The sequence below is a fragment of the Physella acuta genome, unplaced genomic scaffold, assembly GCF_028476545.2.
Source record: "Physella acuta isolate Inbredline_101_S28 unplaced genomic scaffold, ASM2847654v3 ptg002188l, whole genome shotgun sequence".
Taxonomy (NCBI): domain Eukaryota; kingdom Metazoa; phylum Mollusca; class Gastropoda; family Physidae; genus Physella; species Physella acuta.
In genome coordinates, this window is record NW_026733689.1 from 856 (window position 1) to 72,944 (window position 72,089).

The window sequence follows — 72,089 nt, forward strand, 5'->3', positions numbered from 1 at the left end:
TAAAGGTACCTACCTCGCCTTACCTCATCAAGGTATCTACCTCACCTTAACTCATAAAGGTACCTACCTCACCTTACCTCAGCAAGGTATCTACCTCACCTTACCTCATCAAGGTATCTACCTCACCTTACCTCATCAAGGTATCTACCTCACCTTACCTCATCAAGGTATCTACCTCACCTTACCTCAGCAGGGAGTGTTCCAGTAAGCCAGCATGCACATAAAAAAGACAAGGCACACATTTGGGCCTGAGCAAGGCGAGATAACCCTGGGTGTGGTGTTCTCCGATAGGCGGAGACTCGAGAAGGGCAGAACAGCCGCCATTTGTTCTAGCCACGCCGTTACTGTAAACACTCAAAATTTCGAGACGGTGGATGTCTGTGAATGACGCTTCCATGCAAAGGTCAAATGCAAGCATGTTCTACCCTGCGAGTTGCGGGTCCTACTTCACTCAGGTCCGTGTTCGCTTGGTGATTCTTGCTTGATGGTTACATTAGGAAGTTCTGTGGTTCCATGTGTCATACTTATGTTATCTAGCTCGATGGTTCGTTGTGTGCCAGTTACAGCAGTTTGCTTGATGAATGTGACATAACTACATTAGATAGCTCTGTGGTTCAATGTGTTATTGCTACTTTAGATCGTCCGTCCAGTAATGTATTGAAAGTGCCAACATTTTGTAGAAACCAACGATGGTGTGTTCTTGTACTTGCAGGATTCTAGATTTTAGTTACCTAAGATTTGATTTTGAATTCGAAAAACCAAATTATCTTCTCTAAAGTCGTTTTTTTTGTTTTGTTTTAAATTTAAACTTTTATTTAATTTACTGCGTTATGGTTTCGGAAAAATCACTTTCTTAAGTTAAAGGCAATTATATTTAAAAGCATTATTTTGAGATATTGAAATTCTGAATATTTTTAGTTTTACCGTAATTTGCCGTGCGACATTTGCTGTTAACTTTATTCTTCGTGAATTCTCTTATAAAGCCCGTAACACTAACAAGCTTTTGATTCTTCTGTTTAAGCAGTCTAATTATCGAGTTCTGTGAAAACTGTCTTCTTTTTCCATTTGGAAAATCGTTCATGAAACTTAAACGGAGTTGTTGTTTTTTTCTCTTTATAGTGTGAGGTTTGTTGTTATGTTCTACTGACCAAGTTTCTGATGTTTGGCTAGTAGTTCTGTGGTTTGCTAAAAAAAATTTGGAACAAATGAGTTAAAAACTTCTGCTCAGCTTTCTGCAAAAGTTTGGATTGTATTTGAAAGCGAGGCTGGTTCTAGCCCACCATCGTTTGGTGACCTTGTGGACACGTGCTGCCATCGTAGGTCAGTCTCGCGGTGCTGCTAAGGTCATCTAAGGTCAAGTCCACCCCTGACCAGTAGGCTCTGGTCACGCCTATGGTGTGACGGCCAGTGTGGACGATGGCGACGCCATGGAGGCACGGATATAAGGTGAACATGGTTGGTTCTGTTCTTTACATGGGGGGGGGGGGAGACCGCCCATGAAGGGCACGGATATAAGGTGAACTTGGTGGGTTCTGTTCTTATCCTGGGGGGGGGGGCGACGCCATGGAGAAACGGATATAAGGTGAACATGGTTGGTTCTGTTCTTTTCCTGGGGGGGGGGGGGCGACGCCATGGAGACACGGATATAAGGTGAACATGGTTGGTTCTGTTCTTTACCTGGGGGGGGGGGGGGGGGGGGGGCGACGCCATGGAGACACGGATATAAGGTGAACTTGGTTGGTTCTGTTCTGTACTTGGGGGGGGGGGGCGACGCCATGGAGACACGGATATAAGGTGAACTTGGTTGGTTCTGTTCTTTACTTGGGGGGGGGGGGCACGCCATGGAGACACGGATATAAGGTGAACTTGGTTGGTTCTGTTCTTTTCCTGGGGGGGGGGGGGCACTGGACATTGGGGCGGGGTGGCGACGCCATGGAGGCACGAATATAAGGTGAACATGGTTGGTTCTTTTCTTTTCCTGGGGGGGGGGGCACTGGACATTGGAGTGTCGGGCGGGGTGACGTAACGGGGGCGAATGTTGAAAGTTTGTAATATTTGTGTAATATGTGTGTTATATTTGTGTAATATTTGTGTAATATTTGTGAAATATGTGTGTAATATTTGTCCGATTCGAACTATCACATTAATTATAACTCACAGCTGAGTTCTAGTGCCTGGTCAAATCGTGGATGAGATAGAATCGAAGCGTGTGGTTCTTGAAATCTGTAGAGTTCCATTTGTGAGCCAAAAGATAAAATAAAGCCTGAAGTGTAACATTAGAATGTATCTAGCATGCAGATAGAGCAAGCATTTAAAGTTAACCTTATAATAATTCCTTTCCTTTTACGCTTGACTGGATACATCATCTTGTCCAGTCCGCAGTGAATACAGTCAATTAGGTCGGTGTAATTAGGGTAAACTCATTTAAACAGAAGCGAGTTGATAATCATCTTACGTTTAATTAGCAAGACGTTGCGGAGACAGGAAAACTGCGCATGTTTTTTTTTTTTTTTCCAAACTTGAAGGTTAAATACTGTAGTGTAACAAATGTTAGATGTTTTTGTTTCCAAAATACTGTAACAAATGTTAATCTTGTGGTCACACTGTCGTTTCAATTAAGACACGTGCATTTGTGCCCTTACTGACCCCCCCCCCCCCACACACACACACACACATGCACACACTCATACTCACAACACCCCACATATCACTCTTTCATTCATCTCAACGCACACACATAACATTACTTTTGTTGTACGCTAAATATAAAAACACGATGGTTACAAAATGTATGCTGAGTAAATATATGAGTAAAACAATTTTTCTTATATATGTTTTGACATAAATATCCTGAGTACAAAAATATGCGTTTGCTTCATTTATTTGCAATTTTCTCAATTTTCTCCCTTTTGCTCCAAGCGCATGCGTGGTAACGCCAATCTAAATTTTTCCAAAATACGGCAACATAACTATAGGGGTCTTTCATATCTAGCCAAAATACGGTAACACAACTATAAGAGTCTTACATCAAAACTTCACGCAACTAAGGGGAGAAGTTATGACGTAGAATTCGCTCTCAAAGTTGTCACTATGACATCTAAGTGCTGCATGTGATTGAATGGTGGACTATCATCAAGTGATTGAATGGTGGACTATCATCAAGTGATTGAATGGTGGACTATCATCAAGTGATTGAATGGTGGACTATCATCAAGTGATTGAATGGTGGACTATCATCAAGTGATTGAATGGTGGACTATCATCAAGTGATTGAATGGTGGACTATCATCAAGTGATTGAATGGTGGACTATCATCAAGTAATGGTGGACTATCATCGTGTGATTGAATGGTGGACTATCATCAAGTGATTGAATGGTGGACTATCATCAAGTGATTGAATTGTGGACTATCATCAAGTGATTGAATGGTGGACTATCATCATGTGATTGAATGGTGGACTATCATCAAGTGATTGAATGGTGGACTATCATCATGTGATTGAATGGTGGACTATCATCAAGTGATTGAATGGTGGACTATCATCAAGTGATTGAATGATGGATTATCGTCGATTTGTTGAATGGTGGAATATCGTTATCACACAGAAAATCAACATTAAGAAATACGTTATTTTTTTAGTGCGAGTGGTGATATTTTAGGGAGGGTGGAGAAGAGTGTTTCTTCCAGCCTTTTTCCTCGGAGGGGGGGGGGGGGAAGAAGGAAGACACTGGTAAAAGTAGAGATGCGTGGAAGAAACTCAGGTGGAGAAGGGGTGTCGCCAACAATATCCGTTCAATGGCTTCCTGACTGTTACTGTTTGACAATGAAATCGATTGTGTGCTTATTTATTTATTTATTTAATTTTTTAAACTTTCCACTTGTATTCTTAATTATCCACTTATTTATCTATTGATCCATCTCATAACACATCTCTAAGCCTACTTTCAATTCATTTTTTTTTGCTAATGCTAAAATAAAATAAAAATCGATTTTCTACAATACCTTTTTAATTGATTATGATAAATTTTTATTTTTTTCAGTCCCCACCCAAGGGAGCTAACCTACCGTACAGACCCAAACCATTACTCTCCCCTGTCTACATCTCAGGAAGTCAAGGATTCACAGTGCCAGCTACCATCCCCTCACTCCCGGGACAGGAGGTTTGCATGGTCAGTATGACCTCGGTGTGCCAAATCTGGGACCAGAAATAAATCACACATTTATTGAACCAAATTTACATTCTAAACCTTTTTCCTTTTAACGGGGTTCATTTTATTCTCAGAATTTCAAAGTAAATATGAATGAAAAAAAACTTTTCATAATAATTATTTAGATAACCTTTTTTCTCTTAGCCATAAAAATATATAAAAGAAAGATATCAAAATAAAGAATAAAGACAAACATTCAATTTTTTAAAAAATTTAGAATCTTTATTGTTTCTAACAAATTTTTTTTTTAAACAACAGCAATTAGTATTTATTTTGTAATAAAATTGTAATAATTTTTTTTTTAAATTACATAAAATCACAAGCTCAAGATTAAACAATCTGGTCCCAGATTTACACTACAATCATTTTTTACAACACAATCATTGTATTTATCTGACACCATACAATCATTGTATTTCTTATATATAGAATCATTGTATTTGTCAGTCATATAATCATTGTATTTCTCAGAAATACAATCATTGTATTTCTCAAATATACAATCATTGTATTTCTCAGATATACAATCATTGTATTTGTATGCCATGAAATCATTTTATTTGCCAGACAAAAAAATCATTTATCTTTTATCTGTCATATATAACCATTAATTTTTCTGTAATCATTTTATTTACATGCTATAGGCTGTAGTAAATGTATTCATCAGGTTTACAATCATTTTATTTGTCATATTTAGTTTTTGTTTCCTACACAATTTTTGTACATGTCACTTGTACTAGAGGCAGGGGTCTCCAAACTTTTCAGACCGAGGGCCGCATTGACTATCAAATATTACTTCGGGGGCCAGAGTTTCTTCAAGGCATATCTTCGGTGTTATGGAGCCCGCCCCCCACCCCCCAAATAAAATATAATGTATATAGAAATATATACAAAATTCAAGTACCCCCCCCCCCAAGAGAAAAAAATCTGAAAGAAACACATTCGAGGTCCAAGTTTGCTCTCAAATTATTCTCTTGTCCAACCAAGACTTTCTTTATGCCACTAATGTACTTTTCCCCATCAATTAACTGAGGTTAGTCCAGTCCAAGTTATAATCAGCAAATGTTTTTTAACTCATTGAATATATCCTCTCCGGTAACAGTGCCATACATATTATGTAGGGAAGCCAGCTATTGTGTTATGTTCATGTCTTCATCCATACCTTTAATGAACACCAACAGTTGAGAGATGGAACAGCTGTCAGGCGATTCATCCATTGCAATTAAAAATTAGTGAAACGTGCTTGCATTTTCCGCTATTTGAGTCACGATGTTTTCACCAATGTCTGCAACACGGTGGGCAAAGCTACAAAGCTACCCAAAGCTACATTTTCAAATTGTTTTGAATTTTCTGGGCAAAGTTCCTCAGCCACCTCTAACAGACATTTTTTTCCGTGGACAAAAAGATCTCCGCGGGCCGGATGAGAGGACCTAGCGGGCCGCATCCGGCCCGCGGGCCGTAGTTTGGAGACCCCTGTACTAGAGTTTTTATTGTCTTCATAATTTCCATCTGTTTTTATTAAATCAATGCATGGTAATTATTCTATTAATGCTAGAAATGAACTATTTTTTTAAGTGAAAAACTTCAAAAACACAATATCGGGCATAAGTGTAATGTGCCTCTGTGATTGGTTGCGTCTGGCCAGCTATTAATAGCTCCCCAGAATGTGTTGGCACATGGCTTTTTGAATGTTGCCAATTGAATTTTCTTTCCTAATTCTAGCCAAGGTTTACCTATTCCTGGAGTCAACCAATGACCGATGGACAGTTTCCAGGACACATGGTTTGTTTGATTGTGTTGTTTGTTACAGCTGTTTTTTGCAGAAAAATTACACGCTAGATTTAACGAAGTATTTTTAAATATTTTTTTCCCTACTTTGTTTATAAAAGGTTAAAAACAAAATGGGTTTTGTTTTATTTTTGAACAGCTTCCAAAAGGATTTCACCACCCTGTGCAGATGGCGCACGCCATACCCATGGTACCTTCTGGTCAGCCTGTGATGCCTGGAAGTCTGGTGCCAGTCAATGGTAAGACAATGTCACCGCTTGTATCCGTGGATCTTGTCGCTGGACAAGTTTAGAACTTGATCTAACCAGATTAATCCAGTGTGTCTTCTCTGATTTCTGGGCTCCAAACTTGCTTAACAAATACACTATAATAAAACGACATACGCCATGTTGGCCAGACAAAAAGTTTTTTTTACTGAAACTGTTAGAAGTTGTAGTTTTATCTAAATTTTCAAAGGATTTCAAATACAAATATTGCAATGTCTACACTATAACTCCTGGTTCACTAACACACAATCAATCAAATTGAAAGTAAGCCCCAGAAGTTGGATGAGAGCCATTTAGTCTTGTTTGGTTTGCTAACCCAGGCTGGATTCTGTTTATAATTTCTGGCTTTCAATTTCAGTCTTTCTCGATATAATATTTAAAGGCTCTTTTTCTGCCCCTGTCTTTTTTTCTTGCATCCTCTGTGATGAGCAGAGTCCAGATTTGGCATGCCTCTTTATTTCCAATAGTGTTATGGTATTGTATTCCTTTTCTCACAGGCCTCATCAAGGGTCAAGTCTGACTGTTACTGCCCTCTAGTTTTTTGTTCCCTCAACTGAATGACTTTGTTGTTGTTTTAACATTTTTATATTATAGTATTTTAAACTGCTACAGCTGTTTCCGTCCATGTTTATAGAATATTCAGCACACAACTAATTACTTTTGGAGATTTGTCAACCCTTTAAAACATTTACTAAAAAAGAAATTATGCAGATGTTATTTCTAATTTTAGCTTCATCCACCAGCTGAAATAGAATTTATATTATCTAAGATGCCTTAACTCTCAGAACCAAAATGTCCCACACAAAAACACTTTTAGCTAAATTAAATGGCATTAAGATTGAGGAAAAAAAATGTGTTCTACTGTTTAACTGATTAGCTTATTAATACCAGATTTTTTTAAAAGTGAAAAAAATTTTTTTTTCAATTTGGTTTCTAAAAAGCCGTCTTCGGCATAAAATAACATAAACCAATAAACTTCTAAACAAACTTTCACATCCCCATTGTAATGTTAACACTCATCAAGTTACTTTTTATGGCGATGTCAATGTCATGATGTCAATGTCATGATGTCAATGTCATGATGTCAATGTCATGATGTCAATGTCATGATGTCAGTTTAAAATAGAAAAGTTTCTATTGGCAGCATTTGTTCTCTCTTAAAACAACTGTGAACATGTATTATTTCAGCCAAAAAGATTAATTATCTGTGCATTTTAAAAGAAAGAATAGTTTTCCTTGTAAAGAACAGATCAATGTGCATACTTTCTTTAGAGCATATTTCAGTTGGATTTGATGAATTTATTAATGATATCGGGGAGGGGGGTTAGTTTACTGGTTGCTGAGGTAAGTCTGAAGTATTATACCTGCTTAAGTAATTGTGTAAATTAATGCAACCATTTCTGTTATACGCTGTTTATGGTGGGACTTACATTATGAAATTAAAACTTTTTTTTTCTTAAAAAAATATTTTATGCTACAATTTGTTTATGTCAATCATGTTTCATTGCTGTTGTTTTTTTTTCTTTTATAAAAATTTTTTTTTTAACTTTCATAGAGTGGACTAAGCACTAACTGGTGTGTACGTTTGTTTGTTTGTTTTCTGTAGGTCTAGGCCCCGCGGCCCTTCCACATTTGTGGCCCGGTCCACTGCCCCCACCACCACAACCACCACCACCTTGCCTAAGTAAGAAGAATTTTCGCCCACTTCAAATTGTTGGTGATGGAAACTAGTGCTGCGGGCCACTTTTAGAAATTATTTCGCGTTTCCAAAACTTGGTTGTCGGGAGTTGTTAGAAATATTTACCCTCCACTTTTTTTTAAAACTGCTTTTTAAAACTATTAGTTTGACAATGAAGTGTAAAGAAATGCTCATTAGTTGATAACCAATGTGTGATATTCTTTCAAACACTGGCTGCATATTTTTTATTTACAGTCCAAAACTCATTTTCGTAAAAAAATTCTTTTTTTTTCTAAAACAGAAATGCATCTGAATGTATTTTATTTAATTTTAAATTTTTAAAAAATGTTTATTTTTTTCTGTTTTTATCATCATGCATGATGCCTTGTGTTTTGGAATGTTGAACTATTAATAATTTGAAAAAAAATATGCCAGTTATCTCCCCCATATGTTTCTGAAAGTGGCCCAGGTACAATTTTAACCTTGTTGTGAGCTGTTTTTACTTAACCATTTCTGCATTGACCTCCCTTTAAACTTAATCTGTCTGATGCAAAGAAACACTTATTTATCAGCTAATCCATTAATCATCCCCAACTGTTTTCTCAAACATATGCTTCTCTCAATCTCTATCTACACAAAATTAATCCATCCTTCTTTAATAAATTTTCAACAACACAATTTTTTTTTGTTTGCCTTAAATTTAGACTGCTTTCTATGTTAGTGTGCATTTATTTTAATAATTCTATAAAGCAACTGTTTCAACCGCTACCTGACACTGTAAAAGAAATATTTAAAATTTAAAGTTAACTGATATAACACAAAACTTTTCAAACCTTTATAATTTTGGTGACTTTTTTTTCTTTTCTAGTTTCCAATCTAGTGTGTAATTATTTTAATTTTCTCAACAATTCATACCATTTTAGAAACAATACTTGCATGTTTTTGTTTTGGATTATTTCTAGTAATGGTACCTAACCCATCCAAGTCAACAGATTTTTTCGGTATGTGCTCATTTTAGTTTATGGGTACAGGATAATGGGAGTTTCCTGTTATTTTTACGCATTATTTTTTTAAATTATTTATATCCTATCTAAATCACTGGAACTTAGTATACCATACTGAATTGATAAAGTTCTAAAATGTTTTTCATTAATTTTGTAAAAGAATTTATGCTTTATTAAACTAGAAAATGTAATGCTGTATACAAAGCTTACTAGTAATGGTAAGTTTGTAAAAACAAAAATTGATTTTAAAATGACAAAAGCTTTCCATAAAACTAGAAGAATTTTATTAAAATATATCAATTTACAGTTGTGAAATAAAAGTTTGGTATAACTAAGTCAAGTGAATCATCTATTATTTTTCCCTCTCTCTGTTAGTTTGCAAACACTTGGTTGTTGTCCTCTCTCTCTGTAAGAAACTAAAATTAGATGTTGCTTGAAGCCTTGGTTTACACGCCAATACTTATATATTTTAGCTAAATTGTTTTTACATAAAAATATATATGAATTTTAAATTTAATTTTTAAATTTGATTTACAACTTTAACAACTGGATACTTTTACTGAGCAAGTTTTAAAGATAAATCAAAAGCTTTTCCTTTTGTAATATTTAAGTTTTTTAATTTAAATTTTTTTGAAATGGTAAGAGTTTGTTACACTTTGGCAACTTAGTCCTTAGGGGCCTGCACAAAACAGAAGTTTATTTTTCAGGTCTAGGTCCCAGCCTTCAGTACACCCCAAGGGCAGGTAATCCAGGCCAGCCACAACCCCTGCCCAGCATCAGCCAGCAGGCCCAGGAAATGAACATCCCAAATGATTTGATTGGCTGTATCATTGGTAGGGGTGGGCAGAAGATCAATGAGATCAGGTACAAATTTTTTTCTATCACGTGTTTCTCACACTCCATCCAAATATGCCACTCATAATTCAACTCATAGGGGTCGGCGTGGTTGAGTAGGTAAAGCTCATGGCTGCTAAACTGAAAAGTCTTGAGTTCGAACCCTCGGGCAGATGGGGCTCCACAGCTGGGGACAGCAACTTTTCTAGGAGAGACAACTCCAAGATCAAACAACTGCTGCCTTGTAGTTTGTTCTTGGTTGAACAAAGACTATGGAAGCAAATCCAAAAAGAAAAACAGGCTATAATTGGAATCAATGGCTTATAACAAGTTGTTAATTATGTTGGAGGGCATCTCTTCTGGAAAGATGAAATTCAATGCATATACATCACAGATTTATTGGTCTTTGTTCAATTTTATTAGACATTAGCTCTTTGATTCACTGGAAGCAAATAAAATAATCCAATTTATGCACTGATAACCTTTCATTAAACAAAAATTTAAGTTTTTGTTAACGATTGAAGTTTTTGTTAACGATTAAGAACAGCTTATGAGGGTTGGTACATTTAATTATTTGGATATAAAATGTTTTAGTTAATTAATTGACCATACAAAATTAATTATCTCCTTGAACTCTTTCAGACAAGTTTCTGGTGCAAATATTAAGATCTCAAACGCAGAAGATGGATCTTCTGACCGTAAAGTGACCATCACAGGATCCCCAGAATGTATTGGACTTGCGCAGTACCTGATCAGTACTAGGTTGGTACAACAATCTTGCTTCATTTATCCTATTCAGTACAGGTGAATCATGGCACAGCAATGTGCTGTACAGTTTTTCAATGCACACCACAAGCACTGTGCTTTAGCCGTGCACAGCAGCACTGTACAGCACCAATCCTAGAGTGACTTCAGACAAGAGCAATCAAACAAGAAAAAAACTATAAAAAATCTGGTCACCTGAAGCCATTTAAATCAATACAAGCTGGCAATCAGCAACTCTAGGATATACTCAACAGCCTGTTAGATTAAACTTGCAGCTTTTGTGCTCATGTCATTAGCTTGTTGCAATCAAATACTAACTCAAGCGATAAATAGGAGTTCTAGTATACTTAACTGAGATTTATTTTGAAGAGATATTAAACAAATTTTACTTAGTGTGAATATTTTTTTACAAATATATAAATAAATATTTTTTGCTTAATTATATATTGAAGAATATTAACTCTGAAATGAATTTGCAACTGCCAAATACATATATAGATCATACAAAAGGCATCTATACAAAAGTCACTAATATTTTACAATTCCATTTAATGTGCAATAGATTTTTAGTTTTGACTTAGTCTTGTGCATTTAATCATATTAATCTTAATTTATCTGTTTTCAATTGGAATTATTTTTCTATTTTATTTCACATATCAGTATTAGTTTTTTTTCAGTATATATATATATATATATATATATATATATATATATATATATATATATATATATATATATATATATATATATATATATATATACCAAAATACATCTGTGATTTAATCTTAAAGATGGAACATATCTATCAGATGCTCAATTAATCAATATGTTGCTTAGTTAAATAATTAAATTAATTCAAAGTTTGCTTTTCAATTCAACTTCTGATCTCTCAAAACAATTTTAAAAAAGATCTTTCTAGAGCCTATTTTATAATATCAAATGATATATTTATTATCAGAATTCATTTTAACGTCTTCCAAAATGAAATGTTGTTTGCATTTTATCTTCATAATCTATTTTACTTTTTAGGATTTAGTTTTACTATTAATATTTAGTTTTACACACAAATATTTCAGTAGTTGTTTTTTTTTTAAGAAATTAGATTTCTTTAAAATTTCTTTTACTTGTGGATCTTAGGATCATACATAAATAAAATCATTATTTAACCACTTTTAAGTGTATGTATATAACTGTAAATATTTTTTCTAATCTTCCGTAAATCAATGCTGCCATATTGTGATAGGTCTTTGCCAGATTTTTATCTTGTGTATTTCATTTTTTCCTATGTTTGTGTCTTCTTAGTGTGCTAAACACATGTAAGCCATTAGGTGATTTTCATATATGTGAACTACACATATAACCCCTAAAAACTTACTTTAGCTTTACTGCATGTAGAAGAGAAGAGAAATGAAACACACACAAATTACTTCAGTTCTTTTTTCAATTAATAATTGTTGCTTTATTCATATTTATATATACAATATTTGAATATAATTAATCTTATTTTACATTCCAAAAATCAAATGACATTTTAAAGTGACACATGAAATAATTATATGTGCATGGATTGAGGCCCCTTTGAAAAATAAATTTCCCTTAGTTATTTTAAAGTATGCCATGTCCCCAGTTATTGCTTTACTGCATACAATTTGATTTCAAGATATATTTTAAAGCAGTTTTAATTACACAATTTTCATCAGTATGTTCTTTCAATCAGTGATTATGTTTGTTTCCTTTAGTTAAAAGAAAAATTGCAGTGACATTTCATTTGAATAAAAAGTTGTGTTTTTTAATCATAAATAAATCTGAGTTTTTAATTTACACAGCACAACGTGCGCTGTTTTAAAAATTTAACTAGAATTTCTTATCTGTTGCAAATAATCACAAGGCATAAAAAAGCATTGAATCATAAAAAGTCCCCCTAATGTAATCTAAAATATACTTTAGCAATATAAAATAATATTCTGGTGTAATTAGTGTTATCAAATTTCATTAATGATGTAATAAGAAAAAAAATATTTTTTAATGGGTATGAAAATATATTTAAAAAACAAATTAATGCAATTGTGTAAGCAGTATAAAAAACAGTGCATGAAATTTATATCTTTTGCTTATGAATATCAGTAAAACATAAAACTAGTTTCCACCACATAGAACAGATTTGAAGCAAAGACTAGCTAAACCACAAGAGACACAAGTGTGAGATGTAGAAATTTGGAGTTAACTAGTACACTCCCTACAAAACTGTTGTGCATTTCTTTATCTACCTGGATGTAATCTATCCTATGGTTGAATTTTAAAAATGAACCAATCCCCCCCCCCTTTTCCTTAGAATCACAAACGTTAAGTCCACATACCCACCCTTCCCAAACTTCCAAAACTCTAAGACATGATTTCACAAGATAAAAATCTGGCAATCTTTATAATTTTTTTAACACTGGTCAAATTTTATTTAAATGGACTAAAATTATGAATGTCATGATATGTTTAGTTTGTTTTAATTAACAATTATTATTACAGATATAATACATGTCTATAATGTAATTATTATTATACTATATATTTATGCAGTGTTTATTTAAAGATAAGATATATAAATTAAGTAAAAATCAACAGTTTTGCCTGCAAAACATCTTCCATAGTATTAGACTTGATCTGAAAAGCACAAAACCTAATTTAGAACTTTTTAAAATGTAACAGAAGAACATAAGCTACAAAGTAAAAGCTACAAAATACACAGACAAAGCAATATGAGTTGGGTGTTTTGCAGGAAAACTTTTTTTACAACATCTGCAGTGATTTTATTTTTATTGAAGTGCATGGCGAATTTGTTTGATTTATTATTTTTATTTTGTTTGTGTTTTTTTTTTTCAAATACCGGTATTGTTGCATTGAAAGATTTGAAATTTTAATAATAAAAGTGAAAAAACAGTTGTATTAGACTTTCTTATTTTTTTTAAAAAGTTTGTTTCTACTAACTTTAGCAACTAGGCATTAGGCAAAACATATAGAAATAAGTAGCCATCTCAAAATGTTTAGTCTTTTTTTTAAATGAATATAAAGCTTATTTGATTTTGTCTTTGTTTTATCAGTCAAATTATTTTTAAAGAAAATGGATTTTGTTTTATGAAAGTGAACAGAAACTGGCTTCTCAACATCTTAAACAAAGTAATTGAGTCATTTCTTAGTGCAAAGTGTATATGAAAATTATATTGGAATTTTTTTTTCAGCTAGTGAAAAAAATATTTAATAGCAAATAAGGAAATCTAAAGATGAATTGTCTTGGAAATGACTTTTCATTACTTTTTAAAAAACCTGTTAGTGTGGTAGTGCTTGTTATGTTGCAGACAAAGATATTTGCATTCTTATAAAATTCAAAATGTTTTCATGTTCTATTACTCTCTTTCTTCTCTGCGGCAATTAACGCTGCAACAGGCTCTGGTTAAGGTACAGTTGTCTTTCCTAGTGTTTGATCGCATGCTTAAATTTCTCTTAGAAGAAAACAAAATATCCATACAACACAAATCAAAGACTATGGCCTGCCCTATCACAAGTCAGGTTTTTGAATATTTAACAAGAGATGCTCCAAACTGTGGTTTATACTCTACACCAGATAAATTAAAACCAAAACACAAAGACGTGTTGCTGTCACATATCAACACAACAGACATTAACCCTTTATTGTCTTGAGTGTTTTATTCCATGTCAATACATCATGGTTGTGAACAATACTTGTCTTATTGTTACATTTATTTTGATTCAGCACAAGTATGTGTATTCATTTATTTATATAATTTTTTTTTAAACGCTTTGAAAGATGATCTGATGCTTTTCTTCTGCTCTGATGCTACAAAACAGTACTAGCAGTACAAAAATAGTACTAGCAGTACAAAAATAGTACTAGCAGTACAAAAAAAGATGAAAGCATCACTTATTTAATTTTACACTATTTATTGATGTTGGCATGCACAGCTGTGTTATGTCAAACGTGTTGCTGTTAAACTCAGTATATAATATCTCAAGAAGTTTAAACATCCAATTGTCTTACATTCATTTTATATCAATATTATTTAATCTATAGTTATATTTTTTAAGCATAAAATTTGACTGAATTAATATTTAAATTTTTCTAAAAAAAAACTTGATCTTTATATCTCATTTAATTTATTTCAAAAAATTGAAAGCATTTTTTTTCAAAGTTTATCTTGTAATTCTGGATTTATATTAAGAAAAAAAATTGTCAGCATATTTATACTCCAAGACATCATTTTTCATAGTTTTAAACACTCTACCTTTTCATATATCAGTATCATCTTATTTTGTGTTACGTTCTGTTAAGTTTGAAAACTACTTTGTACGTAAATTTGTTATCTTTCAGACTTGCTTCATTTTTAATCAATGGAGAGTTTGTAGAACTGTTGCATGATAAACAATTGTAATTTTCTTATTTGTTTATGGTTGCAAAACATGTAATATTTTCTCATAACACAATATATTTATTGTTTTTTTGTTTCAGCAACATATATTATCTATTTATAAATATATATATATTTACAATTACATGGATACATATAATTAAAATTGCATATATATATATATATATATATATATATATATATATATATATATATATATATATATATATATATATATATATATATATATATACAGTATACACAGACATAATTTATAATGATCTCATAATCTGCGTCAACACACTCAGTTGAACTCTGTCAATGTTTATATATTCTATACTCTATATTATTTTTAGCCAAATATCATTGGTCTCTCACTAAGAAATTGGATGGTCTGAGATTGTACAACGACAGAAGTGATTCTAAAAGCTTGTAGCATATTTTGTTTACTATCTATTCTATTCAACCAAAGACAGTATCACTTGTGTGTTTACACCAAGCACTTTTATGCAACCTCATTTGACCTTCATGAATTGTTTTGATAATTTTTTTAATTATTTTGTGCTGAGATTTCTCTTTTTAGGAGAAAAACAAATTTGGTGTCCAAATAGGATGAATGCCCTTCTTTGAACATGGGGTGGGTATGGTAGGGGGTCGCCTCCCTAACTTATTGTTCCTCCCAACCAAACTCTTGCACCGCTTTTGGTGTTGAATCTCTCCACTCGGTTATGCTTCCCTTGTTAAACTGGCCGCCTTTTGTAGCTGTTGTAATGCTTTATATTTCTTTGAAACTTGTGTGTAAAAAAAAAATAAACAACATTTCTTCAGAGCTTAAACCCCCTTATGATCACCACTAATAATCTCCCCTTTTGTTTAGATTACACACTTACACTGCATGTAATGGCATTTTACCATCATCATTATTCTGTCTCTTCTCTTCGCTTACCCCCACCTTGACAGTCTGTCTGGTAGATTTTGTAAACCCCATTATCCCTCCTTATAATGTTGTAGATTTTTTGATAAGTCACTGTGTTTTGTAACTTAATATTTGTGACTTCACTTTATAAAAGAAATGTTTAAATAGTTACTAAACAATGTTTGTGCAATCACAATGTCTTAATTCTAATTCAGTCTCATTTTCATTTTGTTGTATTTAACACACACTCGTTTTTATAGCAAATAACAAACAACATGTCAGTTCAAATTCAAATACACTAACATACAGTTTTAAAAGTATTTATATGTGGCAAAGAAACGTTGTATAATTTAAAAACTATAGCAAGAAAAATATCTTTACTTTATGTTTACAAATAAAGACCAAGTTTCAAAAATATATTTAAAGCAAAATATCAAAACGTACAGGAAATTTAAAACTTAAAAGTATGGCAATAAGTTTAGCCCTATGTCCAAACTCTCTTTAGGTTATTGTTTCTCGTGTAAAGGGGGGGGGGGAGGACTGAAAGAGCAATCCCCTGTGACAGCTTGAAGCCCCATTTTACTGTCCCATATAAATATTAACGCAGCATGATCTGTCTTTGGTTGATGGGACCTTTTTAATATTTTTTTCACTCTCACACCTCTGCTGTTATCTGTCTTTCATTTTATCAGGTCAAATACTTTAGAATTTATTGCAAAATTTTAAAATTTCCAATTTGGAGAAAAATATAGGTTCTCTAAGCTACAATGAGCAAGAAAAAAATGTTTTAATTGATTTGTTTAAATAAGTGCTGATTTTGGGTTTTTTTCAACTGAACTCTTTATCAGGGATGAGGTCAAATTTTAGCTGTAATAAATTTTCAACATTTAAATTGCTTTTGTTGTCTTCATAATATCTAGCTTTCCTTCACATCCATTTCATTCATCACTTGTTTCTTTAGTTTGCTCATCTATATTTCTGTCCACCCTTATTTTCTTACATACCCATATCACTGTGTGTCTGTTTTACTCAGTATGCCTAATATTCCCCCCTTTTTTTCTTTTTTTTCTCATCCTCAGCATGGAATTGCATAAGACCTTGACCCTTGACCCTGCCTCCTTGCCCCCTGTGTCGTCTGTGGCTGGCCCCCTGCCTCCATTGCCCCCCCACCCCATGGCCATGACTGTTGTCAAATCGCTACCACCACCAGGTATGCTGGGCCTGAATGGCATGGCCGGCCTGAATGGCATGGCCGGCCTGAATGGCATGGCCGGCCTGAATGGCATGGGTCAGCTGGTCGACCCCGCATCTCTTGGTGCCCAGGGACCTCCATCATCCATCGCGATTGCTTGCTCGCTATCCGCACCTTCAGCAATGGCAGGTGGGAAACCGCTGCAAACCAAAATGAGGGTGGGACTCACAGCTACGTCAGCATTCAAGGCAGCGGAACGGCCAAAGTTCTCCCCATACTGACTATACCCATGTTCATAAATGTATGTTCTATTTTGTTTTAAACCCATTTCATTTGTTATCTGCTCTCCAAAATTCCAGATTCATGCACAATGGGTTGTTTTAAATGGTTACATTTTTTTAAACTAGCAGAAATTAAATTAAAAAGCAATTAATATACTGAAAAAAAAGTTAAAAATCACCAATGTATATATGACCAGACTGTAGCATGACTCTGAGATTTGGGAGCGGTAAATTTTGATTTTTAAATGTCTAAAATTCCATGTAAACCAGGGTCCCACTGGTATTGTGGATACCTAAATTATTTACAATTGTTGTTTGGTTTCCTTAGAAGCGTTTTAGAAATTAATTTACCACAAAAATTATGTTTCATTAGAAAGCTCAAAAGTGTGTACCTATTCCTGTTAATCTAATAAGTTATTTACTGTGTTTTGTCAAAAGCTTCCCTTTAGAGTCAGCAATAAATAAGGCATTTGTTGTGTGTGGTTTTTCTCTAATAAGTCTATGTAACTTGCATTTGTAGGGTTATTTTTTGCTTACACGTTTCAGAGTAAAATTACCATACATTCAATTATAAATAATAATAACTTCATTAAAAATACTTTTCTAGATAAATGTTAGAATCAGCTGTCATTGTTCTAAAAAGTAATAAAGAAAATTCATCTCATCCAGTATTAATTAAAAGTTCAAGAATAGGAACTGATATTTAAAAATACACATCCAGAATTTCTTAATGATTAAATTTGTAAAAACAAAAAAAATGTTCTCACCCAGTATTAATTGGTAGTGTAATATATAATAGAAAATATATATTTTATTCACTATTTGTAAAATATCTATAGAAAAATAATCTATTCACAATGCTTTTGTGTGCATTTGCTATTATTTTGTGACATTATTACAGTGATCATAAAATGTAGAGTTAACCAATGTTTATCTGGACATAAAATGATTAGTTAAAAAACTATTTTTAAATTTGTTCCCAAGTAAAGCTGAATTCATGTCATTAAGTTAATAATTGTCTTATTCTAAAATATTTTAACTTAAATTTTAAATTTATTACTCAAAATAAAACTTCAATAAGTGGAATCAATTTATATACAAAAAAATTTGCTTCTATGCAAAAAATTACTTTAAAATATAAACACCACCTTTGGCTTTTTAAAACTTTATGCTATATAAATACGTACATACATGCATGCATACATACACACACACATACATATATATTTATATATATATATATATATATATATATATATATATATATATATATATATATATATATATATATATATATATATATATATATATATATATATATATATATATATATATACATAGATATATCTGTGTGTGTGTGGGTTTGTGCATATAAAGATAAGGAGATATATAGATATAGCCCAAATATATGAAAAATATTAATAGGCCTACCTTAACAATCATAATGCATTCATCTATTTATTTTAATGAAATGTATATTTTTAAATAAACAATTATTGTTACTGAACAATAGCAATAAACATTTTAGCATTTTGTGTCTTTTTAGTCAATTATAGTAGCAAAGTATCCCTAGTAAATAGAAGTAAAATTAGTTGTTTCTCTTGACAAAGTTTGTGTGAATCATATTTATGTACATAGTTATTGTCCTTGGAGGCATAATTGGAAATGTTTGATGGGTTTATTTACATGTACTTATTTTATAATGTAGAATTTGAATTAATACCAATTTTCCTGTGGTTATAATTTAATGATACAATACTCACCATTTCATTTGTTATTTTTCCTCTGTTTGTTTTCTTTTCAAAAGCATTATATTACAGTGGACATATGTATAGTAATTAAATTGCAAGTATTAATAATTAATCCAGATCTTTTACTTGTTAAATAATAAAATTCAACTTTTTACAGTGCTCTCCAAATACAGGTTTTAAATTTTTCAAATATAAAGCAACAAAAACTATGAGAACCTGGCCTATTTTGCCATTGCTGTTTTCATTATGGTTGTGACTTAACTGGCGAAAGCAATTTAACTGTTTCAAATTATTTCTTTTTTACAAACAATTTACCAAGATTATAGTGGGAAGATGTTTTATTTGTTTTAGAATTCATGAAAATATTTGCCCTTTTGTACATCCTTCTCTGCGTTATACTGCACAGACAAGGAGGCAGCAAAAAAAATGGTGACTTCACTGCAAACTGGCACTGCAGTTTCAACTAAGTCATTCAATTTCCTTTGATATTTTATTTATCTAGTCTTAATATGTCCAATTTAACAGCATTTTTATTGTATTAATGTGTTGTGTTGAACTTTAATTACTGTTTATACCATGTAGGTGGCAAAGCACTTTACAGCTATTTTTAGTTACAGTAGTCAAAATATATAGTTTTACAGTAAATAACTTATCAACTCATTTAAAAGAAGAATCATGCAGAAATTTTTTTTTTCAATCTCCTACATACCATTTTTTTTTACACATCGTCTGGAGGGCGAAAATTTGAATATGTGCATCTGTGCAATAGTGTATGTGTTCAGCCTAAGCATGTATGTTATACATGCAGACCAATCCCAAACATGCCAAGAATCCAATAATAATAAAGCATACATACAGGTTGAGCAATTATAGCAGCATCTAGCAACACAATAACTCTAATTCATCAGACAGAATCAGTTCTTTTACATTGTTCTTTAATCTACTCACCTCAAAAAATTAAACCCCCACCAATTTCATTTTCTATTTTTTTTTAAACGCTATGTAATATCTTCAGGTATGGAGTTATGAAGGATAAAAAGACTGATTATTATTAAATGAAGTCCACTTTTTAAACGAAATAAATAAATGAGAAGTATTCACAATTTGCCAAACACAAATTATTTGTTTTGTTGAATCTGTTCTTGTAGCATCTTGTATAAGTAGTGTTGCTTTACATTTCTCATGCCAAACAATACCAGATTTATTCTATATTTAATTTCACATAATAATTTAATTTCATACAGTTGGTATTTTTTTAATGTAAATAGTTTGATGTTTTTTTTAACTGATTAGGCTTTATGTAGGCTACCAATTTTTATTTTAAAACAATAATAAAGAAATGCATTTTAATAGTGTGTATTTAATGTCTCATTGATGGTAAATCAAATAGTTAAATCTATAATGCCAAATTATAACTGCATAAATAATATCCACTGGAAAAATAAAAACGTTTTCCAAAATGTTATTTGATGTAAGATTCCTATTTTAGGCTTAGTTATAATAGTTATGTGAATTTAATACAATTTAGGTAGTGTCAAAATCATTTAGCAGTGCAAAAATAAAACCTGAAATCACTTTAATGACTTAGCTATGCTTATCGTTTTAAAAAATAATTGAAAATAAAGATATATTTTTGTACTCTTAGTACAGAAGCCTGAAGTGGTTGTATAAACAAAGTGTATTATATAGCTACAACATTCTTTGAAAACTTTGAATTTTTTTTTTCCATCGTTTCTGAAATTGTGTAAAAAGAAATATTCTTCATGAATTTAAATTCCTATATTAACAAAGAAATTTTCTATCTATATTTATATAAATATATTTCTTCTATGTTTTATATGTAGTGTTACAGTTTAATGAAAAATATGTTCTATTAATGAGAGAATCCATTATAATATATTGATGCTTATATGCTCTCTTTAGGTTATGGTTTGTTACCATTTTGATATCTATTGGAAAAATGAGAATGTGTGATATTGTCTTAGACTTGCCTAAAACAGTAGACGGTGATCCATTTGCAACTATCAGGGAGAGGAAGTGATTTTTTTTTTAATATTCCTATTGAGTGGGAGGCTTGATGTCTTCAACAAGTGACATCTGCATGCAATATGTGATGTACTGTGTGTTCAGTTATTTTAGCATAATAGATTCCTTCAATAAGCAATTCTAAATGTTCAACTTACAAATACATTTTTGTGTTTTCAGTTATTTTAAATGTGTACTGTAAAGCCATAAGCCAGGTGCAGAGTTAAGAATAAATCATTGTGCACACGTCTTTCTCTCAGAACAAGGTTGTGATTTTTCCTTCTCCTATGGACGTCTAAGTTATAACAGTTTTAAAGAAAACTATTTTACGAAAGTGCAAATCTAAATTATTTACACCCTCACATACTTATCTACTAATATGTACTGTACACACATACTTATCTATTGTTATGTACTGTACAACTATTTCTTCTCTATTTCTATGTCTTTTTTTTTTGTACTTAATCATGAATGTCCACTCATTTTCTTAATTCTAAATTCTGTTACACCTGACAGCGAATATCACCAACACATCAGTCAGATTTTAAGCATCGGCACATTATTTTTGCACTACTTTTTACATGTGTAATAAATTAGGAATTAAAAGAATAATGTTATACTTTTATAACTTAAGCTTTTACTATAGCTTTACTCAATATTTTTTGTAATTATGTTTATCTTTGACATACCACAGCCTTATACAAGAAATTACCATAAAATTGAGTATAATTTCAATAACGGCAATATAGGTATTTGAAACTTAATTTTCTCTAGTATATTTTGATAACCACAGCAATATCATGCTTTTTGTCAAATAAATGTAATCTCCAAATTAAAATCTTTTGCATTTGGAAATAACATTTTACATAAAGAGAGATTTTATGAGTAGATTTGTATGTATATATATTTACTGTGAATGCTGAATTGTTCATTATTTTTTAATACTGCAATTTAAAGCACAAAATTAAAGGGGTTCAAGATGTCCTTTATTTGTTTCTAGATTTAATTTTTTTCTGACTTACTAAACAGACATTGATTTCCATCTTTTTGTTTTCAAATTTTTAAGTGTATCATTGACCCCACACCCTCACATTGCCCAGCCACTCAGTTTATCAGTTTTACCTCTTGATATATTTTATGTATTATTTATCAAATGCTGATAAAATGGTGTGATTTTTAAAAATTGTGATTTGTTTTGTTGAATTTGTTTTTAACTTCAATGAAATAAAGAAAATGAATGTTAAATATTTAATTATTGAAAAACAAAACAAAGCAATTATTGTTTCAATTTCATTGCTTGTGTAAATGAATGTTGTGAACAAAGAAATATTTAAAATTTACCACTTTAAATCTTGTTTCATTCTGATTTATTATCATTGAATTATCCAACAAAATTGAACTGAACCATTGCAGGACACAAGTGTTGTCTATTACAGATAGTTTCTTAGAGAAGGGGAAGCAAGTACAAAACTAAGCTTAATTTTGTTGTACAAAATATTTTTTTAATAGTAATAATGATTTTTAGATTTTTATGACGAAAAAGGAAAATAAAAAGTCTCTTTCAAGCATTTGACTTCCAGTCAATTGGGCTTGTGTGTCAATGTAATTATTTTGACTCTCACACAGGGTCTAAAAATCTGGCCAACATTAAATAAAATAAGGAGGGTACTTTTCCTCCCGTCACAACAGGGTTAACATTATGCTGTATTTTGCTATATTTTCACTTTGATCATTTTCCCATTGTTAAATTAACAAATTTTTGTTTTAACTCTGAATTGAAAGATATTCATTTTCTTGATTTTTAACCAGGCGATTACAAAAAAAAATAATTAAAGACTCTATTTCAATTTTTTTTCAATTGATTTTATTACTACAATGTGGAGAGTGTGTATATTTTATTTTGAATGTATGTCTTAGAAAAATGATTGCATAAAAATCTGAAGGGTGGATAAAAAAATTAAACTATGTATACATGTGACATGTCTTATATTTAGTTTATCTCAGTTCCTGATCCATTTGACACATTCAACCCTCTACCCACCCCTTTTCTTTTAGTTTATCTCAGTTCCTGATCCATTTGACACATTCAACCCTCTACCCATCCCTTTTCTTTTAGTTTTTCTCAGTTCCTGATCCACTTGACACATATTCATTCAACCCTCCACCCATCCCTTGTCTTTTAGTTTATCTCAGTTCCTGATCCATTTGACACATTTTCATTCAACACTCTACCCATCCCTTGTCTTTTAGTTTATCTCAGTTCCTGATCCATTTGACACATTCAACCCTCTACCCATCCCTTGTTTTAGTTTATCTCAGTTCCTGATCCATTTCACACATTCAACCCTCTACCCATCCCGTGTCTTTTAGTTTATCTCAGTTCCTGATCCATTTGACACATTCAACCCTCTACCCATCCCTTGTCTTTTAGTTAATCTCAGTTCCTGATCCATTTGACACATTCAACCCTCTACCCATCCCTTGTCTTTTAGTTAATCTCAGTTCCTGATCCATTTGACACATTCAACCCTCTACCCATCCCTTTTCTTTTAGTTTATCTCAGTTCCTGATCCACTTGACACATTTTCATTCAACACTCCATCCCTTGTCTTTTGAAATCAACTCTGGGGTTCACTGGTTAATTAATACAATATCAAGTTAAGTTTAGCACTCGTGATCTAATGGGTTTTTATTGAAAATAGATGTGGATAGTAATTTACAAACTTTTACTCATAATCAGGCTACAAAACATGTTTTGATGGACCCAACAATAGGGGGGGGGGTTGAACAAATATTTTTATGAATAGGTTAAGGAAAACACTGGAGAAAAAAGTTTTGAAATTAAAAGAAAATTGGATTTAATATTTACCAATGAAACTTATATTTTAAAATAAATATAAATGCTAATTGTGCTCCATCGTTTTGGATGGTGATATTTACTTAATTTACACTTTTTACAGTGACACCCCTATATAAAGTTACCAGGGTCATGTTACGGACAAATATAACCTGTCTAAGAAAATTCAAAATGCAAGCATCGGTTGCATAAAAAATATTCTTATGGGCATGGTATCATTCATAAAAAGTATCAGCTCTCTATTAGAAACTCACTAAACCACATGGACCTTAATAATAGAGGTGGATGTTATAGGATTTACGAGCCTGATGACAGCAAATATCTCATCTGTAAGGGGGGGTTTTGGAGAACCCAGAAAGTCTGCATTTTCCTTCACAGAGAAACCTGATACATACAACTATTTGGCCTGTTCTAGATGAAGAACATAATTGATGTATAGAGTGTATCATTGCTATAGAAGCAAGGGCCTAATGTGGCATCTCTTGGAGTTATTTTCTGAAAAATAAATAGATCATAGATGTGAGATACTTTACACTGAAGTAAGATGGCTATTGAAAGGGAAGTGGTTGAACAGATATATGGAACATATAGTTAGTAATGTTATAAGCATTCAACCTGAACAAAAATATGTTAACGGTTGATTACTTTTTGCTAACCACTAACTAAATAGTAGTACTAGATTACCAAAAATAAAGTAAAACACTTTTGAATCCTTAAGGCAAGTTAAGGGCATGGGTGGGTGATGAAAACAAAAATGCCTATTTCTAAACCTAATGCTATAATATTTAACATATAGTTATGACAAAAAGTCAAAAACTTAAAAAAATGGCTGAAAATTTCATGCTGTTGCCATGGTGATTTTATTTACCTTTTTAACATTGAAATAACTAAAAGATGGCTTATGCTAAACCAATAAAAACTTACAGAATTATAGAGATACAAGTTGGTAGCATTCATGATAGATTACATTTTCAAATACTTTTGTTTTTACAATTTTTTTTTCTGAAAATCACATTTAAAAAAACTAAACTTGTGCATAAAAATACACAATTTTACACTTACTCTTTTGAGTAATAATTGTAATTATTATATAGTATTAGGTTTAGAAATAAGCATTTTGGTTTTCATCACCAGTCCATGCCTTTAATTTAATTATTTAGTGACCTTTTTAGTGCTGCAAAATCCCCCCCCCCTCCTGCTCATTAAAGAAACTTGAATCAACCTATGGTGGAATTTAATGATCAAGCAAGAAACAAAAGCAAGACTCGGGTAACATGAATTTTATTGAACAAGCTAATTTCATCCAACCATAGGCATGTCACATATTTTTCAAGACAGGAAAAATTGGGTTAACCATCAACCCACACATTCATCAACATATGGAACAATGAGTGGTTTGTAGCTGAGAATTGACCATCCATACAGAAAAGCCAATCAATAATTGTATGCTGAAGGTACCTATTGTCAGGAGATATGTACAATGAATTAAAAATTACATGACAGAACAAAGTGCTGTACTCTGTCAAGTTTCTCATATTTACTTGTTCATACACTACTAATGAAGAAAGGCAGAACATTAAAAGTAGTCTAAATCTATATAGATTAACTGATAATTTATCATATACCAAGTACCCCAAGTGACATGGAAAAAAGTAAATTATGCTTGTTATAATAAGAGAACAAGAAGTGATTGTTTTACATAATTTTAATGTTTTACCATTTTAAAATAGCTGAGATAGCTCAAAAATATTTTCTGGATAAAGCTGTCTGATCATAGATTTAAAAACAACAGAAGGAATTTTATTGACAAGGATGAATCAAGTTATACATTTATTTGATTATGTCATACAAACAAAGAAGAAAGTGTTTCAGAAACCAGCCATCTGTTTCTGAATTATTTAACAATGTATTCAAAATAACATGCAAGAGATAACAGCACAGTTTATGTAACTAAAGTTAGAATATACAGCATCAAACTGTCTAGATGAGGAGTTACTGGGTATCTTAGAATTAAGAATACATGAAATCCCCTGCTTCTCTATAAACATAATTAAAAATTGAAAACAAAAATGGAAGCCTACAACTCTTCCATTTCTTTGTGGATTATAAAAAAAATGTTTTAATGTATTACAATGGCTGATGTTTTAAAAATTTATATCTTAAATATATTTTCATCAGATTTTTCTAAATCAGTTATTGTAATACAGTAGACATTCTATGAAAAAATATTAACATCAAAAAATATAATTTGGTTTTTAAAAACAGAATTCAAAAATTAAGTTTGTCTTTTAAAATGAGCTCAATGCACTACAAACTGGCATGTTACTATTTCCCGTTAAAAGGAATTGTCGAAGCTAAAACAACCCACAACAAATAAAAAAGAACAAAAAAAATTAATCTTCCATATAAACTTTGGTTTTCATTAATACAAAAGTAAACATCCCTGTTCCATTAATTTGATTGAACAAGTCAAAATACCTAACCCCACAAAAAAATTATCACTTTTTTCTATTCATTCTTGATTTTAATCATACATATTTAAAAGGCATAAATATTTTAAATTAAAAAAAAAACTTTTCCAATACAACAATAAATATAAATAGTCATAAGAATTATGAAATGACTGTGCATCAGTGTATAACTTAGTAATGTACTTGTTAGTTGCCTTACAGCTTGTAGATCCTTAACACTACTGTAATAAATCATGTTTAAACCTAAGTAATGTTTAAACAATTACAACCTTCATGCACAAGTGGGACCACACCTAGGCATGTCAATTAGAATGGAAGCAGAACTCTTATCTTTACATTTGTTCCATTCAATGAATTCATAAGTAACACTCATTACCTTTAATTTCTAAGATATGAATGTGTATATACATTCATATGTATTTATGTGTATACACACGCACAAATAAGGTCAGTGTGTATTTTTAATCATTTGGAAAAAAAAAGCCATCACACATTTCACATGCTTTCAAAAAAACCACTTTCATGTACATGTATCTACATTTCTATACAATCAAGAAAGTTCTTCATTGCCACTGTCTTCATCTTCATTCAAGTATGCAAATTTGTTTGTATCAGAAAAATCCTGAGGAATTAATAGAATATCAAAATTACTTGTAATAAGAAAACATTGATTTTTTAAAAGTAACCTCTCAAAATATTTTGTCTAAACCCCAATATATATATAAATATATATATATATATATATGTTTTGAAATACATGGCTCAACCCTTACCTTTGTTTTGGTCTCCTCATATTTAGGCATTTCATCTATTGATTTAGGAAGTGACTTTTCTTTAGGTCTATAAAAATAAAATTACAACAAATAATATAACTGTTCATTGGGTAAAATATTACAATGAAATAAACATTTTAAAACAAGCTTAAAGACTTACTTTGACTTTGAGATGTCTGGTCGCTTTGTAGCTAAAATAAAAACAAGAAAAGAAAATTGTTTAATGTGTCATCTGTTTTTGACTTCCACAACAAAGAAAAATATTTTTTTTCTCAACACGCTAATAATTCATTTAACCATTTGATATTCACATTGAACTTGTAGGCATGTACAAAAAAAGATTTTTTCATGTGGACTATTGTGGGGTTTCTGCTGAATTAGAACATCCACACATCCAAGTATTTAACGTAAATACATTAATGCTTTCAAAGAATATTTCAGTTTTCTGCATTCAAACTGCATAAATTGAACAGCAGTTGTCTACCTACCAAGATTGGCCAGAAAAAAGGCAGCTAGTTAAAAGTTACAAAGTTGATTGGAAGCAGAAAACAATCAGCAGATGAAAATCTCTGTAGTAATTCTACTTCCTATCTATTACTTTCAAGGAAATAAACCTACATTTTATGTTGGAGTTTCAATTTGACACAGATAAATTTGACGACATTGATTTTTTTCAGCATTAATAGTAAAATTATTAGTGAAGACAATTCTTAAAAACTGAAACTCTACAGTGAGACTGGTACGTTGTTGATTTTAGTATTCATCACATTAAAAATAATGTGAACAAAACATTGACTAAAAAGGAACCAGAACATTATAATGCAACAGATATTTTAAAATTAATGCTAAATAATGAGATACTAAATAGTTGCTTTTTTTAAACTACTTAAAAACAGCAGAAAATTTCAGATTCAAATGTGCTGATGAAGGTAATCTGATGTGGAAGTCACATACCTGCTGTAAGTATATTACTGTTTTAGAGGTCACCCGCATGGACCCAAACCCATCCCCTCTCTAGTCCACACCTCAATAAAATGCTTACTATTGCCAAAGTCCCCCTTTCCCTCCTCCAGAAAATAAAATTGACAACTGTCAAACTTTAGTATATATTCAACCTAGGTAGGACATGATTTAACTTACGAGGACCATTCTGGCTAAGCTTGTCAGTAGGTTTTTTCCCATCTGATCTTGCAGACCCACCTCTTCCTCTACCTTTTGAATCTCCCCAGGCATTTGAAGGCTAAAGTCAAACAAATGACATTTAGTTATTGCTTAATTCATTTCAGCATCGTTTTACTGAAAATTAGATTTTCTACTAGCTAGCTTTTTCAATATACGCATTTAAATGACTTACTTTTGGAGGTGTAATTTCTTTTTTCTCTGCTGGTATTGCATTGTTAGATACATTAGAAGTGTTAGATGATGAAGATGATAGAGCACCACCATCTTTCTTTTTCATCCATGGGTTATCTTTGGGTGGTGGGGCTGGCACAAGTTTAGGAGCAGGCTCATTTGATTTCACAGAAGATGGGGATTTGCATTCCTCTTTAGCTCCTCCATCATCAGAAGTATAAGAATGTTCACTATCTCTTCTTGAAATAGGTGCTGTCAAGTTAAAATATTTTTACTGAGCTTTTTAAAACATGATTTTGTGTGTACAATTTTTTTTTAATAAAAGCACTCATCAGAATACAAGAAATAGCTCACTCAGTCAATTTCAGATGAACTATGCCAATTTCTTTGAATCATCACATATGAAGTATTTTATTGTAATTCTACCATTTTTACCATTATAATGAATAGAACCCACCATTTGTTTTTCTCAATAAGATCATATATGTATTAAAATTTCCCATAACAAAAATCCCTGTTTTTCCTATCAACCTATTCATGACCAGTGCAAGTTTTCACACTAAATTTTGTGGTGACAACCCAAATATACTTCCAAAAAAATTTGTGTTGATAATTTAAAAGTTTAACATTAGGTAGGGGATATTAATTTTCTTAAATTTCTTTAAGCATCCTTAATTAATGTAATGTAAGGGTTATTCAAAATAATTATGTTAAATTCACCCAAAAATAACTGCAGTTTTGTGCCAAATAAGTTTCCCCCATTGTTATTAGAAGTCAAATGTTTGGTATCTAATACTGAACCCGATCAATTAAGCATGTATTAAAGATTTGCTGTTTTATTTAAAAAATGAATCGATCATGTTCAAGATCAAATATTTTAAAACATTTACATTACCAATGTAAAAAACTTCTAAAAATCAGTTTAAAGAATTATTTTTCTTAATAGAATAGAGTGATATCACAAAACAACTCATTGTATCTTCTGATTTCAAATTCTTATTTTTAAGTTGTAAAAAATTATATAAGTCAAAAAGCTTGTTAAAAAATTAATGTCATTAAAATTAGGCTTAGATAAATTATAAGGTGGTTACAAACTAAAAAAAAAGTAGGCTAATTTTATGTTCTGACAACAATATTGGTTAAAAGAACAGGCAGTTTAAAAAAGTTATCTTTAATGAGGTATATAACATTTCTATTGATGATTCTGAAACTGTTTTTAATGAACACAAAAAAATTGAATTTACTTTCATCATAAGACAGCTGGCTTACTAAAAAGGAAAAGGCAAATGTGCAGTACAAATTGTATTTTAATATTTCTAGATGTGTGAACCACTTCTATAACTTTGCTTTTAAATAGTTTTTATTATTATTACAGTATACTTTGTATTTGCTTCAAATTTGGTATAGTTTAAAAGCTGGAACATTTCAGTTCTAGAATATTGCATCTTTAATTCACCATGATCTACTCTAACATTGAATGGGTTTAATTACATGAAAATTTGGGGTGTTTATATTTATCCAGTTATATATCTATAAATTGTAAAACTTCTTTCAACAAAAAAGGAAAGTGTGACCATTTTAAAAAATCTAAATCATTGCAATCCAGTTGCTATAAACCATATGATCTCAGATCTGCATTGGACAACAAGATACACCACTGAATTTGTATTTAATAGAATCAAACTTCACCCATGAATAAACCTTATGTAATGAATTTAAACAATTACAGGGATCTAGGCAAATTATAAACCAACACCAACTACGAATCAGAACACTACTTCATACCAGGTTTTATTGTAATGCTGGAAACATAAGTCAAACTGTTCTTTCGTCTGCGCTCAGGCAGAGCTTAAACATTAAAATTAGTTGAGGTAAATTTAATTAATTTTAAACACTCTTAAGAATAAGGAAAACTTCAATCAAGTAGATAATGAAGCAACGATTGTCTTACCTGATCTTTCACCACTAAGCCGCCTGTTGTCACCTCCATAGCTGTCTCCACTTCTTCTGCCTCTGTCTGAATCTGAATCTCTTCTATGACTTGTATGACTGAAATTTTAAAATGGGTCTGAATCAGAATCTTTTTACAAACATGTATGATTTAAAATTGGTGTCAATCAATCTTTGAAATTATTTAATCTAGTACAACAATGATAAGTGACTGTCAAATTTCTCAATATTACACAGCTCATTTAAAAAACAAAACACTTTAAATATATAAATATACCTATGATCAACTTCATCTTTATGTTTTAACTTCTCTTCAATCTGTTTTTCTCTGGCATAAGTGTCAACAGGTTTAGCAGCACCAAATATTGAAGACCTTGCTGCAGGTTGATTTTCTTTATTCTCAACAGGTTTAGTACGAGGTTTAAGATTCAAAACTGGACGCTCCTTTGGACCATCTCTGTGTTCTATAATCAAAATTAATATATTATTAATATTTAACATTAATTTATTTCATTTGTTTTCTGCCATTCAATAGCAATACTGATAAATATTTAATGAAACATAGCAGCATTAATTGTTTTCCTATTTGATCTTTGAGTTGTTTTTTTTTATCTTTTTTTTTCAACCTCATAATGGCATCAAATAAGCTGATATAAGCTAACAGGATGTTTTAATTCTTTAGTGAGTTTTGAGTTCAATAACATTCTAAAACATAACCAACCTTGACTGCCATCCCTGCTTCCAGTACTGTTTAAAAAGAAAAAACAAAAACATACTAAAAAAATGTGTATAAATAAGTAGTTGAAACTAAGAGGTCATCAGATTACAAAAAAAGCTATTACAAAATAAAAGCTGCTATAACCAGTCAAACTATACCTAGTCAATTTCATCATTCTTAGTCTTTGCAGTATGTGCAATCAGGTTTTATAACACATTTTTCACACAAGATGAGAATTTATCAAAGCTTTTTTTTTTCAGAAAAATAAATCTCAATCTATCAAAGTTTATTCAGATGAACTATGCCAAATTTTTTTATCATCATTAAAAAGCTTGATCATTGCATTTAAAAAACTACTTAAATATTTGCTGGACTACATACTAAATCATGGCACTAGTAACCTTACAACTTACGGTCTTTCTGTATTATCTTCTCTTCTGCCTCTTTGAAAGTCTTCTCTACGATTATCATCTCTTCTACCTCCATAGCGGTCCTCAAAACCACTGCTCCCACCTCCCCTTGATCCAAAGCGACCTTCAACAGTAAAGAAAATACTTACTTAAAAACTGTTTAGATTATCTTAATAATGAGGATAAAAAGAAAGAAAAAAAGGTGCTATGATAAGTCTTTAAACAGATCATACCATCCAGTTAGTGAAAGGACTATGCAGACACTTCAAATACTGAAATGAGATGAGTTATTAACTGGCTCCTTTACTTTGTGAACAATACAATTTTCAAAAATATGTATATGAATCAGAATATTGCAGCTTTAATGGAATAGCTTAGCAAACATCACAAGTGTGTTAACCCATAAATGTCTGGTGCAGCTCTCTGGCTCTAATCAACCCATACATCTGACCATGCTATCCCTACACATATCTAGCTTATGGAAACAGGAGAGCTCTACTTCGCCTACAAGCCTCAAACCGCATCATAAAATTTTTTAACAATACATTTAACAAAATAGAAGTCACCATTATTATAATAAAGCTTTTTTCAGATATGTAAGAGGTATCAGTCATAATATATTCAGATGAACTATGCCGATTGTTTATCATCATCAAAAAGCTTGACTTTTTTTTAAATCCACTCTTGAGGATTTTCAAGTGACAATTGTAACTGCTATAATCTAATTCATAAGTGCTCTTTATTCTCTTTAGCTGTATCTACAACTGTTATTACTAGTACTCACCACCATCCTCTTTATCACGATTAAAACCATAACCTCGACTAGATCTGTCTCCACCATACCCTCTATCTCTATCACCACCATATCCTCGATCACGATCACTGTAGCTGCTTCCACCCCTGTCTCTATCACTGAAACCTCTATCTCCACCATACCCTATAAATAAATATAAATATTAGATCTATATCAGAACCAATTTTTTCAATTTTTAACAAGAAGAACTGAGTTTTCATACTAATTCCCCATTTCAAACTTTAAACACCACTAAGTGGAAACAACTTTTGTCTAAGACACATTGAACAAAAATGGTTTTACATACCTCTATCACCTCCAAAACCTCGATCCCTATCCCTATCTCCTCCAAAACCTCGATCCCTGTCTCTGTCTCCTCCAAAGCCTCGATCCCTGTCTCCTCCAAAACCTCTGTCCCTGTCTCCAAAGCCTCTATCTCTCTCCCTGTCTCCTCCGAAGCCTCTATCTCTGTCTCCTCCAAATCCTCTATCCCTGTCACGATCTCCAAAACCACGATCTCTGTCACGATCACCACCAAAGCCACGGTCACTGAATCCTCTACTTCCTCTTTCTTTATCAAAACCACCACTTCCTTTGTCCCTGTCCCCATATCTTGCCCCTCTGTCAGAATCTCTGCTACTACCTGAGGATGCAAAAAGAAGACAACAGTAAGAGAATATTCCAGCAGAATTTAAATTTTAGTTTAGCTACACTATCATCATAACTTACTATCTAAGCTGGCAGGTTCACGCCTCCTCCAGTCCCCTTCTGTCCTGTCAGGTTCATTGCTGCGTCCACCTCCTAAACCACCACCACCACCACGACCCTCTTGGTTTTTTTCTGTGGCCAGATCAACACGAATTGAGCGACCCATATACTCCTGATGAGAAAAATGATATAAGTTCAAAAGACAACAGACAGACAACCTCTAGATATGACTACTATTGGGCAAGGTTTACTGCATCTAAATGTTAAATCTATTTTATGCCAATTTGATTTTCTCTTTAAAAAATGTAATGATCTGACAATAAGTACAAAAGAAAAGAATAACGCCATGCGTTTGTTCAATATCATTAACTAGCACTATAAGCAGGACTGCTTGTAAAACAATAGACCATCCACAGAGGAATGAAAGGCAGGAAGCGAGCTAAGTAGATGATGAACTGGAAGCCTTAATATTAAAAATACATTAATAGAATACCAAAAAGAGAATCCTTTTCGACAACCTGGTAAACATCTCATGTAAGGTGATCAAAAGCCTGAAATTCTATTTAATTTGTTAAATAGAATAGCACTTACCTTTTCATTGTAAGTTAAAGCCTCCAAAAGAGATTCTCTGTTTTTAAAATCCACATAAGCATAGCCTCGTGGACGCCCTCCATCAGTTATTATTCTAACCATTTCAACCTTAAATATGAAATATATAATTTTGTGAAAACTACTCACAACAATTTGTATGTAACTTGTTGCTACAGAGACTAAGCAATAAGATCTTATATGCTGTCCCCTAACGGTTTTAACATTTTATTTAAATCTAAAATGAAATTGGTAAATTAATGTGAAATATTGGACAACATTTTTTAAAAATTCAAATCGGTAAAAATTGATCACTACGCTTTTCAGATAAAAAAAATCTGTCACAATTTATTCAGATGAACTATGCCAATTTTTTTATCATCATAAAAGCTTGTCTTTTTGTATGGACACTTAAAGTATTCTAATTTGGTGCAAAAAGATATCATTCCTAGGTAGATACATATATACAGAGATTCATGTATTTTGCAAAAACAAAAATAAGTAATTTAAATTACCTCTAATTTACTAAATAGGGCTGATAAATCACTCTCTTTGGCATCATATGAGATATTTCCCACATAAGCAGAATAAGGTCCATCCTTTGGAATTTGAGATATGTCCACCTTTGGCCCCATGGCTGCCTTAGGGGCAGTAGGTAAAGTTGAGCGATCAAATTTAATCGGAACTTCATAATCATCTAGAAGAATAAATGTAATTGTATTTTTTTTAAAGAAATGTATAAACAATTAGCAAATGTGTTATGACTTCTAAAAAATGAATGAAAATTGTTGTAATATTAAGACTTTTATTATTACACATATTTAACTGCAAAATTTTACATATTTTTTATAACACAACTAGTATCATAATATATAAAACCCTGTGTGCACACTTCTCTCTTCTCGCCACAACATTTTTGAGGCTATGTGTTCAGCGATATTGAGAATTCAAAGCTATGGACTTTTGTTAAAAATAATATGTTGGATGTTTTAAATGTATAAAATAAATTTTATTTAAAGAAAGAATAAAAGTAAAGCAATATTTGAATCTAGAAACACATTTTTAATTATGCAACAGGAAAAGTGTTTATTGTTGTGACAAGGACGTCACATGTTTAAACTACGGAAAATACATAAAACTAATGGTGTCATCTTCCTATTTTAGAATATGAAGAAATGAACAATTTCATTCAAATTTGATTTAGATGTATAGATCTACTTATCAAGATGTATGCTATAAAATGTATACAATTTTCTTGGCCAAAAGCAATAGAAGCTTCTTTTTAAAAAAGCAACAGCCTGGTATTCAACAGAATCATTTAGTCTCTCAATCAGTGTGTGCATTTAATATGGTGTTGACTAATAATGTATATAATTTGGTTTAATTTTTCTAAAAAGTATTGGTAGCCTGTCATTTTAAATGTGTTGGATTTTTAGCTATTTAGTTATTTCTTTGCTTTGTCTCTAATATCATTCAACATGTAGTAAAGCACATTGCATTTGACCAATAACTATTTTAGAAAATATTTTTCTCAAACAAGTATAACATTTAAATATATAGGCCTGTAATGGGTACCAACAGCTAGTGGTTAATAGTTCACTTTGATAAATTAAATGAAGCATAAATTGCTAATTCAACATGAAGTAATAAAAAAAACCTACCATCAGGATTCTCTGATAGAAGAGCCCAATTTTGACTCTTAGGCTCTGAGAAGCCATCATTTTGGGCAAGAAACTGATCTAATGTCAGTGTCTTCTTGCCTTCCTTCTTCTTCTTTTTCCCTGAATAAGAGAGATAAATGTCATTATTTAATAGATAGGGTTTGATTAGCCTTTGATCAACAGCTTCATCCTAAAATAACAGATTTAAAAATTAGAGGAACATAATGAATGAATAATGCTACTAGAATCACCAGATAAGTTTAAAATCAAATGTCATAGTTATGACATACAATCAGTTCTTGTGCGTGACAGCCCTACTTCATTGTGTACATGACACAAACTGAGAACTTATTCTCTTCAAAGGCAACTTTACTATTTTGTAGAATCACAAGTATAACTCATGAACATACCCTTGGGGCCTGAAGCTGGTTTGGGCACAGATTCATCTTGTGGAGGATCTAAAAAAAATGCCTTTTTATTAATAATAAGTTTGGGTCTTTCTAAATGTTATATTTATTTTATACACCGTTCTAAAAAATAACTTTTTAAGGTAATGAAAGGACAAAGTTGCTGGGGGCTCTTAATGATAATAAGCAAACAAATGTGAAGACATCAAAGATAATCAAAATGCAATCTCTGGTATGTTGTGCATTTAGCATAATAAATAGTAAATTACTGGAAAAACATAACTTAAAACAAAGTATAAATTAGTAATGACTTCAAAAACAGCTCAAAAGCTTTATTTACCACAAAAGCTTTCTTTACGTAACCTTACAAAGCTTTTAACAGAAAGGTGTCGTGAGTGACAAATTTTAAATTACGTAACTTTGTTTTAAAGGAGCTAAAACCCTAAAAATAAGAGCCTAGTGGATTAAATATGAATGTCTATTATTTATTGGTCATGTTTAACTAGAAAATTAAGTAGCCTAAATTTTGGATTTTGCAAGAATAACTACTATTAATTAGTGGTCATGCATAAATTGAAAATTGAGTAGGCCTAAATTTTAGATTTAGCTAGAATAACTACTGTAAGTCAACTTGATTCTCAGATCTCTTGTTGGAGATTATTTTAGCGCACCAAGTTTCAGTGTTACACTAATGTTGAAAAATGCTAGGCTTGCAGTCAGTTCATTTAGACCAATAGAAGAAACAGAATTAATAAAAATAATAGGCCAACTGCTTTATGAGAGTTATTAGGCCTATAAATGACAAAAAAAATTAGGTCCTTGTAAATTCCAAACCCAAAAATGTTTATATTTACAAATCCAGGAAACAAAAAGATTTGGTTCTATTCTTGTATCAAGAAAACTGGTTATACTAATCTATATATATAATTCTCCTCTTCGAGCCGTTAGAAAACAAGCTGCAAACGCTCTCCCTACCTCCCCACCCCTACATGGTTTTAGTGAGCTGTGTTCACTCTAAATGTTTACAAGCAGAGCCAACGATTTTAAACGTAGGGGGGGGGGAGGGGGGGAAGGAAGGGGGGGGGAGGTTATGTCCTTAACGAGCTACTTATAGTGTTTTAAAGAAATATTTTCAGTGTCAGCGTTGGTACTGTCGAATTCACAAATTATGAATTATTGAAAATTAGAAACTAAATAGCGGCGTATGTTATGCCGCGGGCCGGCTCGTAATATATAATTGGCTAATAGGCCCAATAATCTTGCCTACCAGTTTCTAAACAGTTGCTTTAATGACTTAATTTAAATTTTGTAAGGAAAAAATCATCTTGTTTCCAACAGTTAAAAAAACAATTTGACATCTAGATCTAGCTAGATCTCAGGGCTTAACCTAGATCTTAATTTAAAATCTAGATCTAGATTAAGATCTAAATTGCTTTATTTTAATATGGCCTTTAAAATTTTAAGTATTTTTTAGTTTAAGATTAGAATTAGATCTAGAATCTAGATCCAAATTTTGGCAGTGTTGGAATTGGCCAAAATATATATTAATATTACTCGCTAACCTGGAGGCGTGGCAGGTTGCTAACAACAATAGGGCATACACACCGGATGCGTGACTTCTGATGCATTTTCATCTTAGTTCCAGTGACCTTCTTAGAATTACTGTTTAAAATGTTTACCACGAGCAAAATGGCGGGGTTTTCACGTTATAAAAATAAACTATAGGCCTAGGTGGCAGGGCTATGCCAGAAAAGCATATTTATATTTTATATAGGCCTATTTTAGATTTAGTGAGAAAAACTAACAATATTTTTTTATTTGGCCTAGGGCCTAAATAAAATTTAAGTTGTTAAACTATGTTTAGTAGCGAGGCTCACTAACTCGAAAGCGTCCTTGGTTGCTAACCAGAACATGGCTACCACACCTTGGCCTACGATTGGGCAATTTTTTCAGCTTTGTTCGAGAGACCACCTTAACATTAACAATAATTATCACGCGAAAAATGGCGTTTTTTTTGCGTATTTTAAGCTATCTGAAGATGACAAAGCTATTTTTGCCAGAAAAAAAAATTAAAATTTGCTTCCGACAATGTAGGTCAAACGTAAACATGGGTATAGTTTGAGTTGTTTAAAAACTTTAAATAATGGTCTGTTAGGTGTCCAAATGGCACTGTACGGTAGGCTATTATTAGACTGATCGTTTAGTGAAAAAATATTGTAATTATTTTATAACCATTTTAAGAAATCGGCGCCCAAAAAAGGTCACTGAAAGCACGTAATTTTTAATTGTGACGTCATCGCTATTGTGATGGATGCTGTACGGAAGTATGCGCAATAGACGCTAAAAGGGTTGTATATTATTTCAAATGGGCTCACAATTTGGCCTTGATTTCCTGCGTAATTAGGCTAATTGAGAATCATTAGTGATCTTTTACCTGGCCATGTGATGATAGGTATCTTACAAGGCTATAAAAGCCCGCGAAACACATCGATCTACCCTTCAGATTGGTATTGGTGAGAGTATTTGATGCATACTTATTATAGCAAGGATAACTAACTTGAAAGCGTCTCTGGTTGCTAACAACACAGTAGCGTAGCGGGGGGGGGGGACACATGTCCCTTGGGCGCCGAGCTTAGGGGGCGCCAAAATGGGTTGGAAAAATAAATTGAAAGGTTGAGGGGGGTGAAAATTGAAAGTTTGAGGGGGGTGCAAATCAAAATCTCGAAGGGGGGGGGGGGTGCTAATCGAAAAGTTTGTCCCCGGGCGCCGGGAAGGGTCGCTACGCCTCTGTAAAAACAACATGGCATCCTAAACCGGACGCTTAGTTTCGGACATTTTTCTTGTCTGCCCAAGTGACTTTATAGGAATTCGTTTTTAAAATGTTTACCTCGTGAAAAATTGCGGTTTTTTCACATAATGTAAACAAACTATAGTTGGCAGTGCTAAATATGCCAGAGAAACGCTATAAATTGCTTTGGATAATGAAGACCGAAGCTCAAAAAGTGGTGCCAACAAACATTCGTAGATCTTTTTAAATATTAGCAACTACGATGTAGATTGGAAACCGAAAGTACATCAATATTAGATTTAACAGTCTGTGTAAAAATAAATCGAATATTACATGCGCTAATTTTTTAAAAAATTCTCCAAAACGGTCACCACCAGAAGTAAAAATTCCATAACCCACGTGACCGCTATTGGGCGGCAGACGTTCGCCTAGGTGGCTCTATCGACTCTTTACTACGTTTGTGTTGACGAGCGTTAAGTGAATATTTTCCAATTTTGATTTTTACATTGCTGGACAAATTAATTAAGTATTTCGATCTGAACACGGGAAGATAGGAATTAGTTGGTATTTCTGTAAAAGCCCGTAAACCTGTGATCTCGAGGTGAAACGCGATCTCGAAAAAGTCTAGGTGCTAAATTAATTACTTGATTTTATTATTACTAATTACTACTAGATCGAATTATAGTTAATATTATTTTCATTTGCTTTCATTTTTATATAATTGATTATTATGATTTAGATCCAGAAGGGCTAGGCTAATAAATTATAATAATCATATTAGAGGACAGCCTGCATAAACAAAAGTTTGCATTCTTAGATCTAGATCTAGTTGACACAGTACAGGGACTTGCGCACACGCTCGCGTGACGAAAGAACGCAAGTGGGCTCGTGACGAATTTGCATAATTTTTCACTCACAAGTGATCAACGTTAATGTGATAGGCGTAGCCTAACAATCTTTAAATAGATCTATCTAGATCTACACACCAGCTCTAGATACAAATTTAAGTATTAAAACTCCACCTGGATCTAGCTTCGGACGGGCGATGTTTCTCTCGTTGACAAAACAACGCGAGCGAGCCGTCACTACGCACAGCCTATGAGTGGCGATGTTTGGAATGCATTTCTGACTCACATGTGATGAAATTTAATGCAACGACAGTTTTAAAAATAAAAACAGATATTTTATTATGCCTATATACTTTTTTTAATATTTAAAACTCAGCCTAGACAAAGCTTCCATGCTGGATAAGGGAGGAGGGTTAGATTCCGCCGTTAACTCAATCTATGTATTATTATGCATAATTGTCCTAATTAAACATTCCTATTTACACTGATTAATCAAGACTGAATAAAACGTGAAAATGAATACCTTTAAAAAGTTTAGATCTATATATTTTTAAACATTTATACGTGATTATTTTTGGTTCATTCATTTGGCGTTTGCTAAAAATATAGTAAATAGATTACATAACCAAGTTACGAGTATCCTTTCGATTTCGTTTTATTGCAGCATACCTCCACTTCCCCCTCCCAACACATGATCCTTACGAACCTCCTAGGTAGTTTTCAGGTCAACTTTAGGAATCAGATCTCAGACTGGTTGTCATGGAAAAATCTTTCACAGCTAAGCTGTATGGCACCAATAATTAAAATCATGTATTTTAGTTCATAATGAGCTAAAATCATCAAATGTAGTGCCTAGTTAGTTAGAAAAATATCTCTAGCTTTTATTGGTATTGGTTAAAAAAACAAAAAATTAAAATTAAGATTTAGTGAGCCTCGCTAATGTTTAGGACCTAGAGGCCCTCAGCCTAAATCTAGATCTATTTTTTATAGTTTAGATATGAACCTTGATACACATCTGGGGTCTAAAATGGTTATTTTAATGTAGCAACCAAAAGTAGTCAATGGATGGGCGATCAGCCAGAATCGCCGGCCACACTGATAGTGCGTGCGGGCTCGTACATCAGCGTTCCGCTACGCCGTATGGCACACACTTTGTAACACTATGAAGCGAACAAACGTAGACATACATCAGTATGGAAAGTTGTTTAATGATAATATTTATTCTACAAAAACATAAATAGCAATGGAAGTTAAGAGTTATTTGCTATACGGAAGGAACATTCATTTAACACTAAATTCACATATACTCCAATTCACATGTCAGCTTACCTCCGGTATCCATTTTGCAAAGGCAGGAACGAAGTAAATGGGCAGTGACGTGCTTATATATATGTCAGATATTGGTCAGGACGCAAAGTCATCTGGGATCCTTATAGTATTACGACAACATAATTGTGACAGAAAATGCTTGGGATGACAGTATCAATATTCCAAATTTTTCTAATAATGCTAGATCTAGAAATAATTAATGATGTTAAATTATTTTTTCAAAAGAAATAATTTAGTTAGTTGAGCTTTGTAGAGCAAGAAGAAAAATCCGCTTCTATACAACACACATTTTAGTTAGGCTTACAAATTGGTAGAACAAGTCTGTCAAGTTAATCTTAATATTCTTAATTATAATTAAAATATCAGTTAAAACCAAATCTATATTAAGTAAATGTTCGTAAATAATTAGTATTAATAATATCATCACATTCGCTGTATGTTTTTGAAGCTATTGTTTAGAATAACATCTATGAATCATAAACTATAATGGGAGTCGCCTTTTGTTAATTAGATACACAGTGGTACCTCTGCATTCGATTGCCCTGACATACGAGCGATATTTTGCTTTGAAATGAGAACAAAGCTGAATCAGTGGGTTTCACACTTTGTGGAAAAGAACAAATCGAAACACCATATATTTAGGATTTGCTGTCTGTTTGTGAAGGACGGTATTCTATTGGTATTCTCCATGTATCGGAGCCATAAAGCAGTACTGAAAGATGATTGAAAACCAGAGTGTTTCTTTGCATTCTCTTTCATTATGTTTTTATACATCATTTGTTATTTATAATTACATTTTTGTTTATAAAAAACACGTAACAAAATCAAGTATGGCGGCATCTTAGTGGTTGTTGCGGACTAACCGCATTTTAATTAATTTTAATGGGAAACTGCTTTGAGTTACGAGTAATTTGATGTAGATCAACGAGGTTACAGAACGAATCAAATTCGTGTCTCAGTGTACAACTTTAACTTTCAGAATGTTAGGAGAGCTCCAGAATTTTTTTTAAAGAATTAGTTGGCAACAAGACAAAAGAAATATGTCACCTGCCAGATCTAGAAATCGGACCAGGACTTTAAAAATTTGAGATACGTCCGCACTCTGACTATACAGAGGCAGGGGATTATGTGTTATAAGCGAAAGGCAACTCGCGGACTAAAACTTAACGTTAACCCAGCAGGATTAACAAGAGACTGTGTTGACTTTGTATTCCTTTTTATGCGCGTCACCCATGCAGTTCTTGCCAAAGGGCAATAAACTTGTACTTAAATACTTCAGTTGACTTAAGGACCAGCGTTGGAACTTGAAATGAAGTGTGTATCCACCAGGGTCTAAACCAGCAAAATCTTTAGTTAACATTTTCAGTTCTTTTTATTGCACACTTATTTAAACCTGTTTATAATCTAATTATTATTTGTGGGGAATATATTTTTTTATAAAAGGAGGGATGTAAACAAAAATTTTGAGCTGCGTCAAACAGTCTGTGATTGAGACAACCTCCTGCCCCACCCAATCCCGCCCATGGACCTACAAAAATAAAAAAAAATTGTTTCAGGTGCTTACCGTTCTTACCGCCCTAGTGAAACCTAGTGACGTCAGGAAGAAACCTAGTGACGTCAGGATGAAACCTAGTGACGTCATGATGAAACCTAGTGACCGCAGGATAAAACCTAGTGACGGCAGGATGAAACCTAGTGACGGCAGGATAAAACCTAGTGACGTCATGATAAAACCTAGTGACGGCAGGATGAAACCTAGTGACGTCATGATAAAACCTAGTGACGGCAGGATGAAACCTAGTGAGGACGGGATGAAACCTAGTGACGGCAGGATGAAACCTAGTGACGTCATGATGAAACCAAGTGACGGCAGGATGAAACCTAGTGACGTCATGATGAAACCAAGTGACGGCAGGATAAACCTAGTGACGTCATGATAAAACCTAGTGACGTCAGGATGAAACCTAGTGACGTCAGGATGAAACCTAGTGACGTCAGGATGATAGTGACGTCATGATGAAACCTAGTGACGTCAGGATAAACCTAGTGACGTCAGGATGAAACCTAGTGACGTCAGGGCGGTGTGGACAGTTAATTTATTCAACGCACGTGTTGTCCTTGTAGTTGTTTAATATGTGCAATATACAAACTACTCCCGTCTACCAAGTCATTGTTGCTGCCAAATAGCTAAATAATTAGTAAAGGTATAAGAATACTGTTAGTAGGCTTCCTGTTTTAGTAAAACTGTAAAAAATTTTTTTTATAGATAAACATCATTAGTATTGAATGTGAACACTTTAAAGCTTTTACCGGAGGGAGTGGGTGGGGGGGGGGACATTAACTGCAAAGTTTAAAGAGAAAAGGGGGGGGGTGACACCATGAGGTGCAGCACTGGGTAAAACCCGGCTTAGCGACGCCACTGAATCTGGTCTACCTTATTGACCCTCATTGTTTCTTCTTTTGTGTATGCAACTCGCGGATTATTGGCTACACTTTATTCTGAAAACGGTGTACCTGTCTGCGTTTGTGTTGTGTTTACAGTCGATGTACGTGTGTAGTAGACATGTATGGGTTGTGTAGAAATTAACAAAGCGAGTCATTAAAATATGCATGAAAAATATATGAATAGCTAACTAACCGATAGCTTCAATTTTATTTATTTATTTGGGAAAAAAATTACATAGAAAATAATATTATGATTAAAAATTAATTGCTACCATAAATTGTCGACCATAAATAATTTCACACACTATGTTCTGTGATTGCTAATCCAGCCCCATTTTACTACACGTCATTACATTCAACACACATACACACATGAAGGCGCATTGTATTTTTACTCGATTGACGTCCAAAATTTCCACCTCCCTCATCTTCACAATTGGCTCTGTCCCTGCTTATTATTAACCGTATATAGATCTAGACCTAGATCTAGACCTAGTCAGTTAGGGGTCATCCATAAATGACGTCACACTCGTAGGGGGGAGGGGGGGGTCCATAATTTTGTGACGATGTGTGATGAGGTGGAGGGGGGGGGGGGTCAGATGTTGCGACGTCACATTTTTGCATTATAAAAAAGCAATGTTAGAAAACGAATTTTAGACGTTATTTCGCATTTTAGATAACTGTTTTAATAAATTGTAATAGTTTAGATAAGATTTTAGAAAAAATATCGATGTTTTAAAAAAATTCAACTGCTAATTTGAGGGGGGTTGTAGGTTGAGGTGTGACGTCATTTTAGGGGGGGGGGTCTGGCTTTTTGTGACGACGTGTGACGGAGGGGAGGGGGGGGGAGGTAAAAATCGTCAAAAAAAGCGTGACGTCATTTATGGATGACCCCTTAAAATAATCTCAATATTTTTTTTCAACGAACGACATGAAGCTATGTTTTTCCTCCTTATTCAAATACAAATGAGAAACCAAAATTTGAATTCAAAGACAGCTACCTTTAGTGTGCTGACAGATACCAGAACAAGTTTGGGAAGCTCAGTAACACTGATCTAGAGCAGGGGTCTCCAAACTTTTCAGTCCGAGGGCCACATTAACTATCAAATTTCAGTTCGGGGGCCAGTTTCTTCCAGACATATCTTTGATTTTTCTGGGCAGTTGCTCAGCCATCACCAACAACCGTTTTTTCTGGGGACAAAAAGATCTCCGCGGGCCGGATGAGAGGACCTCGCGGGCCGCATCCGGCCCGCGGGCCGTAGTTTGGAGACCCCTGATCTAGAGCAAGCAACTAGGGCCTAAGTTCAATATGCTAAATTTAAGTTTAGAAATACACTGGACGGCAACTTATGCAACTTGGCAACTCTGAATACATTTCATGTTTTCAGTCGATCAATATTAGGTAGTCGAATTTTTTATTCATTTTATATATATAAAAAATACAATAAAGTGTCATTGTGTGTATAATTAAGTGAAAAAAAATTAAAACGTGTTGAAAAATATTTTTTACTTTATTCACCCCTGCACACTTAGCCTCACTTTCAAAAGTGCATCGCATCCGTAAACTAAACGAATTCTGAAACTTCAACCAGTGAAAATGGTTGGTAGATTCTAGATCTAGATCTAAAGTCTAGAATATATCTAGATTCTATATCTAGATTAGATCTATATCCAGTAAAAATTAGCAAATGGCCAGATTGTAGATCCAGCCAGTCTATTTACTTTAGTAGAGGGAGACTTAGTAAATAAAATAATACTTGAAAATTATTGAACTCCTTGCCTTATCACTTAAAATTAAAATCTAATAAATATTGTCAATATTGTACTTGTACTTTATTGTAATAAATAATAAATATTAATAAATAACTAGATCTATCAATAATATTATAATAATAATCTAATATCTAAGACATTATCTAGATCTAGAGTTCAATTTCATAATAATGTGGATAACGATTATCATTATGATTATAATAAATTATTATATAAAACTAAAACGATTATCAATCAATCTTCCACCATCTACTGAACTGATCTAGATCTAGATCTAGACCATTCTAGACTATTTCACAACTTTAATAATTTTATTAATCTAATTCTAGTTATTCTAGAATCTAGATCAAGCCTACTATTTTTACCAAGAGACTCTCTCATGTCTACATTACACTAGATAGGCCTATAGATCTAGAATAAATCAATAAATCTAGATTATTCTAGATAAGGCAAGGTATTTTGTAATTTAGGGCCTATAGGCTATAGCCTACTTTATTACTGTAACATTAGTTTTAGAAGCAGTTAGATCTAGATCTATATTCTAGATCTATCAATTTTCAAAGTAGTGGATCTATATTGGATTTTGTTTAAAAAAAATTAAGACATAGATCTAGATCTAATACTAGGCCCAAACAAAATTATGAACTGAAATAATACATTTTTGTAGTTATTAAAAATGTTCAATGTTTTGTAGCTTATATTAATTTAATTTATTTTTTAAGCTGTTATTGTAAAATAAGTAGGTAAAGGTTTGTTTCTCTACTACCTCATGCGACAATAACATTTTTATAACTCTAAGTTCTTCAAAGAAAAAAACAACTGCTTATTAAGAAATCTTGATTGACAAAGATCATGTACAACAAAACAGTACAACACCACACCAACCTGGACATGGATCAACGAACCTAATCAAAGTTAGGCTGGAGCCTATGGAGTAGCTTGAGACAAGCAATGCTGACCTCAGGATGAACAGACCCACAGCTAGCAATACTGACGACTCAATGTACAGACCTACAGATAGCAACAGTGACAAAGGGTCGGCTTGATCGAGTCGGTAAAGCTCTTGGTTGCTATCGAAAAGTCTCGAGTTCGAACCCTCGGGCAGATGAGGCTTGTTAGCTGGGGACAGCCACTCTTCTAGGAGAGACAACTCCAAAATCAAACAACTGCTGCCTTGTAGTTTGTTCTTGGTTGGACAAAGGCTATGGAAACAAATCCAAAAGAAAAGCAGGCTGAAATCGGAGTCAATTGCCTCAATGGCACATAACCAGTTGACACATATAATTGTGATGGAGGCGTGGTCCAGTTGGCAAAGCTCATGATTGATAAATTCGAAAAAGTCTCAAGTTCAAACCCTCTGGCAGATAAGGCTTGATCCCTTCCAACACTAAAAATTAAGAACGAAGAAGAAGAAGCATACTGACCACAGAAATGACATATCCACGGCTCAAAATACTGACTATAGATCCCCAGCTGGAAATACTGACAGCTTGATGTACAGACCCTCACGTGGACTGACCAAGGAGGTGACAGACATCTAGCAATACTGACCACATAGTGTGCTGCCAACTAGAATGTTTTGAAAGAAAAAGTTGTGCATCAAGTGTTGGATATTTAAACAACATATCTCAGCATCAAACAGAAACCACCAATCAACACTGAATCTGTAGTTTCCTTGTGAGAGGACACTGCTTCGTCATGAAATCAATAGATTCTAATAAAAATGTGATGCCCTACTTTAAATTTTTTTCTCATCAATGCAGTTAATTAAAATTAATACAACTATTAATTATAACACAGAGAAACCATTGCTATTTGAGATTTCTGGAACAACCAATTTTATTTATGGAGTTATTTCCCTTTGACTAGGTTTCACAGATTAAAAATTCTGATGACTTTAGAATAATATCTTAAAAATCTTCCACATTTAAAGTTGATAAAACTAAATTGTTCATCTCTACTATATTTAAATCTCACTTAACTAACACATACAAAATTGGCTAATTATTTTTTGGTACTTTAGCTATAATGTTGGCAGTCACCATCCATTTTCCCAAGATTATAATTGTTTACCTTTTTGTAATCCTAGTCGGAGCTTGGAATAAATGAGCATCATCAAACACAAGTTATTAACTACATCCGATTTGCACGTTATCAGCGAGCGCAACGGTTACGAGCTGTTGATAAATGTTTTGAAGAACTGAAAGACAGCAGGTATTATTTAAATAAATTCTGCCTCGTAAAAACCAATTAGTGTTTGAACAACATATTTTTCCAAATGACATCTGTAATTACACACAAAGACAACTTCAATTACTAATAATGGTAGCTGGGCATAGTGCTGACCACACTTACCCTTTTGATGCTGAGTTCAGAGAAATAGATGAACTCTTCTTCACCTGCCTCATTGAGATGTAGCTATTTAAAACATTATTTTCTTATAAATATTTGACTTGAGAATGAACTCACTTGTCAAATATTTTTCAACTTGAACATGTGACCGTATGTGTAATAGAAATGTCAGGAATGTTAAACAAACTATATTTGTATCAAATGTGTTTGTTCAGAAGTGTTAACCTAACTGAATTGATGTCAAATCTAATCAACAGACTGACAGATGAGACATTCACCATTGACGAGGTGACCGACATGCTGGATGGCCTGCTGGCAGTGGTCAGGTCGGAGGTTGAGTCTGAACTAATCAACACAGCTCACACCAATGTGCTCATGTCCAGGCAGATGCTGCAGCAGGCGGAGAAATGGCACCTCAAGCTCTCCACTGACATTTCAGAACTGGAAAACAGGTTGGAAAACATTTTCTCTCTCAAGTTGGAAAACATTTCTCTCTCAAGTTGGAAAACATTTCTCTCTCAAGTTGGAAAACATTTTTCTCTCTCAAGTTGGAAAACATTTTCTCTCTTAAGTTGGAAAACATTTTTCTCTCTCAACTTCATTTTTCCATCTTAAAAATATTTACTTTTCAGTTGTAATTTTGTATTTGCTAATATAAAGTTGTTAGGTTTTTTCTTTGAAAGATTTTATTTCCATGAAAGTTTTCTTATTTCTTTTATTTATAGACTTTCTTATTTCTTTGATTATGTCATTATTTCTTTGATATTTAACTATTTTGTTTATAAATATCTTGTTAAAATATAATTTTTTTAAAACCAGGGAACTCCTGGAACAGATCAAGGAATTTGAAGAAAGAGAATTTTCTGGTGCCAAGAAAGATAAGGAATTTATCCCAAAGAAACTTATCCCAATCAACGACACAGGGCTGACTCAACTGTTGAATATGGTAATGTCTTTTCTTGGCGTAGTGAACTGTTGAATATGGTAATGTCTTTTCTTGGCGTAGTGAACTGTTAAATATGGTAATGTCTTTTCTTGGCGCAGTCAACTGTTAAATATGGTAATGTCTTTTCTTGGCTGGTAATGTCTTTTCTTGGTGTAGTCAACTGTTAAATATGGTAATATCTTTTCTTGGTGTAGTGAACTGTTAAATATGGTAATGTCTTTTCTTGGCATAGTGAACTGTTAAATATGGTAATGTCTTTTCTTGATGTAGTCAACTGTTAAATATGGTAATGTCTTTTCTTGATGTAGTCAACTGTTAAATATGGTAATGTCTTTTCTTGATGTAGTCAACTGTTAAATATGGTAATGTCTTTTCTTGATGTAGTCAACTGTTAAATATGGTAATGTCTTTTCTTGATGTAGTCAACTGTTAAATATGGTAATGTCTTTTCTTGATGTAGTCAACTGTTAAATATGGTAATGTCTTTTCTTGATGTAGTCAACTGTTAAATATGGTAATGTCTTTTCTTGATGTAGTCAACTGTTAAATATGGTAATGTCTTTTCTTGATGTAGTCAACTGTTAAATATGGTAATGTCTTTTCTTGATGTAGTCAACTGTTAAATATGGTAATGTCTTTTCTTGATGTAGTCAACTGTTAACTCTTTTCAATTCTCTCCCTTAGCTATCGTTCTTATAAGATCGACGCAGAAATGTGTAGTTTTTAATAATAATCCCTAAGCTTTTTTATTTAAATTGCATTATTTTCCTAATTGTTTTAGCATTTATAAAAACACACATAAAATGCGAAACTTATTTTCTTATTATGAAAAAAAGCGAAAGAAAACGCTTGAACCGAGCATGCCTTGCTTACGCCATTTTGGATTTTTAGTGAAGTCGATTTGAGACAGACTCTTCGAATTAAATGAAAATAAAATGTTTAACACCGCAAGTGATATGAGTTTTTGTGGTGAATCGTCTGATAAAGATATTGTGGAAACAGAATTCGAAGATTCAAACGATGATTTGGGAAATATCTCAGTTAATAACTCAACACAACATAGGGACTGACATCGGTGAGTTGACAACTTTTTTTTTTCAATGTTAAGACTGAACATTTTTAATTAAATTGCCCCACCATGAACTTAATCATTATAACAAGCACTCATATTAATTACACCATCCTCTTCTGGAAATATCGATATAATATGAAGCATTTATATTATTTATAAAATATTAAATAAAAATAAAATAAAATGCACCATTCACACCAGTAAATAAAAAAAAAATGGTTGCTAAGGAGCTGTTTACAGTGTATGTTCTAGCATCTTGTAGCTTTGTCTAAATATTTCTGCTTTGTATTCACTGTTAACTAGCTATAGTTGCTTAGTTTCTAATATATATTTTAAGTATTTCAATATTCTCTTGTTTTTATAGCTATTACATTATTTTATATTCTAAGTATTAGGCCTATATTATTTATAATAAATCATCTAGCCAAGTCAACATATATTTTATGTTTTGATTTCAGACCCAAGACAGCATCCTGATGTAGATGGTGGACCTCCAGATCCTAAATTCCAACCTGCTAAGAAACATGGAACACATCTTAGTCAATGGGGACATTTTAACTAAAAGAGCTGCTAGGGAATCCCTTAGCCCTGTGTCATTTCGTCAAGCTGTACTTTACAGTGGATATGGTGAAGACAATTGTTATGTATACCAACCGTTATGCAGCACACTGTGGACTTACAAGACCTATTTCCAAAAGGTGGTAAAATTTAACTATAGATCTATAGATGAGTTCTTTTGTTAGGTTTGCTGATGTTTGAAGACAAGACACCACAGACTTCCACCTCTGGCTTATCTTATGATGTAGTTACCATATCGTCACAATCAGTCTTGCGTGAGGTATATCTTTTATTTTTTGACAGCTTGTACACTAAACTTAAACTATTTAAAGATCTTTTAAATGTGAAATTGGTTTTTGTGGCACAATTATAAAAATTGGAAAGGTTTTCTTATTGCCCTAAAAGATAGGTCTTTTGAAAAAGTTTCAAAAAGAGGTGACATGCTTTGGTTTAGCGAGGGTGACATTGTAACAGTTGAGTGGCGCGATAATAAAACAGTCTGTGATGTCAAGCTTTGAGACAACTTATGGTTCAGTAAAGGTAAACAGCAGAACATAGGTAGGAGGTAATTATACACAGTTGTATGTTGATCAAGCAATTAGTATTCAGGAAAATAAGTAATAAATAATGGGGGGGGTCAGTACTAAGTGTCGCAATTGTGATACATATCTGTATTCACAAAAAGAGTAACTGTTTGTTATAATTTCATGAATCTTCTTGAATCTTGTTGTTTTTATTTTGTTATCAATAATCTTATCCTATTTTATATTAATTTATTTGCAGATTACTTTTTTTATAAATTTTTTACTTATTTCCCCTTACACAGGTCATGTTATTGTTTATTGTATATTTTTTTTAGTTCTTGTCCTAAATGCATCACATAACCTTTTTTTAATGCAGAAATGATTTATCTATCCAATAAACATTACTTTGTTTCATTATAGGACTTGGCTTATTTTTTTTGTTCTTGGTGTTTTTCATGTAATTGTTTTTAAAAAAGTAAAATCAATTTTAATTAATTAATTAATTAATTGTGCCATCAAGGCCATACCTGCTACATTGGATTTTTTAATCTCTGCTGATTCTCTATTCAATTACCTAAAGAATGGTGCATAACACTATATACTTTCCTTGTTTAATAATGTCTAGTGGACATTTTACAATTGAGACCAGTGTACTCCAATATTTTTCTACTAAACCTGAGAATTGTAAAGAGTTAAATATGGTAATGTCTTTTCTTGATGTAGTCAACTGTTAAATATGGTAATGTCTTTTCTTGGTGTAGTCAACTGTTAAATATGGTAATATCTTTTCTTGGTGTAGTGAACTGTTAAATATGGTAATGTCTTTTCTTGGCGTAGTCAACTGTTAAATATGGTAATGTCTTTTCTTGATGTAGTCAACTGTTAAATATGGTAATGTCTTTTCTTGGCATAGTGAACTGTTAAATATGGTAATGTCTTTTCTTGATGTAGTCAACTGTTAAATATGGTAATGTCTTTTCTTGGCATAGTGAACTGTTAAATATGGTAATGTCTTTTCTTGGCATAGTGAACTGTTAAATATGGTAATGTCTTTTCTTGATGTAGTCAACTGTTAAATATGGTAATGTCTTTTCTTGATGTAGTCAACTGTTAAATATGGTAATGTCTTTTCTTGATGTAGTCAACTGTTAAATATGGTAATGTCTTTTCTTGGTGTAGTGAACTGTTAAATATGGTAATGTCTTTTCTTGGTGTAGTCAACTGTTAAATATGGTAATGTCTTTTCTTGATGTAGTCAACTGTTAAATATGGTAATGTCTTTTCTTGGCATAGTGAACTGTTAAATATGGTAATGTCTTTTCTTGATGTAGTCAACTGTTAAATATGGTAATGTCTTTTCTTGGCATAGTGAACTGTTAAATATGGTAATGTCTTTTCTTGGCATAGTGAACTGTTAAATATGGTAATGTCTTTTCTTGATGTAGTCAACTGTTAAATATGGTAATGTCTTTTCTTGATGTAGTCAACTGTTAAATATGGTAATGTCTTTTCTTGATGTAGTCAACTGTTAAATATGGTAATGTCTTTTCTTGATGTAGTCAACTGTTAAATATGGTAATGTCTTTTCTTGATGTAGTCAACTGTTAAATATGGTAATGTCTTTTCTTGATGTAGTCAACTGTTAAATATGGTAATGTCTTTTCTTGATGTAGTCAACTGTTAAATATGGTAATGTCTTTTCTTGATGTAGTCAACTGTTAAATATGGTAAAAATAATTTGATCGGGTGAACAGTCCGATTTATCCTCACGCCTGGAATTTATTAAAATTTTGTACTTTTTAACACATGCATGCTTAGTTTTATAATTGTATCTTACAGAAAATTGATGAACTAGAATCTGAGAATGAGATGCTCTTGCAACGACTCGCTAAGTTTGATAAGGAGGTAAGTGGTTGTTTTTTTTTAGCTCCCCATAATCAGTCTTGACCATCTCTCATCCAGCATCAGATTATGGTACAACATATCCCATTACGTTACTCTAAGCTAGATTATAAACCAAATAACTATCTGAAGTACTCCTATTATTTAAACCCCACCCCTTTCATACAAAATGGGTAAGATAAAAGACTGCCTAGGTAACATTAACATAATACCTGGATTTGTTCTTGTTTTATTATAAAGTTTTGAAGGAATCAATTGAAACCCTTTCTGCCATCACACATGACAATAGAACACATCTTCAACTCTAGATTTTAAAAGTTTTCTAGTATAGTTTCATTTCTCATATCATTTACACTGTCAATCTTTAGGTGTAAATATTTCCTCATGTTTTTGACTGTTAATTGCTAACTGCTGTCTCTAACTTTCAGTTTACAAACAACTATGAAAGATCAAAATCCTTGACCTCTGACCTTGAGCGCCTGCAATCTGAGCTTCGAGCCAAAGGAACAAGGGTAATTTAAACTCTTTATTTCTTAGCATAAAATGACAAATAATTATGGAACAAGGATAATTTTAACTCTTTATTTCTTAGCATAAAATGACAAATAATTAAGGAACAAGGGTAATTTAACTCTTTATTTCTTAGCATTAAACAACAGACATCTTTCTTGTATTTATATTTCAATGTGTCTTTGTTTGAAATGTGCTTCTCATTGTTACCCTTTTATTAGAAAGTAACATTTTTCTGCAGACATAGTATAAACTTGATAAACCATTATGTATAATATTAACATGTTATAAATGATCAATTATTTTATTTCTAATAGAAATAACTAGATTATATTTCTTTATTAAAAGATTAAAAACTAAAGGTCCAGTTTCAACCCAATAATTCATAAGGCAGATGAAGTAGAGTTAACTTATTTCTTGATCTAAACTTGAGACCTTTAGGTTAGCAGTCAAGCTCTCTACCACTGAGCCAAGCCTTCACATTAAAAAAAAAATTACCCTAATCTTTTGTGTCACACAGCCTGGGGCAACACCAGAAGAAGTTTCTGAGATGAGTCGTCAGATGGCTGCGCTACAGCTTCAGATTGATCAGGTTAGTGGGGTTGTCAGATGGCTGACTACAGGTTGATCAGGTTAGTGGGGTTGTCAGATGGCTGCGCTACAGCTTCAGATTGATCAGGTTAGTGGGGTTGTCAGATGGCTGACTACAGGTTGATCAGGTTAGTGGGGTTGTCAGATGGCTGCGCTACAGCTTCAGATTGATCAGGTTAGTGGGGTTGTCAGATGGCTGACTACAGATTGATCAGGTTAGTGGGGTTGTCAGATGGCTGCGCTACAGCTTCAGATTGATCAGGTTAGTGGGGTTGTCAGATGGCTGCGCTTCAGATTGATCAGGTTAGTGGGGTTGTCAGATGGCTGCACTACAGGTTGATCAGGTTAGTGGGGTTGTCAGATGGCTGCGCTACAGATTGATCAGGTTAGTGGGGTTGTCCGATGGCTGACTACAGATTGATCAGGTTAGTGGGGTTGTCAGATGGCTGTGCTACAGCTTCAGATTGATCAGGTTAGTGGGGTTGTCAGATGGCTGCGCTACAGCTTCAGATTGATCAGGTTAGTGGGGTTGTCAGATGGCTGCACTACAGGTTGATCAGGTTAGTGGGGTTGTCAGATGGCTGACTACAGATTGATCAGGTTAGTGGGGTTGTCAGATGGCTGCGCTACAGCTTCAGATTGATCAGGTTAGTGGGGTTGTCAGATGGCTGCACTACAGCTTCAGATTGATCAGGTTAGTGGGGTTGTCAGATGGCTGCGCTACAGCTTCAGATTGATCAGGTTAGTGGGGTTGTCAGATGGCTGCGCTACAGCTTCAGATTGATCAGGTTAGTGGGGTTGTCAGATGGCTGCACTACAGCTTCAGATTGATCAGGTTAGTGGGGTTGTCAGATGGCTGCGCTACAGCTTCAGATTGATCAGGTTAGTGGGGTTGTCAGATGGCTGCGCTACAGCTTCAGATTGATCAGGTTAGTGGGGTTGTCAGATGGCTGCGCTACAGCTTCAGATTGATCAGGTTAGTGGGGGTGTCAGATGGCTGACTACAGATTGATCAGGTTAGTGGGGTTGTCAGATGGCTGCGCTACAGCTTCAGATTGATCAGGTTAGTGGGGGTGTCAGATGGCTGACTACAGATTGATCAGGTTAGTGGGGTTGTCAGATGGCTGGACTACAGATTGATCAGGTTAGTGGGGTTGTCAGATGGCTGCACTACAGATTGATCAGGTTAGTGGGGTTGTCAGATGGCTGCACTACAGCTACAGATTGATCAGGTTAGTGGGGTTGTCAGATGGCTGCACTACAGCTACAGATTGATCAGGTTAGTGGGGTTGTCAGATGGCTGCACTACAGATTGATCAGGTTAGTGGGGTTGTCAGATGGCTGCACTACAGGTTGATCAGGTTAGTGGGGTTGTCAGATGGCTGCACTACAGATTGATCAGGTTAGTGGGGTTGTCAGATGGCTGCACTACAGATTGATCAGGTTAGTGGGGTTGTCAGATGGCTGCGCTACAGCTTCAGATTGATCAGGTTAGTGGGGTTGTCAGATGGCTGCGCTACAGCTTCAGATTGATCAGGTTAGTGGGGTTGTCAGATGGCTGACTACAGATTGATCAGGTTAGTGGGGTTGTCAGATGGCTGCACTACAGATTGATCAGGTTAGTGGGGTTGTCAGATGGCTGCACTACAGATTGATCAGGTTAGTGGGGTTGTCAGATGGCTGCGCTTCAGATTGATCAGGTTAGTGGGGTTGTCAGATGGCTGCGCTACAGCTTCAGATTGATCAGGTTAGTGGGGTTGTCAGATGGCTGTGCTACAGCTTCAGATTGATCAGGTTAGTGGGGTTGTCAGATGGCTGCGCTACAGCTTCAGATTGATCAGGTTAGTGGGGTTGTCAGATGGCTGCGCTACAGCTTCAGATTGATCAGGTTAGTGGGGTTGTCAGATGGCTGCGCTACAGCTTCAGATTGATCAGGTTAGTGGGGTTGTCAGATGGCTGCACTACAGATTGATCAGGTTAGTGGGGTTGTCAGATGGCTGCACTACAGATTGATCAGGTTAGTGGGGTTGTCAGATGGCTGCGCTTCAGATTGATCAGGTTAGTGGGGTTGTCAGATGGCTGCGCTACAGCTTCAGATTGATCAGGTTAGTGGGGTTGTCAGATGGCTGCGCTACAGCTTCAGATTGATCAGGTTAGTGGGGTTGTCAGATGGCTGCGCTACAGCTTCAGATTGATCAGGTTAGTGGGGTTGTCAGATGGCTGTGCTACAGCTTCAGATTGATCAGGTTAGTGGGGTTGTCAGATGGCTGCGCTACAGCTTCAGATTGATCAGGTTAGTGGGGTTGTCAGATGGCTGCGCTACAGCTCCAGATTGATCAGGTTAGTGGGGTTGTCAGATGGTTGCGCTACAGCTTCAGATTGATCAGGTTAGTGGGGGTGTCAGATGGCTGCGCTACAGATTGATCAGGTTAGTGGGGTTGTCAGATGGCTGCACTACAGGTTGATCAGGTTAGTGGGGTTGTCAGATGGCTGCACTACAGCTTCAGATTGATCAGGTTAGTGGGGTTGTCAGATGGCTGCGCTACAGATTGATCAGGTTAGTGGGGTTGTCAGATGGCTGCACTACAGCTTCAGATTGATCAGGTTAGTGGGGTTGTCAGATGGCTGCGCTACAGCTTCAGATTGATCAGGTTAGTGGGGTTGTCAGATGGCTGCGCTACAGCTTCAGATTGATCAGGTTAGTGGGGTTGTCAGATGGCTGCACTACAGGTTGATCAGGTTAGTGGGGTTGTCAGATGGCTGACTACAGATTGATCAGGTTAGTGGGGTTGTCAGATGGCTGCGCTACAGCTTCAGATTGATCAGGTTAGTGGGGTTGTCAGATGGCTGACTACAGATTGATCAGGTTAGTGGGGTTGTCAGATGGCTGCGCTTCAGATTGATCAGGTTAGTGGGGTTGTCAGATGGCTGCGCTTCAGATTGATCAGGTTAGTGGGGTTGTCAGATGGCTGCGCTACAGATTGATCAGGTTAGTGAGGTTGTCAGATGGCTGCGCTACTGATTGATCAGGTTAGTGGGGTTGTCAGATGGCTGCGCTTCAGATTGATCAGGTTAGTGGGGTTGTCAGATGGCTGTGCTACAGCTTCAGATTGATCAGGTTAGTGGGGTTGTCAGATGGCTGCGCTAAAGCTTCAGATTGATCAGGTTAGTGGGGTTGTCAGATGGCTGCGCTACAGCTTCAGATTGATCAGGTTAGTGGGGTTGTCAGATGGCTGCGCTACAGATTGATCAGGTTAGTGGGGTTGTCAGATGGCTGCGCTTCAGATTGATCAGGTTAGTGGGGTTGTCAGATGGCTGTGCTACAGCTTCAGATTGATCAGGTTAGTGGGGTTGTCAGATGGCTGCGCTAAAGCTTCAGATTGATCAGGTTAGTGGGGTTGTCAGATGGCTGCGCTAAAGCTTCAGATTGATCAGGTTAGTGGGGTTGTCAGATGGCTGCGCTTCAGATTGATCAGGTTAGTGGGGTTGTGAGATGGCTGCACTACAGATTGATCAGGTTAGTGGGGTTGTCAGATGGCTGCGCTAAAGCTTCAGATTGATCAGGTTAGTGGGGTTGTCAGATGGCTGCGCTTCAGATTGATCAGGTTAGTGGGGTTGTCAGATGGCTGCGCTACAGCTTCAGATTGATCAGGTTAGTGGGGTTGTGAGATGGCTGCACTACAGCTTCAGATTGATCAGGTTAGTGGGGTTGTCAGATGGCTGACTACAGATTGATCAGGTTAGTGGGGTTGTCAGATGGCTGCGCTACAGCTACAGATTGATCAGGTTAGTGGGGTTGTCAGATGGCTGCACTACAGGTTGATCAGGTTAGTGGGGTTGTCAGATGGCTGACTACAGCTTCAGATTGATCAGGCTAGTGGAGTTGTCAGATGGCTGCGCTAAAGCTTCAGATTGATCAGGTTAGTGGGGTTGTCAGATGGCTGTGCTACAGCTTCAGATTGATCAGGCTAGTGGGGTTGTCAGATGGCTGCTCTAAAGCTTCAGATTGATCAGGTTAGTGGGGTTGTCAGATGGCTGACTACAGCTTCAGATTGATCAGGTTAGTGGGGTTGTCAGATGGCTGCGCTACAGATTGATCAGGTTAGTGGGGTTGTCAGATGGCTGCGCTTCAGATTGATCAGGTTAGTGGGGTTGTCAGATGGCTGACTACAGATTGATCAGGTTAGTGGGGTTGTCAGATGGCTGCACTACAGGTTGATCAGGTTAGTGAGGTTGTCAGATGGCTGCGCTACAGATTGATCAGGTTAGTGGGGTTGTCAGATGGCTGCGCTTCAGATTGATCAGGTTAGTGGGGTTGTCAGATGGCTGTGCTACAGCTTCAGATTGATCAGGTTAGTGGGGTTGTCAGATGGCTGCGCTAAAGCTTCAGATTGATCAGTTTAGTGGGGTTGTCAGATGGCTGCGCTAAAGCTTCAGATTGATCAGGTTAGTGGGGTTGTCAGATGGCTGCGCTAAAGCTTCAGATTGATCAGGTTAGTGGGGTTGTCAGATGGCTGCGCTACAGATTGATCAGGTTAGTGGGGTTGTCAGATGGCTGCGCTTCAGATTGATCAGGTTAGTGGGGTTGTCAGATGGCTGTGCTACAGCTTCAGATTGATCAGGTTAGTGGGGTTGTCAGATGGCTGCGCTAAAGCTTCAGATTGATCAGGTTAGTGGGGTTGTCAGATGGCTGCACTAAAGCTTCAGATTGATCAGGTTAGTGGGGTTGTCAGATGGCTGACTACAGCTTCAGATTGATCAGGTTAGTGGGGTTGTCAGATGGCTGCGCTACAGCTTCAGATTGATCAGGTTAGTGGGGTTGTCAGATGGCTGTGATATAGATTGATCACGTTAGTGGGGTTGTAAGATGGCTGCGCTACAGCTTCAGATTAATCAGGTTAGTGGGGTTGTAAGATGGCTGTGATATAGATTGATCAGGTTAGTGGGGTTGTCAGATGGCTGCGCTTCAGATTGATCAAGTTAGTGGGGTTGTCAGTGGGTTCATTGAGGTCGAATGGTTAATTATAAAATGAAAAAATTTCAAATATCCAAGTTGTATTAGTTTTATTGGTGTTTTTGTCACTCCTGTCATTTTGTCACTCCTGTCATTTTGTCACTCCTGTCATTTTGTCACTCCTGTCATTTTGTCACAACTGTTGATTGTTCTATTGATGTTCCTGTATTTAGGAGAGGCAGAAGGGTCAAGTTTCAGCAGAACATGCGGAGCAAGAGATGGCTAAGACCAAACATGAACTCTTAAAGATCAGGGAAATGTTAGAGCTAGCGGAGAAGGTCAGATCTCATTTTTCTCTGACATATTTATTACAGATGTTAGTTGAAGATAAGCACTGAGACTCTAGTTAGATGAAAACTATTGTACTTTAGTTAGATGAAAACTATTGTACTTTAGTTAGATGAAAACTATTGTACTTTAGTTAGATGAAAACTATTGTACTTTAGTTAGATGAAAACTATTGTACTTTAGTTAGATGAAAACTATTGTACTTTAGTTAGATGAAAACTATTGTACTTTAGTTAGATGAAAACTATTGTACTTTAGTTAGATGAAAACTATTGTACTTTAGTTAGATGAAAACTATTGTACTTTAGTTAGATGAAAACTATTGCACTTTAGTTAGATGAAAACTATTGTACTTTAGTTAGATGAAAACTATTGTACTTTAGTTAGATGAAAACTATTGTACTTTAGTTAGATGAAAACTATTGTACTTTGCCAAATTATCACACACTATTCCTATTTAAAATATCATGCACATCACGCTAAAGCTAACATACATACTTTTGGTTTAAAATATAAACTTCTTATCCAAAGTCAGCTACACAGCATCATGCACAATGGTAAACAAAGGTACTTAACTTCCTCTGATTTCAGGAACTGGAAAAGAAAGTGAGCCAAACAAATCCATTTAAAAATTTAAAACAAATGCTCCAAAGAAAGAATGATCAGCTGAAAGATTTACGGAAAAGACTAGGAAAGTAAGTTTACCTATCATACCTGTGTAGACACAAGTTTACCTATCATACCTGTGTAGACACAAGTTTACCTATCATACCTGTGTAGACACAAGTTTATCTATCATACCTGTGTAGACACAAGTTTACCTATCATACCTGTGTAGACACAAGTTTATCTATCATACCTGTGTAGACACAAGTTTACCTATCATACCTGTGTAGACACAAGTTTACCTATCATACCTGTGTAGACACAAGTTTACCTATCATACCTGTGTAGACACAAGTTTACCTATCATACCTGTGTAGACACAAGTTTACCTATCATACCTGTGTAGACACAAGTTTACCTATCATACCTGTGTATACACAAGTTTACCTATCATACCTGTGTAAACACAAGTTTACCTATCATACCTGTGTAGACACAAGTTTATCATACCTGTGTAGACACAAGTTTACCTATCATACCTGTGTAGACACTGCTGACCCAACCAAATGGGAGTAAAATTATCCTAAAAACGGATTGTTGAGCATAATTTAAATTAATGAGTCATACTATTTGAAAAAAAAGTGTATAAATAACTCACCAAACCATAAAATAACTTTAAAATTTCTTTAGAGAGCTAATGGTGAGTTATACCACAGAAGTAGAGTATCTAGGTTATTTTTAACCTCAGGATGAAACAGTCAATGTGACTTATACCAAGATCTACAGTAAAAAAAAGTAAAGTTCCCTTTTCAAACCTGGCGGTCTATAGTGACAAGTGAAGTAGCGTTAACTTGTTTCTGTGACCTCGGCAAATGAAGAGATAGTGTGGTCAGCACTATGCCCAGCGCCTTTACTTTCCCTAACGTGAGTTAGCTACCCAACCGAGTTAGGTGGACTCAGGGACGGTCTACTGACTTGAACCCGGATTCGAACTCGAGACTTAAGGGTTAGCAGTCCAGCTCTCTACCTCTAGACCACTCCGCCTCCTTGATCTACACTAAAACATTCTGCCCATTTTCAAGCTCAAGATATCAGCGTTTGACCACTGTATCACCTTGTTTGCTGATTATAATTTCCCTAGACTCTAGGTGTTGAAGAAAGGTTCTGTGTTGAATGTATTACTATTGTATACATTTTTGGTGAATTTTGTTTTTGACACTTTTTTCCTTTTATCAAACAGGTATGAGGAAGTTGAAGATGATTAGTTGGATGATGTGATCAATGTGATCTGCTAGAAAGTCCCTCTCATTGTTTTACACTTTATCTTTGGTGCACTGGTTTTGTTCCCTTGAATTCAAACACACTAGCTGTTTTTTATAACGCCTTTGAAAATAATGTTAGGAAAATATTTATTTAAAATTATAGTCAGAAACAGAAATAACACATTTAATACTGTGCAATTATCAGGCAATTTTAAAAGTTAATGCACCAATGTTTTATATACTCACTTTTATTCATTTATTTACCACAAAAATATATCTCATCTTTTATTCATTTCTTTACCATAAAAATATATCTGATCTTTTATTTATTTCTTTACCACAAAAATATATCTCATTTCTTCACCTAATAGCATATGTATCACTGCATTTTAAAAGTTATTTATCAACTCACTAAAGCCAAAAGTAGATAAGGTTACAAAAAGTATTTCAGAGGATGGCACTCACTCACAAGACTGAGCTTTGACTGCTGCTTAAGCCTCACATACTAAACAATAAAATACTGCCTCACATACTAAACATCACATAATCCTCACATACAAAACATCACAAAATCCTCACATACTAAACAACAAAATATTGTCTCAAAATCTTTACATACTAAACAAAATAATATTCTCAATTAATCATCTCTCCCTTTTGAGAGATATTTAGTTTTAAAACTATTCTTCTCTATCTATTTGCTAATGTGATCTTTAAAGAAAATTCCATCCATAAATGATTCCTGCCGTTACTTAAATTACAAAGTTCTATTTGTAAATAAAAGATGTTCTATACCACTGTTGTCCTAATGTGTAGGTTGTTTTAAAATTTGTTTTAGCTTGCTAGGATGGCTATTTTGTAGCTTACTACTTGTATGACCAGTAGGTAATTGAGGCTGAGGCGTGTGTGTTTAATTATCTGACCTAATGATGATTAAAAGCTCGTCTTTTTATTTTTTAATGTATTGATTAAACCAAGTAGAATAAATACACTTTATGAGCTATTACAAATGTAGTGTATTGAAGCTAAATGATGTAAAGTTTTTCAGTCAAATTATGTAGTGAATTTCACAGTCATATGATTGGAGCTAAATTATGTAGTGTATTTCATAGTTGTTTGATGAAAGCTAATGTATGATTAAAGCTTATGTATGATTAAATCTAAATGAAGTATGATACCTGTAAAATGGAAAGCACATGATCATGGTCAATATTTAATAATTTTCTGGTAATAAACTGGTAGAGAGTTCTGTAAAAATATGATTAAATTTAACTTAAACATGTATGTATTAAATAATGTGTTAAATTTTACAGCTATATGTATGTTATATTGCGTTGTTTTTCATTACAAATAATATACTTTTATGTTGTTGTTTTTTTACATTTATTTAATTATGTGTTCAACATAATTTTAGTGGTTACCTCCCTTGGACATAAAGCTCTATCAATCCCTGATAACAGCTGGGTTATTTTGATGAAGTGAATAACAAAAAGGGTTGCCATGTTTTCACGACAAAGCAGATAGCAATTAGTTTGATTAACTTCACATAAATAATAATATTTACATGAGGGGAGATCCCAGTAGAATAGCTTTTTTTTTGCTATTACATTTTACAAATAATTTAATATTTCCAACTAGATTTATTTCTTATGAAACAAGACTGCAGTACAGTTGTGTCTAAGATTTTTATTGAGGCCTATCTATGTGTATCTGTATCATCAGATATATGTGTGATCTTACAGATCTATCTGTGTGTAGCTGTATCATCAGATATATGTGTGTATGTGTTGATCTTACAGATCTGTGTGTAGCTGTATCGTCATGTTAGATATCCGTGTGTTCATCAAATAGATATATATATGTGTATGTCTTGCTGTATCATCATGTAATTCAATCAAAACTCATGGAGAGTAATTCTCCCCTTTCCTCTCCCTCCTCCCCAATCACAGCTGGTGACTGATTTACTTCCCGTTGGGGGGGGGGGGGGCTAAACAAAACATTACTAATGTCAACAGTGACAGATCTAACTATTTAAAAAAAAACACATTAAAATAGATCCCATGTGCAGGCTCCATTTAGATCTTGGAGGAACGGTTCGAGTGAACAGATTGTAAAATCACGTTGTTTTGTGTGTCTCTACTCATCATAAGATATGCTTCCATTATAGGAAAAAGACAAATGTGTAGAGCTTTATAGATAGGCTACATTCTTCAAGTCAAAGAACAAACGAAAAATAACATCATCTGTAAATTACGCATTTTATCAGAACCATTTTGGTCTATTTAGTCAACTTAAATTACCTCACGTCGGGACCCCCCCCCCCTTTTTTTTTTTCACTCGTTTCAGCACACTTAGTAAAGAAAAAAAACAGACCTCCAATCTTAAATAACGTAATAAAAATCTAAACGAAGTTCTCAATCTCTCTTCCCCCCCCCCCCCCCCACTCCACAGGCAAATTCTATGACGAGGGGAGGGGCTTTCAATAATTAACTCGGGGAATACGCACCAAAAAGGGAAGGAAAAAGAACGGATTTTTTTTTAATTGATCAGAAAATGGAACCTCTTCATTCGTTTAAAAACAAAACTTTTGTATTTGTTTTAAACATGGTCACAGCGCACCATACTCATTTGAATGGATTGTATTGCTAACAGCAAAACACTAACATTTTCACAATATCCACACTCTGTGGCCAGTTTTTTTTTCAATTTCATTTCTTTTTAAATTATGTATGCCTTGGGTTGGGTTTCTTGCTTGATCAGGTCGATGTCAGCAGTGTTGATACCAAAGTCGTTGCTAGCAAATGAAAGAAATACTTCCACAAATCATGAAGAGACTGCTACCAGTGTTTCTTCCAGACTTTTTTCTCCGGGGGGGGGGGGGGGGGGCGGACACCGTTAAAAGTATATATTTTCTATATAAATTTTATTTCGTTCGGGGGGGGGGGGGGGGGGAGATGCCTGGAAGAAACTCTGGCTGCTACGCCCCTGACTCAACTGAGTGACATCTAATAAGAACGACCCCCCCCCCCCCTCCATGAACATTTTACCGCGACACCATATGAAGCTATGGAAACTAACATCCAACCCCTCAAGCAATATCGCCGAACCATGAGATATAGTTTAGTTAAGCCAACAGTATCTTTTGGATTTATTTGTCAAACGAAACAAATTTCAATCATCAATTAAAAAAAAAACACAATGTAATGCGTGCACTCCCACTCCGCCCCCCCCCCCCCCCCCACTACACAAAACCAATATCCCTTTTAATTCTAATTAATTTTGATTACTTAATGTAATTGAGTTTTTAAGAACTATTTAAATTATTTTGCAATTTATAATTTCAATTTAAAAAAAAATCAATGTATTATCACGAAAATTGGGCCTAAGTATCACAATCAACTGAATTCCTTGACGTGAAACATGACTTCAAATAATTCTACTCGAATTTTGGTCGTCAAGCTAACGTCACACACACGCCTACGGTACGTCATTCAGACGTCACACACGTGTATTGAACGTCGCTACACGGTCTTGCCTTTCTATTGGTTGAATCGTTTGAGCTACGTGCAGTGAGCTGATTTTTTTTTTTTGGTCCTTCCAAGCGACATGTGTAAAAGGTTCAATGAAAAACTTTTTATCTCAATAAACGTTGTGATATTGTTGTAGAATCTAGTTTATAATCAATACTATTCCGCTGCCTTTACGCCTGAAAAAAATAAGTACCTGTGCTATTTAAAAAAAAAAAATTAACGAACACACCGAAGGACGCGTATTATAATTTATAAAATGTCAGAAATGTAACCTTTGAAACTTTAAAGCCATCGTTTCCCTTTAAGATACATCTAAATAAAAAGAAATATTTTCGACAACAAATATTTTGTACCAACGCCGTGTTCTCATGAAGGACCTAATTAAAAATACAATTAACACAAATAAACAACAAAAAAAAACAACAAACAAAAAAAAAAACAAATTCTATTCATAATAGCCCACCACCCACCTTCCCTCCCATCTCCGAACCACGCAAGGGCTTGCACCGCTTACATATTTTCCTTTCACACACTTGACCTCGTGTGACGTCACTAGATTGTGACCCCATTCATTGATTTGTCGGTTACTATGTTGGCTTTAGTGTTTTTATAGCCGCGCCTGAAGGTTTGTAGTAGTTGCATTCACGCATGTCCCAAAATAGTTCACCCACTCCCTCCCCAATCCCTTTACCTCAGTTTCAAGTCACCCTTTTGTTTTCATGTTTTAAAAATGTGTTTTAAATGTTTTATAAAAACTAGACACTGTTTTAATAGCTTTGTTAACTCGAGCAAGAGTCTACTGAAACCTCAACAGCAGCATGCATTGCCCAACGTGTTTTGACTGCCGCGACACGGGTAAAAATTACAATTCATAGACAGGTTGGAAACCGCAATGACATCATCACAACAAATAAACGGAGAGGCTACGACTACACCGACCGACCGTACCGTGGCTTGCCGCAGATGATAACACATAGCACGGTTTTTTTTAAACTGTCAGCTCCAATATCTTCAACACAGGAAGTTTACGTTCGGAAAATATGCAGATCCAGTAGTTCACGAGTCAACACTTACACGCGTATTTTGCTCGTGATCTGGGTCAAAATTTGGACAGCTGTGTTAAGTTTGTTATAGTTTATTGGTAGAAATGAAAAGGTTTTTTTTTTACTTAGCGTAAAAATAAAATGTAGATATTGCTTTCAATCTGTTTTTTTAATGAGTGAAAAAAACTGTATGTCATGTGTATATTAATAATGCTAATGGAGAAGTAACTGTTAATCACAGGTTGTGTACTGGGCCGTGTACCAAGCCAGTCTATAATCTATACCACAGCCCCCAGTGTAGTCACTGGGTTAAGTGTTACCCGGTGCTGTAACTCGTCACGTCCACACTCACACAATAGTAGAGTATTGTATTTAGAGAGAGGGATATATATATATATATATATATATATATATATATATATATATATATATATATATATATATATATATATATATATATATATATATATATATATATATATATATATATATACAGTGGCGTCGCGGGGTCGGGTGTCACCCGGTGCGGCACCCCCCCCCCTCAAACTTTCGATTTGCACCCCCCTCAAGTTTTCGATTTGCACCCCCCCCCCCCTTCAAACTTTCGATTTGCACCCCCCTCAAGTTTTTCTCTATATATTTTGCTATTTTTTGCCTTGGTGTCACCCCCCTAAATGGTGTCAGCCGGTGCGGTCCGCCCCCCCCCCCCCCCGCCCCCCCCCTCGCTACGCCCCTTATATATATATATATATATATATATATATATATATATATATATATATATATATATATATATATATATATATATATATATATATATATATATATATATGTGTGTGTGTGTGTGTGTGTGTTTTAGCATATTGTTGTTGCTTATTGACTGTGGTGTAATATTCTTAAAATAACTTTTTGGAGACAAAATGAACATCACAAAGCACGCCAACACACACAGCACAACACTCACCCCACACCACCCCTCACCACCCCACACTACCCCACACATCACACTCCACACCACCACCGCAGCACACAGCACGACCCACACCACCCCACACAACACAACCCACACCTCCCCACACAACACAACCCATAACACCTCACACCGCACAACCCACCGTGATCACCCCACACAGCACAACCCACAACACACCACACAGCACAACCCACACCCCCACCCCACCCCTCACAACACAACACAACCCACACCACCCCACCCTACACAACCCACAACCCCCCACACATCACAACCCACACCACCCTACCCCACACAACCCACACCACCAACCCACACCACACAGCACAACCCACACCACACCACCCACTCCATTTACCACTTCACCGAGCAACCAACACGACACCACACCCACACACCACACTCATCACACACATTCACCAGATCGACACACGGAGTAGAGAATATCCCACACCACTCTGGCCCTCACCTCAAATCACACCACACACACCTCAAATCATTGCGGCCCACACCTCAAATCATTGCGGCCCACACCTCAAATCACACCACACACACCTCAGATCATTGCGGCCCACACCTCAAATCATTGCGGCCCACACCTCAAATCACTCCGGCCCACACCTCAAATCACTCCGGCCCACACCTCAAATCACTCCGGCCCACACCTCAAATCACACCACACACACCTCAAATCACTCCGGCCCACACCTCAAATCACACCACCCACACCTCAAATTATTCCGGCCCACACCTCAAATCACTCCGGCCCACACCTCAAATCACTCCGGCCCACACCTCAAATCACACCACCCACACCGCGACTGAACGCTTTTTTTGCCAGCAAATCAACACAATTACTAACCAACTATAATGGGTCTTAAAAAATATTTTGGAAGTATTTATAGATCATACTTTTTTTTAATGGAATAGGTTAAATGAAAGATCATTGTATTTTCCTTTTGTATTTCATTTCATAATAAAATTTAATTACGAAATGAATATTTAAAATAAACCGGGAGTGATCTCCCCTAAACTTTCTCGAATATTCTTATATAAAATTACGAGGGATGGCAACTCAGGACATAGACAATATTTGTTATCCACTTCTATTTACTTTAACTTTTTATAATAGAATAGAATCTCGTAAAAAAAAAAGAATTGCACACCAAGTGAACGTCTAATAAAATGTGCATAAAAGTGCTGGATATTATTTGTACTTTATAAATTTACATGCGTTTTTTGAGAAATCGGAAATAGCGTAAATTAGTACTTCCGGTCAACGGAAATTACTCAAAATTTGACAAGGTAGAGAATTAGATCTTTTACTTACTTGTGAAATTTCATGCATCTATCTAAAATAGTACGCCAGTTATAGGCTTTTGAAAAATTCAAAGTAGAAAAAGTACCACTTCCGGTTATCGGAAATCGCTCAAAAGTTGATCAGGATCTACGATTTTGATAAAATACTTATATATGAAATTTCATCAACCTAGCTGTAACGGTACTCAAGTTATCGTGTTTACACACAGACAGACACACAGACAGACACACAGACAAACACATACATACGGACAAGATTGCAAAAGTATGTTTTTCCGTATCATTGAGGGGTAAAATGTCGAGATTTGTAAAAATCTCGATTTTTTTTTTTTGCACGATTACAATACTTTCTCTATACTTCGTATATACAAGAAAGTAAAAATGAAGGGAGCGAAAAGATAAAAAGGGACATAATCGACCGCTTTAATGCAATTCTATACATTTTAAAAATATCTTTTAATTTATTTTCTTAAAGCTTTTACTTTTTGCATTTTGATTTATAAAAAGTTGCTACAACTAATACATATATTTACCTTTTTGTGTTACAAAATTTAATATATTATCATAATATAAACCAAACTTCGAATAACGGAGTAAGTATACAAAACACGCGAATTTAGATATTTAATATTTAATATTGTTATTTAATCTGATGATGTTAGTTAACTTTTGATAAGCAAAGTTGTCCTTGAGGCAATTTTGCTGACTTTAAACTTTTCGTAGCCTACTTCTCCAGTTAGATGATGCTCTAACTGTTAATAAAGTTTTAGGTACAGTGCTATTCTCGACCATGGAGAACCAACCACCAAGCCATATTTTTAAGTTCGCAAGTTCACCACAGGCAAGAAAACGTACATAATTAACAATGACACCATCTTAAGATAGCGGGCATGATGGGTTAAAAAAACAAACATGGACGCCATTGTAAGAAGAATGTGGCTAGTTCTGCTCGCTTATTTGTCGTCTGGCAATGCTCCCCTACCTCGTAGCTTTTGGTATTTACACACAGAAGAATGCCACGACGTATTTTCCCTGTCTATTGGTAATTAGTATACAGTTCTGTGCCGGCTGATAGCAAATCTATATTTAGTCGAATCGTGATCAGCAAATCATGGCTATTTATAGAAAACTCGAAACCTGTTGATCTATATTAGATGAACATTAGTTGTTTGTTTTTTTGGTTTGTCATCATCTTTTTTTCCTTTGATGAAACTGGGTTAATGTTTACACTTAGGCGTTAACGGTGTTAGTTTTTTTAACGTTTGCCCCCTTTCATACGTGGTGTCATTAGGAGAGGGGGGTGGGATGGTAGTTGTGACAGCCTGTGAGTTTAAAAAAAAAAAGCTGACATCGCAAATAGAAGAATTGGATCACACACACAACAGAACGGAAAAGTTAGACCTTGACAGGCCGAGAAATTAGACCTTTGCTTATCACTCAAATAGTAGACCTTCGTAAAACAAAAGGCTGAAATGACACACATTCAAATAACACACCAAAGTTAGACAAGACATACATTCAAATAACACACCTAGGCTAATAACTGATCATCAATAAATGTCACAGGTGCGCTTTTTCTCTACCCCCCCCCCCCCCCCCCCGCCCATCCCCTCTCACATTCGTTCGCTTATATAAAAAAAAATCTTATGAAAATAAAAATCAAAGCCAGTGATGCGACCAAAAAAAAGTACTATGCGTAATAGTGAGGATAAACTTGCATAGAACAATTGTGCTCTAATCTAAAAAATCAATTATGTTTATTTTCCACTCTTCCAACGGTGTAATGTTAGGTGCACAGAACGTCATAAACAGCTGTCTCAGTAGGATATTCTTCAACGGTGTAATGTTAGGTGCACAGAACCTCATAAACAGCTGTCTCAGTAGGATATTCTTCAACGGTGTAATGTTAGGTGCACAGAACGTCAGAAACAGCTGTCTCAGTAGGATATTCTTCAACGGTGTAATGTTAGGTGCACAGAACGTCATAAACAGCTGTCTCAGTAGGATATTCTTCAACGGTGTAATGTTAGGTGCACAGAACGTCAGAAACAGCTGTCTCAGTAGGATATTCAACACCCGCAGACCCGATACACAGCAACATAAACCTTTGGGAAAGGACTGGCCAACTTTGTGCGGCCCATACCCCAGCAGACAGCAAATTTGTGCGGCCATTCCCCAGCAGACAGCAACGTTGTGCGGCCCATACCCCAGCAGCAACTTTGTGCGGCCCATACCCCAGCAGACAGCAACTTTGTGCGGCCCATACCCCAGCAGGCTTTAAGCTGCAGACGGCAACTTATCCTAGAGAAAACACAATCTCGGTGGACAAAGGCTGTGGAAGCAAGTTCTGAAAGAAAAGCAGGCTGAAGACTATGTTAACTGGTCGTATGGCGCACAACGCGTCGTAATAATTTATTTTGTAGCATGAAATTCTCAATAGGCATCAAAAGTCTATGTAATCATATTTAATTTTTGAAATTTAAAAATAAAAATATTGCAAACGATAAAATTATATTTACATCTATAAATATTAAAGCCGTTTGAGAACCATCGATTACACTCATTTTTTATATTTTTGCATCGAATATAAGCCGCTGAAAAGTCGTTTAGAATTATTTTATCAATTCAAATATTTTCAAAAACTGCCCTCAATCTCTCCTTGAAGTCAACCAGAGTAGCCTGTGAGAGTAAAACAATTAAAGTCGGAACAATTATTTCCATGATAAAATACACAATTGTGATCTATGGTGCATAGATTGTATTTATATTTAATAATATAACTCCCCAATCACCAGAAAACCATGACTCTACTAATCCAAATTAAAAATTAAAGCGTTTGCTGAATTACTATTCTATTACTAGTAATTATTTCTTTGACTAATTCTAGCCTTAATAATCCCGGAAGTAATATTGTACTTATGATACAAATGTTATAACATATTCAATTTTGGTTGAAAAATATGCTTTCTAGCAAAAAAAAATAAATTTGGAACAATTTGGAACCAACTTTTCAAGTCTTTTATACAACTAAGAGCAAGGAAGAAGAAAGAAGAAGACGCAACTTAGAACACCTTATTTGATGCCCCTGCAGGCGCCCCAGCAATCGTCCCTTTAGATACCCCCCCCCCTTCCCTTCCCAGCATCTCTTCAGATACCCAACAGGCGCCCCAGCAATTGTCCATTTAGACACCCCCCAAATATCTCTTCAGATACCCAACATGCGCCCCAGCAATTGTCCATTTAGACACCCCCCAAATATCTCTTCAGATACCCAACATGCGCCCCAGCAATTGTCCATTTAGACACCCCCCAAATATCTCTTCAGATACTTAACAGACGCTCCAGTCAAACGGTTAGTGTTGATTATCACTGTGTTGAAACCAGCACACATCAGACAGTAACGTGTGTGTGTGTGTGTGTGTGTGTGCGTATGTGCGATGTTGAGTGTTTACAACGTCACAATTAAGCAGGGTGAGCCTTGACCCATAACAAAATACCTCAACAATATCTGTGTCACTGCGACATTTAAACACGGCTTTCAATTTTATTTTATTTTAATTTAATTTAAATGCATTGACTGTGAAATCCTGGAAGTATTTTTTAAAATGGTACCAGGATATTTATTTAACGAGATATCGTTTCCCCTACTGACCTTGACCTTACAACAACGTTAACACGAAAACAGCTCTCGTGCAGGTTAGTTTTTACTTTGACCATCAACAACATTTTGTGACAAACAAGGTATGCAATCGAAGGCTATTTGATACATCCTGAATAAATTAATTCAGATACTGATAAGCCAACTTAAAGAAACGTCAAATGTTGTCATGTCATGATGGAAGATTTTTTTTTTTTACAGGGGAGTCAATGACAGACCCCCCCCCCCTTCCGATTGACCCAACTTGGGGACGCCCAAGAATGTGGTTTACATAGCTGTCGATCCAGCTGTGGTTTTAATCCAACAAGTCTGAAGGGCAGCCCATGTCAGGGGGAGAAAGCTTAGGGCAGCCCATGTCAGGGGGAGAAAGGTTAGGGCAGCCCATGTCAGGGGGAGAAAGCTTAGAGCAGCCCATGTCAGGGGGAGAAAGCTTAGAGCAGCCCATGTCAGGGGGGGGAAGCTTAGGGCAGCCCATGTCAGGGGGAGAAAGCTTAGGGCAGCCCATGACAGAGGGAGAAAGTTTAGGGCAGCCCATGACAGGGGGAGAAAGCTTACTTGTCCTTTTCAGCCAACCCTGTCATGTACTAGCACACAAAAAACAACAACAAAAAACATGCTCCAATGAAATGCTCAGCTCACGGGCGTAGTCAGGGCCCACTTGCTAGTAAAGATATACCAAAAACATTACTCCTGTAGGGATGGACCAAATCATTTGATCAAACTACCTGACAAACAACAGGCCAACTAAACTGACAACCGAACGACCAGTGAGAACCAGACTAACAATTATGTACCCATTATTTGAGTCTGTCTTATCTCAAAAATATGTAAACAACATTCCTAACACCAGCTCACCTGACTGATCGAGTGGCTACACCAGCTCACCTGACTGATCGAGTGGCTCACCTGACTGATCGAGTGGCTCACCTGACTGATCGAGTGGC

The 72,089-nt window shown here is 34.6% G+C and overlaps 3 protein-coding genes across 13 annotated transcripts; 2 read left to right on the forward strand and 1 right to left on the reverse strand.

Moving 5' to 3' along the window:
• Window positions 1-4,041: 4,041 nt before the first annotated feature.
• On the forward strand, window positions 4,042-18,509 carry LOC131932500 (poly(rC)-binding protein 4; the record flags this gene model as incomplete). Of its 7 annotated transcripts, none has more annotated exon segments than XM_059289418.1 (8): window positions 4,042-4,170; window positions 5,932-5,991; window positions 6,137-6,236; window positions 7,870-7,947; window positions 8,904-8,942; window positions 9,638-9,809; window positions 10,422-10,541; window positions 16,955-18,509. In XM_059289418.1, coding segments are annotated over 8 exon segments (1,092 nt in total), but the record flags the coding sequence as incomplete, so codon positions are not given.
• A 6,737-nt stretch (window positions 18,510-25,246) lies between these two features.
• Window positions 25,247-40,882, reverse strand: LOC131932498 (eukaryotic translation initiation factor 4B). Of its 4 annotated transcripts, XM_059289414.1 has the most exons (17): window positions 40,779-40,811; window positions 35,817-35,864; window positions 35,407-35,526; window positions 34,261-34,442; window positions 33,749-33,856; window positions 33,179-33,329; window positions 32,757-33,092; window positions 32,441-32,593; window positions 31,660-31,780; window positions 31,250-31,275; window positions 30,806-30,992; window positions 30,530-30,627; window positions 28,580-28,830; window positions 28,366-28,465; window positions 27,386-27,416; window positions 27,226-27,292; window positions 25,247-27,074 (listed from the first exon to the last, which is right to left on the reverse strand). In XM_059289414.1, the coding sequence occupies exons 1-17, from the start codon at window positions 40,789-40,791 to the stop codon at window positions 27,003-27,005; spliced, it is 2,064 nt and encodes a 687-aa protein (XP_059145397.1). In that variant the 5' UTR covers window positions 40,792-40,811; the 3' UTR covers window positions 25,247-27,002. The 4 variants fall into 4 exon arrangements, with proteins under 4 accessions (XP_059145397.1, XP_059145398.1, XP_059145399.1 ...); XM_059289415.1 differs by lacking the exon at window positions 35,817-35,864 and having other exon boundaries at window positions 40,779-40,882; XM_059289416.1 differs by lacking the exon at window positions 32,441-32,593.
• A 3,890-nt stretch (window positions 40,883-44,772) lies between these two features.
• On the forward strand, window positions 44,773-61,929 carry LOC131932502 (leucine zipper transcription factor-like protein 1). 2 transcript variants are annotated; one of them, XM_059289427.1, is made up of 10 exons: window positions 44,773-44,823; window positions 47,086-47,210; window positions 47,606-47,800; window positions 48,168-48,294; window positions 52,288-52,353; window positions 52,779-52,862; window positions 53,381-53,452; window positions 58,639-58,743; window positions 59,345-59,448; window positions 60,600-61,929. In XM_059289427.1, the coding sequence occupies exons 1-10, from the start codon at window positions 44,821-44,823 to the stop codon at window positions 60,622-60,624; spliced, it is 906 nt and encodes a 301-aa protein (XP_059145410.1). In that variant the 5' UTR covers window positions 44,773-44,820; the 3' UTR covers window positions 60,625-61,929. The 2 variants fall into 2 exon arrangements, with proteins under 2 accessions (XP_059145410.1, XP_059145411.1); XM_059289428.1 differs by lacking the exon at window positions 44,773-44,823 and adding an exon at window positions 44,894-44,964.
• The last annotated feature ends 10,160 nt before the right edge of the window (window positions 61,930-72,089 follow it).

Excerpts from the sequence above, each read along its gene's own strand:
- LOC131932498 (XM_059289414.1), bottom strand. Across the intron at positions 31,276-31,659 it reads GAAGATAATACAGAAAGACC|TACTGGAAGCAGGGATGGCA; the intron begins GTAAGTTGTAAG and ends CTTTTTAAACAG. Across the intron at positions 27,293-27,385 it reads CCAGACATCTCAAAGTCAAA|ACCTAAAGAAAAGTCACTTC; the intron begins GTAAGTCTTTAA and ends TTATTTTTATAG.
- LOC131932502 (XM_059289427.1), top strand. Across the intron at positions 47,801-48,167 it reads ATTTCAGAACTGGAAAACAG|GGAACTCCTGGAACAGATCA; the intron begins GTTGGAAAACAT and ends TTTTAAAACCAG. Across the intron at positions 58,744-59,344 it reads TGTTAGAGCTAGCGGAGAAG|GAACTGGAAAAGAAAGTGAG; the intron begins GTCAGATCTCAT and ends CTCTGATTTCAG.